This window comes from Myotis lucifugus, unplaced genomic scaffold, assembly GCF_000147115.1.
Source record: "Myotis lucifugus unplaced genomic scaffold, Myoluc2.0 scaffold_1, whole genome shotgun sequence".
In the NCBI taxonomy this organism is placed as follows: Eukaryota; Metazoa; Chordata; class Mammalia; order Chiroptera; family Vespertilionidae; genus Myotis; species Myotis lucifugus.
Genome location: NW_005871049.1, coordinates 6,279,295 through 6,341,486, shown reverse-complemented (window position 1 = coordinate 6,341,486; position 62,192 = coordinate 6,279,295). Strand labels below are relative to the sequence as shown.

Sequence of the window (62,192 nt, the reverse complement as noted above, 5' to 3'; positions counted from 1 at the left end):
CAGCCTCTCTTTTTTTCTTTTTTATTCTGGGATTTATTATCTTCTATAATTACAACTTTGTTGCCTTCAGTGGAGCTGAGAGCCGGCTCCTGCTCACTCGGGCGGGCAGGTATCTGGGGTTTATTTACCTTCTATAATTGCAACTTTGTTGCTTATGAGTGGAGCTGAGAGCCAGCGGCAGGCTGGCTTCCTCCATCACTGGAGCAAGCAAGCCTCCTGCTCACTTCAGCTCCATGGCTGCCTGTCCTTTGCCCTGTCATTACCTTCAGTGTCTCCTCCAAAACGCAGTATGAGGTCCAGGCCTCATTTTCCAAGACTCTGCTCCTCTTCACTACCTAAAACCAGAATGAACCGCCTGCTGTTTCTCTAACTCCGGTCACACGTCCCCACTGCTTGCCCAGGTCTCTCCTCCATCCCGTGGGTTCCTCAGCTTCAGCGAAAACTGCGGCTCCCCCCTCCATACACCCTTCGCACTTGCAGTGCACAGCGCTTAGTAGTGGGGCGTGGGGAGTGGGGAGTGGGGAGTGGGGAGTGGGGTGTGGGGTGGGCGACTCAGCGACACAAAGAAAACTGACCAGGGCCGGGGAGACAGCACGTCCACCAACCGAGTTCGCAAGAGTTGAGGGGCCGGTAACGAGGCTTCAGAGGTGACATTTAGGCCCGAACTCTAAGGACTCGAGAGAATAAAACGCTAGAAGGGCCACTTCATCTTACGCACTTCTCTGCCACCTCACATGTCATGTAAGGAATAACGACACCTTTAGCCTAAAACCCGAGAGAAAGTTCTACAGCAGCGCCCTTGACCAAAACCACCAGGGAGTAACGGCGCGGGGCAGTGTGCAGCGCCCGGAGTTTCCAGGCGCCAAACCGCCCCGGTGCGGGCTCCGCGCCCTCTCCGCGCCAGGGCGACCAGCGCGTCGCCAAAACTTCTGGGCGGCAGCTGCCTGCGTGCCCAGGCTCCTGGCTTCCGGGCGAGCGCGACAGCGCCCTGGGGAGAGAGCGGTCCCTCACCGGTTTGTGCCAGCGGTTAAGACTGTCGCGGCCTCCCACTAAGCCACCAGCCCGCGCCCTCAGATAAGGCGCCCCCGGCCGGGCCCCACCTCCGCAGCCGCTTCGGAGCACGTGAAGCTGCCGGGCGGAGTGACGGCAAACAGGCGGTACTCGCGGACGCGAACCCCAGGTTCGGCCAAGGAAGCGTTCCTCGGCGCACGCGCAACAAGGGAACTGGGCGGAGCCGTTCCTCAAGGAGAGCGTGCGGAGGAATGGGAAACGCGAGGCGCTCCGAAAACTGCGCACGCGCCGTGGCCTCGCCCCGCCCATGCGCGCGCGCGGCCGGCACTACCTATTTTCTTCGGTCCAGCCCCCCTCTTCTACTTCAGAGAGCCGGGAAGTGTGGGGCGAGGTGGGCGGGGCGTTGCACGCGAGCGCGGCCTGCAAAAAAGGGGAGGGGGAGGGAGATCCTAGACAACGTTACCCCGTCAACACCCAATCGGGAGCCGGCATGACCCCGCCCCCTGTCCTCACGTTATTGGCTGGGAGGCCAGATGGGCGGGGCGGGCCGTGGGGTTGGGGGCGGGCACGGGGCGGGGACGAGGAGGCAGGCGCTGGCGGGCAGTGATGGCGGCGGGTGATGGGGACGTGAAGCTAGGCACCCTGGGGAGTGGCAGTGAGAGCAACAGCGAAGGCAGCAGCGGGAGCCCGGGCGGCGCGGGAGCGACAGCAGAAGGGGGCGGCTGGGCGGCAGCGGCGTTGGCGCTTCTGACGGGGGGCGGGGAGATGCTGCTGAACGTGGCGCTGGTGGCGCTGGTGCTGCTGGGGGCCTACCGGCTGTGGGTGCGCTGGGGGCGGCGGGGTCTGGGCGCCGGGGCCGGGTCGGGCGAGGAGAGCCCCGCAGCCGCTCTGCCGCGCATGAAGAAGCGCGACTTCAGCTTGGAGCAGCTGCGCCAATACGACGGGTCCCGCACCCCGCGCATCCTGCTCGCGGTCAATGGGAAAGTCTTCGACGTGACCAAAGGCAGCAAGTTCTACGGCCCTGGTAAGGAGGAGCCGGAAAGGCCGGGGAGGACCCCCTGCACCTCAAGCGCTACCCGCTTTTGAAGGGGAGGCCCCCGGGCCCCGGGTCAGCTGGCGCAGCCTCGACCCAGCCTCCTCCAAGTCGGGACCTGCGCGCCTGAGCTGCCGCACCTGGGACGGCCCGCCCCGCGCACACCCCCAGCCGCGGGCACCTCCAGCTTGTCCCCTGAAGTCGGGGGCCCAGTGTGGCCCCAGGAAGCAGCTCTCAGCTTTCCGCGTAACCCCATCTCTTTTCTACTCCCAGCCTTTTCTGGGGCTGAATTTTTCGAAATCCTTTCGGTTGTCGCCAGGCACGCCTGGCCCCTCAAGCTCTCCGGAGCTGTCTGACTCCTGGGCTGGGTGGGGGCAGCAGGCAGGGGGGGTTTGTAAAGGAGGGACCTAGCATTCTAGGCCCCGAAATTCACAGCTTCTCTCTCTTTATACTCGTTTTGCCGCTGACCTCCCTTTCCCCACCACTACTCCCCATAAGGCCACGTTTTAGTACACGTAGTTCCAAGTCCCAACCCTGTAGTCTGTGAAATCTGGGCATATAAGCAACACCTCAGACTTTTTTTAAAAACCAGTGTTTGTATAGAGATGCTTTCCAAGATTAACAATGTATGTGGGATGAGGACAGACCAGAATGAAGATCTTAAGAAAGACTAACAAGGGTATTCGCCCAGAGTTTTGGGGGTGGAGCTCAGCAGGCATGTCAGTCTGATATGTTCTGTCTCTGTCTCTCTCTGTCTCTCTCCTCTTTCTCTTTTTTCTTTTTTTGTAGTACGAAAGCAAGTATTCAGATACACGTTGATAATGACTTACTGTGTTTTCACAGAGGAGAAAAAAACGTTAAAAAGCTACAAAGCTACAAATTCATTATCCCTCATGCACCAGTCCTGCAAGTTAAACATATTTAGAACTTTGCTTGCAGAGAACCGTGTGTGTAGGGTAGTTGGTGTAGAAACCCTTCTTTTAGTGTGTAGTTATAGCTTACACTTCAGATTATGCCAATAAGTTTCAGTTGGATCCTGTTGGTGTACCATGAAATTGAGCAACATTGTACATCCTGGCTGTGTGGTAATTAATTCTAAACTTCATAAAAAGTGACAATAAAAGTTTAGTAAGGAAATTAGAGACCTAGTGAGTTGAAAAAGAGCACATCCAAGCCTTGAAGTCAAGGAGGTTGGCAAGTCTTAAAGACTAGTTGGTTTCCTATTTGATTCAGTTTGTTGGTGCATGGGATTTATTGACACCTGCTAATATATACTTATGATTTCAGTACCTCGTGGCTGGAAAAGAAGTGTTTTGATGTGTTTTTTTGTTAATAGAATAGAGGTAAGAAATTGGAGATTTTCTGTATCAAACTATTTCTTGGTTGCTTGTTTTTGTGTGTATGTCTACATTCAGCCATACTAAGACGCAGATAGCTTGTCAAGTATTTGCTTCTAGTTCTATGAATATGAAAAACAGCTGAAATGGTTAGTACTTTTTGTTATTTACTTAAGAGCATGTGAGACAAGAAAATAGGGCCAAAGTACAGTATTTAGATGCACAGACCAAATTAAATAGTCCTTAATTTTTTATTTTATTTTTTTTAGTGAAGATTTACACCGTATTTTGTACCTAAAGTTTTTTCCCCATTGATATTAAAATGTGTGTTCAGTGGTTAGAAATTGTGTTCAGGTTTAGATTTTTAATATGGAGCTTACCAAACTAAAAGATCTGCCTTTGTAGCCCCTGTCTAAACTGACAGTGAAGCAAATTTTAGTGCAAATAAGCATATTTATCCTCACACATTATGCCTTGCCACTATCTGAAAATAGCTAAGAGGGACAGTCATAGACACAGTTTGGCAGCCTCCAGCGGCAAATGTTCTGCAACAGAAATTAAAAATTAAGATAAGAGTTATAGGTGTGATGTAGATAGCTTTTGTGTGGCTTGAGCAGTGAGGGGACTCCTCAGATAACAACCTGAAAGTCAGTTTTAGGTTAGCTTCCACCAATTCCCAGCCTAAGAATGATAGACATTTTATTCCAGGTATTTATCAACAACCTAATAGAGATATTTGGAATATTTTATTATTGAAAGGAACCTTAAAGGTAGCTGGCTCATCTTATGGGAATATGTAAAAGATGTGGCACTTTGCAAAAATTTTGGAGCCAAATTTCTAAGTAACAGATACAAGTTCTGTTTTGTTTTAAATTTTTATTTTCATCCTCAAATCAATTAAGCAGTTTTGTAGCAGAATAATTCAGAAGCACTAATCCTTATCTGAGAATCTTAATAGCTTAAAAGAATGAGCTAAAGGTGCCAGAAAGCCTAGTTTTTATGCCATACCTAGGCAATATCTACTTCCATTTTATAATAATGGTTTTAGAGTTAAAGAATGTTTTCTGAGTTTTCTTTTTTCTATGTTGAGGATACATTTTTGGTCATTTTTAAAGTTCAGATTCTTTTTAAATTAAATATTGACAATTTAGTGGATATGCTCATGTTGGCAAACAGTTGGCATTAACTACATTTGTCAATATTAAACTTAGTAACAGTTCAAGCACTTGGCCAGCATGTGAAGAAAGTGGTCATGTGAGAAAATGAAATGTGGGAGAAGAAAGAAAACCAGATTTGTTAAGCACCTACTATATCAGATCCGTTAATTTGTCATCTGCACAGTGCCTCAGAGGGGTTAGTAGGTTTTCCTGTCCTTCAGAAGTCTGAGGTTTCAGTACTTTGGGTAAATTTGCTAGGCTCACACAGACATGGTATTGAAATCCAGATATATTTCACCACAAAGGCTATCTACACTATTTTAGGTAAACTGCTTTTTGGAATAAACTTGTAGAGAATCTATCTTACTGCTGTTTTTTTATACCCTCTCCTAGTTCTCATAAGCATTTAAAGCCTCAAAGAAACACACTTTCATGGCTTTATGTTGCACTGTCCAATATGATAGCCACAAGGCACATGTGGCTTTTAAAAATTAATTAGATTAAATGCAATTTTGAATTGAGTTCCTCACTCACACTAGCCACATTTCAGGTGCTCAGTAGCCACAGGGCTATCATATTGAAGAGTGAAATCCATAAGGTATTTCCATCTCTGAAGATATTCTCATTTTACAAATGTGGAAATAAACTCCAAGAAGTTTTGCCCACATACCTAGTAAATGGCAAAGCTAGAAATCAAATCCAGTGAACTGGCTTCACAAGCCATCCTCTCCCATTGTATCACAACATAATTGCACAGGTTTCCAGAGTCAATAGATTAGGAGGATTTTCAAACAATATAATTTTAAATAATTTAATATTACTGCAATGGAACTCTTCTAAAAACAATATTTTTATTTTTTAGGATGGCAAGAGGTTTTACAATTTACCTTACTAATTGTTTATCCCACATTTCTGAAATGTAGGTATATTGCTTCCCCCTTATTCCATGTAGTGTATTTTGATATATACCAACACTGTATTTTCTTCAACTTAACTTTTAAATTACACTGTGAAAAAAAAATAAGTCGTACATAAGAAGTACCCAGTGAAATGTCTAATATTTGGGAGGTTGGAGAAAAGAACACATGTGCCTTTTAAGTGGGTTTTTTGGTTGGTTGGTTGGTGTGTGTGTTTTTGTTTTTTTTGTTTTTTTGAGCTTTATCTTCAACATGTTCACTTACAGACAGGCCCAACCTGACCTACTCCTTCATAGATGTGCTAATTGACACTACCTAGCACTCATCCCAGCTTCTTGCTTCGAAGCCAACTGGGTCTGTTAAGGCTTAAAGTCCATTCACATCCATTATCTACCTGTAAGGTAATAGGATCAGCTTAGTTTTCTGATGAATTTTAATAGTCTGCGCAAATGTATACGTACTAGTTTTTTTCTACAGTGCCTATTTGGTTGGCACCCCTGAGGGAATTGTATTTATATTAAATACTATTGCAAAGTATAAAAGGATAGCTTAAAGCATGTATGAGGGCAGAAGATACTATTAGAGCTGGAAGAGTCGATTTAGTAACATCTGGAGGTAGCCATTCACATTCTTTTAGTAGTTCTTTCAGTCTATGACATAGCCCACTCCAGCCCCCACCCCATACCCATGATAGACATCACTAAATAACTGCTGTACTCTTAGAACCTGCATCCTGTCTCAAGATTTTTAATACAGGATTTCAGCTCCATTTTTAAATACTAAGGAGTTGCCTGTACATTACAGTGCTACCTACTTACTAGTTCTCAGATTTGACTTCAGCCTTGATTTGATTGGTATTACCTCATTGTTTCTTTTTACATCCTTTTACTTTCAACCAATCTGTATTATGTTTTATTTTTCAGTTACAAATAACCAATAGTTGGATTTTTTTTCACTGAATCTTTTATCAACACTATGTCTCCTTTTTTTTAACACTACGTCTCTTAATAGCTTGTTTAATCACTATTTGTTTAGTCATTACTAGTTATTTAGATTTATTTTTGCCATTTTATTTACTTGTTTCTCTTTGTCATACTTTTCTTTGCCTCTTTTTTCCACCTTTTGCCCTTCTCAGATCAATTTTAAAAAATTATTTCACTTTTTTCTCCTCTACTGATTTGGATGCATTCTATTTCTGTTCTTTGGTGATTTCCTTAAGTTTTTGCTAGAGACACTATTCTTCTGAACAAGATAAGAATTTTAGCCGAACATTTTTATGTGAATTAGGAAAAAACCCTCTCTCTTTAAGACACTTAAGTGGCATTTGACAGAATATTTCTTAATAAATATACAAAACTACCATGTATACAAATGAAGTTGTGTAGTACACAGGCATATGCAATGGCCCTGGTTAGAAAGTTTTAACTCTGATCTCTCCCCAAGCCTATTTTCTTTTTTAATGTTTGTTGTTGTTGTTGTTTTTATTGATTTCAGTGGAAGGGAGAGGGAGAGAGATAGAAACATCAAGGATGAGAGAGAATCATTGATTGGCTGCCTCCTGCATGTCCTATACTGGGGATCAACAATTCCGGCCATGTGCCCTGACCGGGAATCGAACAGTGACCTCCTGGTTCATATGTCAATGCTTAACCACTGAGCCATGCTGGTCGGGCTCAGTGTTACTGATATTAGACTCTTAGTTCCACTGTATTTTTTTAAACTTCACCTCCAAAATGTTTAAATTACTATTGCCTTTTTTCAATAGTCAATGTAGTTATTTTCTTTATTCACTGCTGTTTATTGCATCTTATTTCTTCAGGGTTCAGTTTTCATTTTAATGAAGTACGTCCTATAGTTATTTCATTGCTAGGAAAAAAAAATCTGTTTCTATCTTCCCTCACTCTGGAATGATAGTATAATTGTAGATTATTATTGTACCTAAAATCTTAAGTGGTATTATGCCACTGTCTTCTGCTTCTCTTTAAGTCTACTTTTGTTTTGTTTTTCATTGCTTTAATATGTTTTTTCTCTTTGGTTGTATAGCAGGTCCTCAAAAAACTATTTTGTTCAACTTTGTTTTGTTAAGACGTTGATGAGAAAAAAACTTGTTTGTGGAGTTTATGTATTCTCCCCATGTCTGCAAGGGTTTTCTCTAGCGACTCTTGGTTTCCTCCTACATCCCAAAGATGTGCACGTTAGATGAATTGGGGTGTCTCCATTGTGCTGGTCTGAGTGAGTGTGGGTGTGAGTGGTCCTGTGATTAATTGGGGACAAATCCAGGGTGGGTCTCTTGCATAAGATCTGAGCTGCTGGCATAAGATCTGGCCAGCCTCATCCCTGAACTGGAAAACTTGGGTTGAAAAGAATTCTCTTGTTTTTATTCATCTTTCTTAAATTCCATATAGCTCATATTTATTTCAGTGTTTAATATTACAAGTGGTTTGAGTCTTTATTTAGAATTTCGGTGATGTTTTCTTGACCAGAAATAGGTCATAGGAACTTAACTTTTCCTTATTTCAGTTAACTTATGATAAAATTGGGGTTTTTTGTACATCATTTCACTTAGAGTCACAGTTTCCAAGAACCTATCAACGACATTAAGTGAGAACTTGCTATAGTTGAGACATTTTCCCCTTTGTGTTGTTGTGTGTTTTTTTTAATTGATTTTAGAGAGGGGAAAGGGAGGGGGAGGAGAGAAACAGGGAGACAGAGAAAGAGAAACATCGATTTGTTGTTCCAGTTATGTATGTATTCGTTGGTTGATTCTTGTGTTTTGCCCTGAGGGGGGATCAAACCCACAACCTTGGCATAACTGGACAGGGTTCTAACCAACTGAGCTACAAGGCCTCCTTTTTGTTTTTGGAGTTCTCCTTCACTAGGATTTGTCCAGGCAGCAATTTTTTTTTCCAGACTTTACTAAAAATCAGAAGATGTGTACCTTTCATTTATTTTAGAAAATGTGAACCCATTATTTTTTCAATTATTGCTTCTCCCATTCTCTTTAGTCCTTCCTCTGGAGCTCAGATACACATTATCTTTTCGTTCTTTCCATCATGTCGGTTAATCTTTCCTTATGATCTATCTCTTAATTTCTTAATAACGTTAAGCAAACATACTATTGTTCTTTAAACTGCTTCTATTATTCTTTGGATGCCAGTTCTCACATCTGTTAAATGTACTCACTCCTCCATGGTGTTCCTTCATGTAGTTTATAATTTTCATTGCAAATTTACCCTCAGCAATCAGTATATTTTTGTTTCTTGGGGTATTTTCTGTGATGTTCCATGAGCCCTGGGTTGTGGAAGTCTAACTGTAGAGTGATTTGAGGTATGTTTCAAAATAAGGCCTAGTGGAAAACAAAACAGTATTTTTTATTAGGTAATATATGCTCAAGACAGAACATTTAAAAGGTATATAGTGAAAAAATAAGTCTCCTTCCCACAACCCCACCCACCATATTCCGCTCCCTAGAAGTGAGGAACCAGTCTGAGTATTGTTCTAGAGCAGTGATGGCAAACCTTTTGAGCTCGGCGTGTCAGCATTTTGAAAAACCCTAACTTAACTCTGGTGCCGTGTCACATATAGAAATTTTTTGATATTTGCAACCATAGTAAAACAAAGACTTATATTTTTGATATTTATTTTGTATATTTAAATGCCATTTAACAAAGAAAAATCAACCAAAAAAATGAGTTCGCATGTCACCTCTGACACGCGTGTCATAGGTTCGCCATCACTGTTCTAGAGTGTTCTCCGCAAGTGCAAGCATGTGGATTTGCACTTCCCCACACTAATTGTAGCATACTATACAAACCTTTAACAATATTTTAATATCTTGACAGCCTTTTATATCAGTATAAAGAGAGCCATCTCATTATTTTAAATATATGCATAATGAATATATTGTAACTTAACAGTCTACTATTTTTTTTAATGTTTTTCTTTAAATATTTTTATTGCTTTCAGAGAGGGAGAGAGAGAGAGAGAAACATCAATGATGAGAAACTCATGGATCGGCTGCCTCTTGCACGCCCCCACTGGGGATCAAGCCTGCCACTTGGACATGTGCCCCAACTGGGAATCGACCGTGACCTCCTGGTTCATAGGTTGATATTCAGCTGCTGAGCCATGCTGGTTGGGCTTAACAGTCTACTATTAGTGAACATTCAAATTGTTTTTAATCTCATTATTGCATGGTGCTGCTATAAATGTTCCTGTACTGTCGTTTTATCCATGTGAGTAAAATTATAATTATCTATAAAACCAATTCCTAGAAGTAAGATTACTGATTTTTAAGGTATGGGCATTGCTAATTGGGTACTTATTTCTAAATTGCTCTACAGATAAGTTGGCCCAATGTAGACTTCCTTGAAAATGCCTATTTTTCACCTCTTTGTAAAAAATGTAAGGGAGAGGGAAAGAGAGATAGAAACATCAATGATGAGAATCATTGATTGGCTGCCTCCTACATGCCCCCTACTGGGGCTTGAGCCCATAACCCAGACATGTGCCTTTGACTGGAATCCGAATCAAAGCTGGGACCCTTCAGTCATATGGTAAACTTTTCAGACAATGAGTTTCTTACATTCTTTATGGTACAGTGCTTTCTATCATCCAAAGTAATGATCATAAATGTTTAGATTTTTGTCCATTTAAAATTTAGAATTCTTTAAAAGGTACAAATGCTTTTCTGACTCACAACCTTTAATTTCCTAAATATTTCCAGTGTGAATGTGGGTATAATCCTTATTCTGCTAATTTAAAAATCAAGGAATTCCAGTTTTTTCTACTGGTTTACTTCTCATTAGAAAATACTTTATTCAGTTAACTGGATGGGAGCTTTCTTACTGACCACTCTGTTGTTCAGTTAAGCCAGTAATTCTGGTTTTAAAATTATTTTCTCTAAATTACCTCTGTCCTGTATGGATAACTTTCAGTCTCAGGAAAGGTATTGTTTTTTAATTACATATTTTGGAAATCTTATTTATTAGTATGTAATTCTTAAAACAACATTTTAAACAGAAAAGTCTGCAACCTAACATAAAGACGGAAAACTCTTGAAAGATTCTTTTAGAATTAAATTTTTCAATAGCCAGACCTTGCCAATTATATGAAGTAAAAATTTCTTCTCCATTCCCCAAAAATATTGCCACTGTTAAGTGTTTGGTCTGTATTCTTCCTGGTGTTTTTCATGCATATACAGAGTTTAAAGTGTGCATACATGTATATTCTTTAATCGAGTGAATCATAATCCTATATAATAAAAGTCTAATATGCAAATTGACTGAACGGCAGAACAACCAGTCGCTATGACACGCACTGACCACTAGGGGGCAGACACTCAACACAGGAGCTGCCCGCAGGCCCCAGGCCAGCCAAGGTGGGTGCCAGCGGGGGGGCCCCCCAATCGCCCTGCTGGTTGCCCGCAGAGGGGGCGGGGCCAGCAAGCAGACGGCGCTAGGCCGGCCAAGGCAGGTGCCAGGGGCGCCCCCGCCCCCCAATCGCCCTACAGATTGGCCCTGATCTCTGGCCAGGCCTAAGGACCCTACCCATGTACAATTTCATGCATTGGGCCTCTACTCCTATATAATAAAGAGCTGATATGCTAATTAGACCGAACAGCGGAGCGACCTTCTGGAGGACCGTCCAGATGACCCTCCAGACAAGGCCAGGACTGCAAAGGCCAAGGCAGCTGCGGCTGCGAGGGCTGAACCCCTTGCACAAATTTTGTGCATCGGGCCTCTTGTATATATACTAGTAGCTCATCGCGTGATATCGTGCGCATTAGGCCGCCCGACACTTCCGCAGGAGCTGGCAGGAACCCCAGCAGAAACAAGCCGCCGGCGCCCACGCCGCGCTGCTTCCGCAGGAGGTGGGCCCGCCATTTCCTCTCTGGGCCTGCACTCGGACGCAGAGGCTGCGGGCCAGCCCCCTGTCCCTGTCCACTCCGGCTCCAGGGGGCCGGCCCGAGCCGGGGCACGGCGACTCACCAGCCCCGCCTCTGTCTCCAGCTCCGCTCTGGGCCTCACCTGAGTGCACAACCTCCTCTTGTCTGGTTGTGACCCATTATGGCATCCCGGCCTAATTTGCATATTTCCTCTTTATATATGTAGATATTTACATATGTCTGTATGTTCTGAATTTCGTTTTTCAGTTAATATATCATAGACTTCTATGTCTGTACATATAGTTACCTCATTCTCTTTGGTAGCTGTATATTACTCCATTAAATTAACATACTAATATTTAACCAATTTCTTTATATAGAAAATTATGTTGTTTCAGTTTTATTAGTATGTGTTTTAAATAACTGAAGTTTCTCCTTTTTTTTTAATCTATACTTAGGTGTAGATTTTGCTTACCATAAGTGAATCTGTGTTGTAAAGGGTCAAAAGCTAGTTTCTCCTTATTTGGAATTGCAACTAATTCATTTGGAAGAAAGGTATCATGTTCCTACTTCATGTCAGGCACTGTGCTAGGCATTGAGGATACAGGGATGAGTTAAGATAGTTTTTGCTCTCAAGGACAAACTTTGGGAATGGCTCACTCTGTCAGCATATAAATCATGCCATTCCTCCTCAGAGAGGGTGGTTTCTAACTCCTTGGACAAAATGCTAATAATTTTGTGTCAATGAGAAGAATTGTTCTTTATAAAGCCACTGTTTCCAAAAGTCATGGTAAATGAAAACCATTATTTTCTTTAATAACTTTTCATAGTTTATATAGATAATAATGAGTATATTATGGTAATTGGGTGGTATTTATTTTGAAAACAGGCCATTTCTGATCAGACCATTTATTCAGCAAAGAGTTGTTGAACATCACACATGGGCAGGGCACTTAAGTAGTCAATGAGGATACAAAGATGATTCAGTCTCCGTCCTCATAGAGTTTCAACCTATATTGGGTAGGAGAAAAAAAATGTTTTAGATCCACAGTCACTGAGTCTTTACATAGTACTTATCCAGTAGATGTTCTGTCAGTTATTTTTAGATGCCACAATTAATTAATAGCAATCAGTAAAGCATCATTTGGAAGCCAACTAGCTTCCAAACCTAATTGCTGAAATAATCTATTCTCCCCCTAGCACAGCACTGTTTTCATCATTGAATACAAGTTTTGGGGTATATGAAATAATTTAAGGTTTAAATTTTCAGTGAAAGGCTTTACTTTGGTCATAAGGCAGATTCTAAGAAATTTCTTCTCATCCTGTCTAGTATCTGTGCGTGTTTTGAAATTAAGGCTGTTACCAAATATGAGTCATTATGAAGTTTCTTTTGACTTTTTCCTTTCAGACACTTTGTTAGGCTATCTAAATATAATTTCTTTTTCCCCCCGCAGCGGGTCCATATGGAATATTTGCTGGTAGGGATGCCTCCAGAGGACTGGCGACATTTTGCCTAGATAAAGATGCACTTAAAGATGAATATGATGATCTGTCAGATTTGAATGCTGTACAAATGGAAAGTGTCCGAGAATGGGAAATGCAGTTTAAAGGTACCTTTATTTTTTTGGGTTCTTTGGAAATACTCAGTCTTTGGCCAAAGAAAGTGAATGCTATTTCACATTCTTTAAGAGCCCAAGGATCCCATATGTTTTCATCACTATCATTATTTAATAGAGCAATGTGATTATTACATGTGATTTATAAAATCCATATTTAAAAATTGACTTGTTGCAAACTGTAAGTCTAACAAAAATTGTAATACCTTGAGTAGTATAAGGCTTGTTTATTAAGGCATAGTTTTAAAAAATTTATAGGCGTATATTTAAAACTGAACTGATCATTAATGTTATAGAATAATTATAATTTATTCTAAATGATTTTTTTTAATCTTACCATCGAACTATATGGGGGAAATGTCATTTCTCTTTATTATACCCTCGCGACATCAGTTATTACCACCTATGTGACACTTTGGACCTATGTGACCTTTGGATCCCTTGGAACAGTTCTTCTAGCTTCTTGGCACTTGTACTGGTTCTACTGCATAAAGCAGTCCTATCTTATCCTCTTGGTTAGTGAGTTAATTCAATTAACATAGGTTCAAATTCCCAACCAAGAAATTACTGACCGTGTATCAACTTGGACATAGCAATGTTCTACATGAAACACCTGGTGACATAAAAACAAGTAATGTAGCCCTAGCTGGTTTGGTTCAGTGGATAGAGCATCGACTTGTGGACCGAAGGGTCCTGGGTTCAATTCCAGTCAAGGTCATGTACATCGGTTGCAGGCTCCTACTGGCCCTGGTCGGGGCAAGTGCAGGAGGCAACCAGTGGATATGTTTCCCTCACATCGGTGTTTCTCTCTGTCTTTCCCTCTCTTCCACTCTCTCTAAAATCAATGGAAAAATATCCTCGGGTGAGGATTTAAAAAACAAACAAGTAATGTAACAGATCTAAGAGGAGAATTTGATAGAAAAAAGAATAGTACATTTTTATTTCATCTCAGTTCTATATAAACCCTAACATATTTATAGATTTTAAATAACTTGGAAATTCCCTACGTTGCCAATTTGTTTCTTTATATTTTGGGCTATTAAGATTTAAAGAACTATTCTGAAAGCCACAGTGCACAATAGAGTTAGACCAGTTTAAGACTACATGTCTCTCTCTAGGCCTAACCCAAGAGCCTGGGATAAGTAGCTCCAAGATGGGTTCTGGACATACATAAATATTTTTTTAAACTTTCTAAGTCAGTGGTTCTCAACCTTCTGGCCCTTTAAATACAGTTCCTCATGTTGTGACCCAACCGTAAAATTATTTTCGTTGCTACTTCATAACTGTAATGTTGCTACTGTTATGAATCGTAATGTAAATATCTGATATGCAGGATGGTCTTAGGCGACCCCTGTGAAAGGGTCGTTTGACTGCCAAAGGGGTCGCGACCCACAGGTTGAGAACCGCTACTCTAAGTGATTCTGATACAGTGTCCTTGATTACGAAGTGGTAGTATGGAGCATTCTCCTGCAAAGCACAATTCCCAAGCTTTATAAGTTCCCTAATCCTTTTTTCTTTTATTCAAGCCTTACGTGAGTACAAAGACCAGCCAAGGTGAGCAGTAGGAAAAATTTAGCTTATCCCATATCATTCCAGAAGAGGCAAGTGCCTTCCGTGCTGTACAATGGAATAGTGAAACATTTTATTGCTACTGATTTTCTTTTGATGTCTTTCAGAAAAATATGATTATGTAGGCAGACTGCTAAAACCAGGAGAAGAACCTTCAGAATATACAGATGAAGAAGATACCAAGGATCACAATAAACAGGATTGAACTTTGTAAACAACTAAAGTCAGGGGCCTTCAGAACTGCGATTCTTACTCCCTTTCACAGAATGTCCAGCGTCTTTGGGTTTGGTTCACCTGCTGCAAAAAAACATTCAACAGATTGTGTACAAGCTAAATGAATCTCACTATGAAGTTTTGAAAACTAGACATTATTTATGCTGCCAAACTCATTTGTTACAGTTGTTTGTAATGTCAGTTGGGGCTTCATCATCCTGAAAAGGAGATAGGAATTATTTTTTTATAGAGCAAGAAAGTTACAAGGTTGCTTTTCTTATTTTTTAAAAAAATCAAAGACAACCAGATATGTATTTGCTACTTAAGTATACAAATCTCAAAAACAACAAGGGATTCCTATTTGCTGTGCTGTGCTTTTGTTTTGGTATTGAGGGAGGGAGGAGACCTGGGCAGGAGAAGGCAGGGTGCATATCAATTTGAGTAGTTTAGGCCAGCGGTCGCCAACCTTTCGGACCTCATGGACCACTGGTTGGCGACCGCTGCTCCAAAGATTTCCTTAAATCAGCGGTCGCCAACCTTTAGGACCTCACGGACCACCAGTTGGCCGCCGCTGGTTTAGGTTACTGAAACATGCAAATGTGAATTTCCAAACTTTTACTTTTGGGTTTTGTCAGGGAAAAGGGGAAAAAACAAAACACCTTTATTAGTAAGAAATCTTTGCATATTAGGAGACAGGATTTCAAGTGGATTTTAAGTTAAAGTAACCCCTACAGTAAGATCATTTGAAACTAGTTTTCATCCCTTCCCTTCACCTAGATCAAATCAATATTACTTGTGCCTTATTTCACTTACATAGACTTGAATTATTTTTAGGGAAAGCCCCTATGTGAATTCAGAAGTCACTACAAGCAGCATTGAGACCGAAGTTGGAATCTTCTGTTGACTGCAAAACCTTGATGTCATTCTGTGTATAGAGAATGTAAAAGGAATATTCAGTGTTACTGCCATATATGTTAATATACACAAACTTAATTAGCATTTTAATGGCCAAATGCGTTCCCCCATGCTTTTTTCAAAAAAATTGAAAACCAAATCAACAACTCTATCCCCCAACAGCTCCCTAATTTTAGGACTCTGACCCTCATAGCTCACTAGTGTGGGTGCATGGGGCTGAAGTATGGATGTCGTATGGGTGTGTCTTAATGTGTGAGAGCGCCTTGGGAGGGACTCTGCAGATATGTAAATACCAGTACTGTTTTAATAAAGCATGTAAAATAAACCAAAATAAGCGTGAATTGGACTTTATATGCTAACTGTAAGCCAGTGCATTATGTGGTAGTCAAGATTGTGCATTTGATTCAAGATGAGGAAAAGTCTTGGAAATGAAAAAGCAAAGATTGGTTAACCAAGTTGTACACATTGTACCACATTCACTGTAACTTTAGGAAGAAATTCCACTTTATGGGACACTCTCAAGAAATCTGAGATTATTCAGGTAAGAATTGATATATAAAAAATGTACATATTTTTACTTTATATTTTGATGCCAACTAATACTAGAAGTAACAGCACTCCAGGTGGTTGTTATTGGACACAAAACAATGAAGTGTATTATAACAATAGGTACTAAATGCTTCTCTTGTTTGAAAAAGCCCTTACATGTCAGTTACATGATTTCATCATGACTATTTGGTTTTTGGTTGGGGATAAATTACACCAAAAAAGACAAATTTTATTTTACGTCATGAGTTAAAGAAAAGTCTTCTGTTGCATTATGAGTATGATATATGCAGAAGCCTTCAAAGAAAGGGGAACTTTAAATTGCAATAATAAGCTAAAGTATGTAAAATACAGCAGGTCCTCGAGTAACATTGTTTTCATTATAAGGTTGAGGAGATGCTGTAGAAACTTAAGTGTTGTTTTTATCAATTAGCCTATGGTAAAACTGGTTTCATTATGTGTCATTTAAAGTTGCAGAACATATCAACAATGTTAAGTGAGGACTTACCGTACTACATTCTATCATATTCAATCTTGGAATGTTTTGTAGAAAATGATGGACTTCAGCCAAATCTTAGCTGAAGACTGGTTGTAAAGATGAAGAATGCTAGTAAATACTTTGTGTGTTTTTATGTAAAATATTTTCTAAACAAATTTGTTAAAGTATTTGTCCTCTGTATTAATATATATATAATATGAATATATATATGAATACACATATTCATATATATATATGAATCATTTGAGCCTGAGTTCAGAAATAAATATACACTTGTGAATACAGAGACCATAAATATTCATGCAGTGAAAATTATATAGTATGTTAAGAAAAATGAGTAATTTTGTGTTTTGGACTCAAAATAAACTGTGTTCTACAGACAATTCTTCATTTTCAGTTGAGTGTTTCTAATTTTCAGGCAGTGTGTTGGGCAGGTGTTGAGTAAGGGGACGGGAGCTGTGATGGTATTGTTGCTGTTGTTTTCCCCTTAGCCACTATTTCCCTAACTTGCCTGATTATTAGAACAACTTGGGATGCTAAAAATACAAAACCTTGGATTCCAGTCTAAACCTACACCCACTGGGCTAGAATCGAAAGAGAACAGGTCTCAGACTCTTTTAAAGTACTGAGGGCAGTTCTTATGATAGGCATGTTTGAGAAATATCACACTGATCTTTTCAAATTATATTGTCCATCTTTGACATCCACTTAAAAGAGAAATGGAACTTTTTCCTTGGATAATTTGGATTTGATTCCCTGTATTTCACTTTGTATCACTCCCAAAACTTCCTGAGTTAAAAATCAGTTTCACATAAAAATCTATATGATTGAAAATTAATTTTTGCTCAGATTTTTATTTTTTTAATCATTTTTTTTAAATATATTTTATTGATTTTTTTTACAGAGAGGAAGGGAGAGGGATAGAGAGCTAGAAACATCGATGAGAGAGAAACATCGATCAGCTGCCTCCTGCACACCTCCTACTGGGGATATGCCCGCAACCAAGGTACATGCCCTTGACCGGAATGGAACCTGGGACCCTTCAGTCTGCAGGCCGACGCTCTATCCACTGAGCCAAACCGGTTAGGGCAGATTTTTATATTTTGATAGCATCTCCAAGTCAGCATAGGTTGCCAAGTTAAATCTATACTGTGTGTACTAGTCAGTAATTACTACTAGTAGTTTACTTCTACAAGGAAATAAACCCATTCAGATACAGGCAAATTTTTAAAAACGTGTGGGGGTTAAGGTTATGTTTTCCTCATAGTAATTATGGATGCTGTTATTTATTTTATTTATTTATTTATTTATTTTTACAGAGAGAGAGAGGGATAGAGAGAAACATTGATGAGAGAGAAACATTGATCAGCTGCCTCCTGCACACTCCCCACTGGGTATGTGCCTGCAACCAAGGTACATGCCCTTGACCAGAATCGAACCTGGGACCCTTGAGTCCGCAGGCCGACGCTCTATCCACTGAGCCAAACCGGTTAGGGCTCTAGATGCTGTTAAGTTGCTTTGAGCATAGTGGAAATAAGTCAATATTACAGTGATGGTTCTTTTTTGTCTAGTGAATTAAAAGCAAATGCTCATCGATAGCTTTTGTGTATGTTTCATAAAGATCAGGTATCAATTTGGTAGGTGATATTAATCACACAGATTATGATATATTTGTTGTGGCAAGAGAGTTCAATTAAAGACCACCAACCTTTCTTTACTTTTTTCAGAGAAGATTCATCCTCAGGCAGCGTCAGAAAAGCCTGTGTCTCCTCACCACACTCCTGTGTGAGACAGACCCTGCGCTTTGCATTTGTTCTATCACCCATGATGGAGCACATTTGGTTGCCTGTGATTACTCCATTCAAGAGAGTACTTGAAGTGCCATGAATACTGGTTTAATCCCAAGAGATTTTTCTATCTTGCTGTGTCTGCATAGGACCCAATTATACAAAATCATGAAGTTCAATGTAAGAAGACTGATAAATAATAGCATATTTCTTTTGAAAGCATGATTTTAATGGCTACTAGTACATAGTATTGTTCCCAAATAAAATTTTGAATGAAAATGCAGGAAATTCCATATAGGGCATGGTGTCAATTTAGCTTAAAACTGAGGTAAAGCAAAGTTTAAAAACTAAAATAACTGCTTTAGCCTAGTTATAAAAGTAATATGCTCAGTGTACAGAAAAGGATTATGAAAATAAGAATTTACCCAAAATCAAGAGTTAAGCAAAGTTAACCTTTTCCTACATCTCTCTCCATCCCTTTTTATGTATACAGGATCATACTCTATTCGCCAAGGATTCAGACTTGAGCTATCCATCCAATCATGCTGGGCATCTCTACCTGAAACGAATGCATAATGTTTTCCCCAATATGCTCCTGCTCTTGATATTCTGTCAAAGAGCTACAGGTAGGCCTTCCTACCTCCCTTCTTGTTCTCATCAAATTCATAGTCCCTGTTGGCAATTTAAAGCATAAATTTGACCTCGTTTCCCTATTTACAGGCCTTCCAGGACTCCCTATTTCCTGAAGAATCAAGATATGGGTATAGGCCCTTTTCTCACTTCTCGCTGTATTATCTGCTGCATAAAACAACTTGTACCTTCCAGAATGTACCCCTAGCTACTTACCCTGGGTAAACTCTAGTCTTTAGTCTGGATTATACTCTTTCCAAGTGAACTTCCCTTGAAGCTCTTTTGCTCAGTTTCAGAGACTCAGTGATACCAGGCCCCATAACATCACAGGTCCTGTTGTTAAATTTTACTATGTTGTTTTGTAATCATCTGTCTCCTCAATAAGCCATGGACCAGAGCATACTCATATTTTAGGCCCAATGTTTTTCCTAAGCTTCATATAGTGCTAGATACCTAGTATTTGCACAAAATGTTTTTGTTAAATAACTTTGTAAAATGAGAGGGTAGGCTAATGTCGATAGTTTTTAAATGGCAGCTCCAAACATTAAGGACTGAGAAGAGAGCCTAGGAGCAGCACAGCTCTTGTTTTTGTTGGATTAGCAAATAAGAATTTCAAGGTTTTAAAAATATATATAATTAACATTTTGTATTGAACTAGAGGCCCGGTGCACGAATTCATGCACCAGTGGCATCCCTTGGGGTGGCCTGCGGGGATTGGGCCCCAGCTCGTGCCCCCAGCCTTGCAGCCCCAGCCTGTGCCCCCAGCCTCACAGCCCTGCAGCTCCACCTGGCACCCTGCCTTGGCCTGGTGCCGCCCCCTCACCTGCTCCGCCATCCTGCCTGCAGGGCGATTGATCTTGATCAGGACCCCCACCCAGCTCCCTCAGCACCTGGGAGCCAGGCAGCAGCCCGGCTCCCCGCTGCTGGTCGCTGTCTGCGGGGCAATCGGCAGGGTAATTGGACCCCCACTTGCACCTGCCTTGTCCTGGTGCTGCCCACTCACCTGCTCCACCATCCCGCCGCAGTCCCGCTCTTGTTGGGGCCCATCGGGGCCAGCAGTGCCTCCGCTGCCAGCAGTGCGTCGCCAACACCTGGCATGTTTTGTGCCGCACCCTGGTGGTCAGCACACATTATAGCAAGCGGTCGGGCTCCCGGTCAAGGGAACAATTTGCATATTAGGCTTTTATTATATAGGAGGATAATTGTTCCTTGTGTAAAGAATTTTTTAGCAACCTAAAATTTTAGCCCATATTTTATGCTGTGAAAGAACTCATGTCTTTTTAAATTAAACCATACCAAGGAATTTGAACAGTTTTTGTGCTATAAAAAAAAGAGCCCTAGCCAGTTTGGCTCGGTGGATAGACCATTGGCCTGCGGACCGAAGGGTCCCTAGTTCAAATCCAGTCAAGGAAGGGCACATGCCTGGGTTTTGGACTCAATTCCCAGTGTGGAGCGTGCAGGAGGCAGCCAATCAATGATTCTCTCTCATAGTTGGTGTTTCTCCCTCTCCCTTTGTCTCTGAAATCAATAAAAATATGTTTTTTAAAGAATAAAGTTGGAAAACCAGTGGACTAAATGATCTCTAGTATCCTATCAGTTTATGAATATAATTCAAGGGTAGAACTGTGCCATCTTATAAATATCTAGCAATGCTGTATGACTGCAAAGCACAGATTTGTCTACCTGACATCTGGCTGCAGTGCAACCCAGACCTGAGTGACTAGCTAGTCGAAATTGTTTTGCAGCAACTACAGCTTACAGGCTCTCTGGGGTAATGAAAAGAAAAACGGAGAAAAGGAAAGGACTCCCAATTATTTTCCTCATAACTAAAAGTACTCATCAGTGCCTTTGAAATCCCACCCAGGGAGTCCTTTGCTCTCCTCCACAGTGTCCTCCCACCCTCCACCCTCTGCCCCCACCACTGCATCAGAGGCACACCGCAGCTCCTGGTCTATTTCAGTGATCATTTAGAAAAAGACAAGTTGAAGTGAGAAGCAAGTTTAAGTTTGATCTTGCCAAAGACACTGCAATGTAATCAAAGTAAAATGAAGACAGTCCAGCCTACTACATTTGCCTGGGAAGAAATGCCTTACTTGTGGGGGAATACCTTTGCCCTCACAACTGTGCTAAAAGAGAAAAGCAAGATAAGAGGAATAGCCTTTTATGTGAGAAATATAAGACCAAACTGTTAATTCCTTCTGTGTTTCAGCTGTGTCTATAGTGGAAAGTGTTTAAGCCTTGAAGGGGGTGTGCTGTTTCGAGCAAGTTTCTGAGCCTCATTTTCCTCATTTGTTAAAAGGGACTAACAGTATCTGCGTCACAGGTGAGAACAAGATAAAGGCCATCAACTCCATGACATATACTACATATTCCCTTCATCTACTTGGCAGGTAGAAAGACATTTAAGTATCTTTTCAGGTGGCATATAATTTTCTAATTTAAAGTAACAATTGGAATAACCTTTTGTTAAATTGATAGTCCTAAATCTGAAAAATGTTTCCCACAGTCAATCAGGAACAAAGTATTGATTTATTTAGGGATAGCATTAATGCAATATTAAAGTTCAGCTATAATGTCAGGAGTCATAGATCACATTTATTAATATTCTCACATGCCCAACTCAACTTATTTAGAATCTGGACTCCCATGGGATGGAGGTTATCCTGAAATCATTTGCATAATTTAATCGCTGGATGAGATTTCAAAGATGGAATGGTGTGACTATTAAATTGAGAACACCTCATTACTGAGCACCTTCATTTCAGAACAGTAAACACATTGTGCATATGTTAACTCTAGGAGCAAAATTGAAAATGCTACATTGCAACAAAGAATTCAGTACCATTTAGCTTCAAAGTTTTGTCCACATTCTTTTAGTTAATCTTATTTCAACTGCCATAAAATAATTCAGAATCATCTCATAACCCAACTTGTATTAAGCAAAACTAATGACTAGGGTGCTCTCTCTCCTGTCAGTGGGAGTACGCCCAGGCCTGTGCCTTTTCCTCTCCCTTTCCCCTCCCTGCCCCAGGCTTGTTAACATTGGCTTCCTCACTCCCAAGCTCCAAGGGCCCTTCCTTTACCTCTATAACTTGTTTCCTAAGTCCATTTCTTCTAGGAATTACTTATACCTCTGTGACTACCAAATAAATGTTCTCTTACAAAACAAACAAAAACCCCAACTAATGATTAGAATAGCTAAATATATTACAAATGTACTATTCAAAGATTTTCCTCACATGACTGAGTCTCTTAAATTAAAATTTCAATCATCCTAAATGTAAAAATCTTACATATCTAACATATTCTTGAGCAGTCAGAACTTAGTTCAAATTGGAATTTACTTATGGTTAACTACATGTCAACTTGGCTACTCCATGATGCCCAGTTGTTTGGTTAAACACTAGTCTAGATATATGTAATTAACATTTACAATCAGTAAAACTATCCTTCATAATCTGGGTGGATCTCATCCAATCAGTTAAGGACAATAGGAGCAAAGAGTGAGGTTTTCCAAAAAAGCAATTCTGCCTCAAGACTGCAACAGAGAACTGCCTGAGTTTTCAGCCTGCTGACCTGCCCTGTAGATTTTGGACTCAAGGCTGCACATCAGCTCTTACCTGATTTCCAGCTGGATTGGCCTACAAATGTCAGACTTGTCAGCCCCACAATTGTGTGAGCAATTAAAGTATTTTCTCATTATCTATCGATCTATTGGTCTGTGTCTCTGGTGAACCCTAATACAGTACTATTTTGTAATTGTTGGTACATGTGAGATTTTTAAAGTTTTAGTTCATTTTCATAATTAAATGACAGATCTCTTTATTCAGTACTTAATATTTCATCTCATATGGCCACCTGGACTTCAGTTTCTAAACTCTGACAAGCATTTCAGCCATGAAGTGTAATACTTCTAATATGCCTCCCATTGTTTCAGATAAAAATCTGAGATAACTTTTCATCTACTCTCTGAAATAAGATTTCATCAGAGGTCATGAGCCTGCCCGAGAGGAAAGATGAACACAGTCCTGCTCTTAATGATGCCAAGGTCAGTGTAAAAGTTAGAAGAGCATAATGTAGTAGTTTTATTCAAAACACTTAAATTGACCCCAAGATTGATCTTTAAAATATTTTTTAAATTATAAAAACAGAAGTAACAAAAATCAATCTCTTTGGGGGGAAAAACCCTAAAATATTGCAGCTAATGTATTGTTGAACTAATGCTGCCTAACGACAACCATGGTTTTGTTTAGTATGCATCCTCCTGATCTTTTTTTTTAAGTATATATATTCATGTAGCTGTACCTGTGGAAACAGTGCAAAGCTTGGGTTCCAGAATCTGTAGACAGACTTCCTGGGTTTAAATCCTAGCTGTGTGACTTTAGGCAAGAGACTCACTTCTCCATGCCCTGGTTCTCAAATTTTTAAGAGATTATAACAGTACCCAATCCATTGTTTTTTGGGGGGTTTTTGTTTTTTTTGAGGATCAAATGGGTTCATTTCTGCAAAGCACTTAAAACAGTGCCTGGCAAGTCATAAATACTATAAAAGATTAGTTATTATCATAAAATCTACCTTTTAAAAACTACTTCATCTCATTTTCCATACAATGATTTCAAGCAGTTCCTTACTACTTGGAATATTTACATTTACCCAAATAGTTTATCCCTTTTTTTATATGATTCATCAAACTAAAGTATGGGTAGGGGGAGTGCTTGATAAACAAAAAAGCAGGTATATATTTACACAGATGTCTTTGGATATCAGTGAGTTACCGCTTCACTGCCTTGAGTGACAAAGGGAGACAAATGATTGGTCCAGTTGAAGGTGATGTTTATACTGCAGATCTGCTTCCTTTTGAAGTTCTCTTTCCAGTGCATGTTCTCTTGTGAACCCAAAACAATTAGGATTGCTGCCCAGAGGACAAGGTGAAAGGGCAATGTGCTTCTCTGATCTTCCTGGCATTACCTCAGGCTACTCCTTAAGTGTAGACACAGCTCCTGGTAGAGGCCTGACAAGAAGCAGGCATTCAGCAAATGTTTTCTGATTAAATAAGTAAATGGATGAAACCTTTACTTTTCTCATGGGGGAAAAAACTTTTACTTTTTAAAAGGTGGGGGAAGGGTTTCTGTATTATCACTATCAATTTCTGTCTCTGTTCCCTCCCTCTCTTAGATCCTCACCCTGTTGCATGAGCTCTTAGGAATAGAAATTGAATCTTTATGTATATAGCTCTAGACAGTATCTGGTCATAAATATGAATGAATAATAAATATATCTAAATTAGGTCTGTCCTAAACCAACACTTTCTCCTTAGGTTAACTGGAAACACGAGTGTTCTCTGAAGACATATGATCTGAGGTTCCTCCAGGGCAAAACCACCCTTTTGAGGCTGAGTCAATACTAGTCTGCTTAGGAATCTTTTAGGAATTGGAGACCAAGGCAGATGTGCCTGGGGCATTTGGGCATTTTTCCATCCACCAAGCTAGGAAGTACTTAAGCTTAACCAGATGGTCTTTGAGCTGATGCAATTGTGTTCCAGAGGTTATAAGAGAAAAAGTTGATGGCAATCGTATCTGAAAGAGCCAAAGCCTTGTTTCTGTTTATGTGGGAAGGGTTTTCACAACAATACGCCTTCTCAAGAAGTGTACACACAGTTTGCCTGACCAGGCCCCAGTGGGAGATAGAGCATGAGCCCTGGTCAAGCAGAAAATACGTTTGCACTCTGAGAGACTAACCACCATCAGCACACTGGTCAGGGTGCTCAGAAAGCAACAAACATACCATGCTTTACAAGAAAGAAGGAGAAACCCTGAGTCCTGGTGAGAGTTTTCATGTGGATCCCAAGACTAAATGGAATGAATGTTGCATTTCTTCATCCAAATGCAGTTAGTAAAGGGACAGGATGGAACATTCTAGCAGGCCCAACAAGGATACTGAACTTTTCAGTTTGACAAAGGGTACTGTAAATGCATCGGCTAAGTAGGGACAGAAGTTAAAACAGTGTACTTACTATCAAATGATTGCTTCCTCTATTTCCGATTCCATGCAGCGCTCACATTTGTTTAGCTCAGTTGGCCGAAAGGAAGTCAGCAGCAGATGGGACCCAAATCCATCCCATCCACTAGATCTGAGTTCCCAGAGAATCCTGGGGAAGACTGGGATGATCTGTTAGGGCAAAGCAAGGCAACTCCAAGATAATAGAGGGGCCAGGAGAGCATTTTAATAATAAATTATTTTCCTGCCTTCATTCCTAAGAGCATACAGAGACTTTTACTTTCCTGGTGAGATCACAAAAACAAAGTGTGTTAACTCCAAACTCTTAGGCATTGATTCTTCAGGAAAGGTTACAAACTATAACTCTACCCTGCCCCATTTCATTCTGCATGAGGCATTTAAAACAAGGCCATTCAAAATGCTCCTCCAACTGGCTTCCTTTCTGAACATGGACTTTACAGTCAGCAGGTCTTCCCTTGCAGTTAAGTTTAGCAGATGCCTTATCTTGCTAAAACAAATCATGTACCCTGAACTTCATGTAAAGGGATAATTTCACAAAAGTCTTAACCCATTTAGGACTTATATAAATTATGGCCCTAGGTTATTCAAAAGTCAGACTCTGTATATGTCTCCTCATACAAAGCAGGGCCTAAGTTGATGGGGCTCTAAAAATGAGTTTCTTACCTGGGCATTCATCAGGATTTTGAAGCAGCCAAGAAATAAGGAACTGGAAAGAGTCAGGCAGACACCCTCTCTGGAAGCTCTCAGCCCATCTGTAACATCCTTCACAAGGACGGACATGAAAACTTTCTTCAACACAGTCCCTTTGCGACCATACGGAGCAGGTACATATTCAAACATACTCAAGATTATATATATACTAGAGGCCCGGTGCACAAATTTGTGCATGAGTGGGGTCCCTCAGCCTGGCGGGCAATAGGGGCCACAGGAGGTTGGCGGGGGGTGGGGGGGGGGGCGGGGGGGTGCTGCAGGAGCTTGGCTGGCCTGGGGGAGCCATGGGAGGTTGGCAAGCCGGGGGGAGGGGCCACAGAAGGTTGGCTGTGGGAGTGCACTGACCACCGGGGGCAGCTCCTGCATTGAGCATCTGCCCCCTGGTGGTCAGTGCACATCATTGTGAACCGTCGCCCAGTCGTTGGGTCTTTCAGTCACTTAGTCTTTTATATAGATAGATAATATACATATATATGTGTATATATATATATATACACACACACATATACACACACACACGCACACACACACACACATATATAGCTTTTCCCTTTCCTTGTAACCTGACTTGATCTCTATTTTGAACTTGCATTTCCCTTTGCGATGGATGTTAAAATGGCCCTAAATTCTTTGTAGCTCTTCAGATCAACAGGTGAAATCTATTTCCCACCTTTTGAATCTGGACTGACTCTGTGACTTGCTTTGACCAACAGAATACACTAGAAGAGCCATATGACCTCTGAGCCCAGCCTCAAAAGGCCTCACAACTTTTGTTCTTAATGCTCTTGGAAAGCATCTACATTGTGTGAAGAAAACTGGGATGAAAGGCTTGTGGAGAGAGGCCCAGCCATCCCGTCTGAGGCACCAGGCATGTGAGCGAGGCCATCTTGGATGGTCCACCCTAGGCAATCCCCAGATAGCTGCAGCTGCATGTGCGACCCCAGCCCAAACCCTGAAGAGCCACTCCAGCCCACTGCCAACCCACAGAAACTATAAGCAAACGAAAGATGGTCATAGTGTATGGTAGTGCAATAAAGGATGGAAGGAAACCCTGTTAGGATACTATACATTGGCAATAGCACTTCATAAGGAGACCAGAATCCAGGTTCTAGTTCCAACTCTTCAGTGATCCTTAACAAGGATCTTACCTCTCTAGGGCTCAGCTTACTTATTTTCATTGATCTATAAAATGAAGACTATACCCCTGCCCTGCAAACCTCCCAGGGATATACTGCGACTCAAATGGCATAAAGTGTGTGGCAGTCCTTGGGGTGCAGTGAAGCACTCTAACATGGAAACAGTTATCACCCATGTGACCTCATCATCTGGTCAGGTCCTGGATAGCTGTTAAGTAGGGTTTTCAGGTCAATAAAAGTTCAAAGATACTCCCAAGGTCATCAGTAAAGTTTGTCTAGTCTTAGTTGACAGCTTTTTAACCCATCACTTCCTGTCAACACCAAGAGGAAGTTGTGCTCTGCAGTGACTGCTTCAGTCCGTCCATTTCATACAGGCATCTGGGAAAAATCTCTATCTCCTGAACCTGAAAGAAAATACACTATTACTTATTCATTTATGAGATTGCTTTTGACTGGTGAAACCGCATGGGCTAGTCACAACAAGGGTCCTTTTTAAAAATACAAAACATGCAAAAACAGCAAAAGCTCTCCCCATTAGCTGTTGGTTTCACTTTAGAAGCAATTGTCAGGACTCAGGCAGCAAGTTGTTTGGGGGCCCTCCTGACAAGATGTACATGTGATCCACAGAAGGAAGAGAGAAATCTCCTCATCTTTGCATGTTAATTAAGAAGGACAGATGGCCCTGGGATTATTCAACCATATGTAGGTCAAGACTAATGAATTAATAAGCAACTTAATTCTCAGCTGCCTCTAAGAGCTTATGGGGCATCTATGAACAAACAATTGCCATAGTATCCTGGGAAACAAGAGATGGGAGCGGGAGAGAGATTAAATTTCCTCACTGCTCACTCAGTTCCACAGCCCGGGAAGGAACATCTCCATCTCTCTGCCACACACTGTCTTCTATATTGTATTTGGGATGTTAAAATTGAGTCAGCCTGGCCAGTGTGACTCAATGGTTGAGTGTCAACCTATGAACCAGGAGGTCATGGTTCGATTCCTGGTCAGGATCGGTGCAGGAGGCAGCTAATCAATGATTCTCATCATTGATGTTTCTATCTCTCCCTCTTTAAAATAAATAAAAACATTTTCTAAAAAAATGAGTCAAAAGTTATCTTGGTTTCCTGCATATAAACTGTATAACTGCAATTAATAGGGTCTCTCTCTTTCTTTTTTTAGGTTAAGCTTTCCTAACATTGATCATGTTAGGGCTGAAAGCAAAGGGAACAGCCATAAGGAAAAATGTAACAAGACAGGTAACATATGCTGGGAACCAAAGAAGAGGTTGGGCAACAAGTTCTGAAAGGCCTCCCAGGAGTAGGGGTTGCCGGAGGCAGAGCTTGAGCTGGACCTGAAAAGGCAAATAGCAACAATTAAAGGGAGAAGAGGACCAGGAAAACCATGAGCAAAAGGCAGCAGCAAGCTGTGCAAGGCAAGTAAGGGATGGGAATCCAGCCAGTATGACCAGATGACAGCAAGGAATTAGAAGATCAGTCGGTACAGGTGATTATCAGCAAGACAGCCCTGGTCAGCTGCAATGATGACACCTTACAGGAGGAACCAGTCTTTCCTCTTCCAGCATTCCTGCCAGAGACCAAAGAATAGAAACTAAAAACCCTCCAGGAGTTTGTACTGTGCTAGGAAGGTAGTTTCCTCCCTCCTCTCTCCACCCTTCCTGTACCAGTTACTGGCCCTCCCCAGCTTCTCTCTCCCTCCCTCTTACCAGGCTGACCTCTCTGTAGACCTGACTGGTTTTCTCTCTTCATGTCTTCCTCTTCTAAATGGCGAGCCATTTGCATCTAAGGAGAGGCCTAAATTTGTCCAACTATTTCTGGATGGACAAGTTTAATTTTCTGAGCAAAGGGTGAGTGTTATAGCCAGTAGTCAGATCCAGCGCTACTGGTATTAACACGAATTTTGCCCCTTCTGCTTCCTGGGTAGATGCGAGCTGGTCTGGAGCACTGAAGGGAAAGAAAGGAGCACAACTTCTCATCTCCCTAAAAACCAAAACTGAGCTGCTATGATTTGTCTTTACAGCAAAACCAAAGGGATGTTAAGATGAATCAACAGGAATACATCTTAATTTCTCAGTCTTGTGAAGAAGCTTAGGAACTTTTTTTTTAAAAGTCTTTTTAAAAATATACTATAGCACAAAATTCAAAAGGAATAGGGCAAAAAGTCTTCCTTGCACCTAACCCTCCAGTTACCCAGTACTCCCCATGGGCAGCATTATCACTTTCTTATTTATCCTTCTAGGGTTATTTTATTTGTATACAAGCAGATGTGTGTATTTTTAAACCAAAAGGTAAAATCCTAGACATGATGCTGTGTTCCTTGCATTTTTCCTTTAACATAGCTTGGAGATTATTTCTTTTTTTAAAAATATATTTTATTGATTTTTTACAGAGAGGAAGGGAGAAGGATAGAGAGCTAGAAACATGTATGAGAGAGAAACATCGATCAGCTGCCTCCTGCACATCTCCTACTGGGGATGTGCCCGCAACCAAGGTACATGCCCTTGACCGGAATCGAACCTGGGACCTTTCAGTCCGCAGGCCGACGCCATATCCACTGAGCCAAACCAGTCAGGGCAGATTATTTCTTAATATCCCATTATTCCATATCAACTGTTAAGTTGCCACATTTCATAGAATCCCATTTTATAGTCATACTAGAGGCCCGGTGCATGAAATTCGTGCATGGGGAGGGGGGGGTGTCCCTCAGCCCGGTCTACACCCTCTTGCAATCCGGGACTGCTGGCTCCTAACCGCTTGCCTCCTGCCTGCCTGATCACCCCTAACTGCCTCTGCCTGCCTGCCTCATTGCCCCTAACCACTCACCTACCTGCCTGATTGCCTCTAAACACTCTGCCTGCCTGCCTGATCGCCCCTAACCACCTCTGCCTTGGTCCCCACTGCAGCAGCTTCATCTGGAAGGATGTCCGGAATGACATCCAGAAGGTCGTTCAGCTGTCCAGTCTAATTAGCATATTGCGCTTTTATTATTATGGACTCTTAACAATCAGTCTCTTATGGATAGTCAAGTTGTTCCTAATCACAGGTTATTAAAAAATGCTTCCATGACTATGCTAGTATGTACATCTTTGCACACATGTACCGACTATATTGGTAGGGTTAATTCCTGGAAGTGGAATTGCTAGGTCAAATGATAAATGCACTTCAAATTTTGAAAGTTTTTCTAAATTTTCTTTTTTTTAAAAAATTAAATCTTTATTGTTCAGATTATTACATTGGTTCCTCTTTTTTCCCACCATAACTCCCCTCCACTCAGTTCCCACCCCACCCTCCGCCCTCACTCCCCACCCACTGTCCTCATCCATAGGTGCATGATTATCCATTCTCTTCCCGCACCCCCCACACCCCTTTCCCCCCCAAGAATAGTCAGTCCAATCCCTTTCTATGTCCCTGATTCTATTATAATCACCAGTTCATACTGTTCATCAGATTATTTATTCACTTGATTTTTAGATTCACTTGTTGATAGATGTGTATTTGTTGTTCATAATTTGTATCTTCACCTTTTTCTTCTTCCTCTTCTTAAAGGATACCTTTCAGCATTTCATATAATACTGGTTTGGTGGTGATGAACTCCTTTAGCTTTTCCTTATCTGTGAAGCTCTTTATCTGACCTTCAATTCTGAATGATAGCTTTGCTGGATAAAGTAATCTTGGTTGTAGGTTCTTGGCATTCATCACTTTGAATATTTCTTGCCATTCCCTTCTGGCCTGCAAAAGTTTCTGTTGAGAAATCAGCTGACAGTCGTATGGGTACTCCCTTGTAGGTAACTGACTTTCTTTCTCTTGCTGCTTTTAGGATACTCTCTTTGTCTTTTGCTCTTGGCATTTTAATTATGATGTGTCTTGGTGTGGTCCTCTTTGGATTCCTTTTGTTTGGGGTTCTCTGCGCTTCCTGGACTTGTAAGTCTATTTCTTTCACCAGGTAGGGGAAGTTTTCTGTCATTATTTCTTCAAATAGGTTTTCAATATCTTGCTCTCTCTCATCTTCTGGCACCCCTATAATTCGGATGTTGGTAAGCTTGAAGCTGTCCCAGAGGCTCCTTACACTATCTTCGTATTTTTGGATTCTTTTTTCATTTTGCTTTTCTGGTTGGGTGTTTTTTGCTTCTTTGTATTTGAAATCTTTGACTTGATTCGTGCAATCCTCTGGTCTGCTGTTGGGAGTCTGTATAATATTCTTTATTTCAGTCAGTTTATGCTTAATTTCTAGTTGGTCCTTTATCACAACATCGAGGGTCTCACTAGATTTCTTGAGGATCTCACTACATTTATCGGCGGTCTCACCAGTCTTTTCGAGGGTCTTACTAAATTTATCGGCGGCCTCTAGACAGTTCTTTAAAGACCTTAAAAGTGTGGTTTTGAACTCTATATCCAGCAGTTTGCTTTCCTCCATTTCTGTCATTTGTGTCCTGTTTCTTTGTCTCGGCATTTTTAATGCTTCGCTGTGTCGATAGAGTGGCTTTCTGTGCTAAGTCTCCCAATTACCTGAGGTAGACACTCTTGGTGCACCCCCTTGTGGGCTTTGTGCACAGTCTTGTTGTAGTTAAGCCTTGATTGTTGTAGTTATCACTGGGAGAAATTGACCTCCAGGCCAATTGGCTGTGAGAATCAGCTGTGTCTGCAGTGGGAGAACTTCTGTGCTGGAGACACCCCTCTGGGGCAAGACTTGCTTCAATGGGGCTTTGGTGCTCACTGAGTCTGCCCCCTGAGTGTGTCCTTTATGGTTTCACGGAGCTGCAAACTGGATGGTCCCACTCTGACCTCTGGGTACATTGGCTCCTGGATCTCTAGGGAGATGCTAATCTAGCCTCTGCCTGTGGCTATCCAGCAAAAGCCTCCCTGCAGGGCTTGGGCGGGGCTGGTCCCACAGGATCAACAGGGCGGAGCTAGCAGTTATGGCTGCTCTCAGTCTTGCCCTCAGAGGCTCTGCTTCTCAGTGTCCCGGTAATCGCTGCAAGCCCCTCCGAGAGAAAGCTGCCCTAGGGTTCTGACCGATGCCAGACAGTCCCGCTTCTCCCATATGAGTCTAGGTCCCTAGAGACTCGCCCGGAACTGGAACTCAGAGCCTGAGACTCCCTCCCGATTGAAAACGACAACTGCGCCCTCAGCCGCCAGCCCGCTCCGCATGCACTCCACACCTTAGTATTTTACTTCCACACTGCGCCTCCTCTGAGTCTCGGTATGCTTTTCTCTTTCCTTCTAGTTGTAGAATTTCCACTCAGCCAGCCTTCCTGTGGTTCTGGATGATATCCATTCCATCTTTTAGTTGTATTTTTGAAGTGGTTGTTCAAGGCAGCAAACTCCGGTGTTTACCTATGCCGCCATCTTGGTTTCTCTCCTAAATTTTCAATCATATAACTTTTGTACCAATTTATACTCCCAAGAACAATGGCTAACACTTTTCAAAATATTGTTCTCTTGTGACTCTCCGATCCCTTCCTAAATGCAAGGACTCTAGTAGTAAATTTGAATTTTAAGGTAGCTAATGAAGTAATAAAAAAGGTCAGGTGACACCAGGTATTGTTTTAAGCCTATATGCCCTGTTTACCGGGCATGACTTTTGCAATCCCACAGCACTCCCAGCTTCTGCTGCAGGCATGGCCGCTACCATTCATCTGCTGGCTCAATAAGCAGAAATATTATATGAGGTAAAGAAATTGCCACACTCAATGTCTTGAATTCTCTTAGAGCTTTAAAAGAATTATAAGGGAAACAAACACAGGTGGCGGCTGACCTAGTTAACTCTCTGGTATCACTTTGGAGCTACTTAAAATAAAAGTCCTGTGGAACACAAGGAAGGACATTCATAAAGTCCATGCTATTTATGGTGCATATAAAATCATTATCCCAACATAAAAGCAATTTTTTTAGTAACTTTGAAATCTGAGATCTATTTTAATTGCATGGTCGACTAGAATCAATGTAAGTTAAAGCATATCCATGCTTCCTTCTCGTTTTTCTTTTACATGTTGCCTTGCCATCCTTCACAATGTTCTCCCAAATGAAGTCCTTTCCCATGCCATGCCATCATGTAACAGAGCTTCTTACTTTGGTTCATGCCTCATGTTCTAAAATTATCCCATCTCCCCAATTAAGGGTTTTTTTTAAATTTTTTATTGGTTTCAGAGATGAAGGGAGAAAGAGAGAAACATCAGTGATGAGAGAGAATCATTGATCGGCTGCCTCCTGCATGTCCCCCACTGGGGACAGAGCCCACAACCTGGGCATGTGCCCTTGACTGGAGTCAAACCCAGGATCCTTTAGTCCACAGGCTGAAGCTCTACCTACTGAGCCAAACCAGTTTAGGCAGTTCATTCTTCTCTGAACCTAATTTTTCATGAATTACTTTTCAGCTGAGGGGCTATTATTTCCCCCTCCTAAAAGTACTAAAGATTTTCCTTTTCCTTTTAATCCTCACCCGAGGATATGTTCTTATTGATTTTAGAGAAAGGAAGGGAGAGAGAGAAAAACGTCGATGTGGGAAACATTGATAGGTGGCCTCTCATATTCACCCCAACCGGGGATCAAACTAGCAACCTAGGTATGGGACCTGAGTGGGAATAGAACCCGTGACCTTTTGGTGTATGGAACAATGCTCCAACCAACTGAGCCTCCCGGCCAAGGATATACTTAAGATTTATTTTTAAAATATATTTTATTGATTTTTTACAGAGAGGAAGGGAGAGGGATAGAGCTAGAAACATCGATGAGGGAGAAACATCAACCAGCTGCCTCCTGCACACCTCCCACTGGGTAAGTGCCCACAACCAAGGTACATGCCCTTGACCGGAACCGAACCTGGGACCCCTCAGTCCACAAGCCGACGCTCTATCCACTGAGCCAAACCGGTTAGGGAATACTTACGATTTTTAATAGCAAAAACAGATTAGTGCCAGATAGTAATTTACATGTATTTTCATTTATATATTGGAGTAGAAAAAATAAAAAATAATTAAATATTGGAATAGAATAAGTGCCCATAGATTAACCTAGTTTTCCCAGTTAGGGCACGTTAGCTAGAATCAGAATTTGGATGCAGAGCTACTTAACTCCAAGTCTACAGTTTCCTCCCTCCGATTAGTCTTTTTGCTTGAAAACCCCCTAAAATACTTTTCATACACTTTGTATCCTTCATGTTTTAAGTTGACATTTAAATTTTTAAATCTTAATAGTTGCAAAGGTTATAATTTTTAGCATACAATAAACACTGACACCTATAAATAAAAGTATAAACATCACTTTTTAAGTGAGTCCAGTAAAACCCAGATATAACTTTTAAATCAATGTTTTAAAATGTATGAGCAAGCTCTTCTTTAACGTTTAGAAAACTTACACCTTTCCCTTTTCTCCTTGAACTCGTACTTCCATTCCATTTTCTCCAGGTTTTTGTTCTAATACATTTTAATGTTTGAAAGTCTTATTGACCACCAGATATAGATATGTATCTGCAACAAAAATAAGTATATAATTTAAATTTTATTTACTTTCCTCTGACCATAAGTAATTTTAATTAATAAAATTTTCCTCTACATTGAGTTATTATAATTATTAATACATAATTGATCAAGACATGTATGCACATTTTGATAATTATTTAGAGTCCCAGAGGGACTTGGTGGTGATTCAGGGGAGGTTTCTCCCATCTTGGGGCTCTGCTCTCTTCAGCATGTGGCTCCCACACACCCAAAATAGAGACAATGAGCAAGGATGTGGCACATGGGCGGGTCTGAAAGTGGTGCCCCTTACTTCCTCTGCCTTCCAATACCCAGAACCAGCTCTCCCAGCACACCTAAAGCAGCAGGAGCATGGGCATGCTGTCCAGCCGTGTGCACCAGGGAAGGAGATAAGGATTGGATGAACAGCTTGAGGATTTCTGCCACAAGTTTATTGGAGATACATGATTGAGAAGAATCATGATCCAACTTTTAAAATAAATCTAATAAAAGAAACATTTTAGTCTGCTAAAAATGTCTGTCTGGCAGCCATTTAAAAATAAGGTCTAGCCCTAGCTGGTTTGGCTCAGTGAATAGAGCATCGGCCTGCAGACTGAAGGGTCCCAGGTTTGAATTCTGGTCAAGGGCACATGCCCAGGTTGCGGGCTCAATCCCCAGTAGGGGGCATGCAGGAGGCAGTCGATCAATGATTTTCATCATTGCTGTTTCTCCTTTCCTCTCTTAAATCAATAAAAATATATTTAAAAAAATAAAAAATAATAAGATCTAGCCCAGCCAGTGTGGCTCAGTGGTTGAGCATCGACCTATAAATCAGGAAGTCATGATTCAATTCCCGGCCAGGGCACATGCCTGGGTAGCAGGCTTCATTGATATTTGCATCTCTCTCTCCCTCTCTAAAACAAATTTTAAAAATATCTTAAAAATAAGATCTTATAAATAGGAAATAGAAAGTTTTAAATATTTTATCAGATATTAGACTCAGTTACTGTAATATATATTTTGTATGATTTAAGAAAAACATGCTCTAACTTTCTCATTGAATAACACATTGAACACCAAACAAAAATACCCAAATCCTTACTCTCAACAGAAATATTTATAAAGAAGAGAAATTCAGCAAGTCTTATAACGTTATGGAAGGTCAATGAATCATTAAAGAAGGTTTTACCTTTGTGTGGCTTTCACTTCTCGAGTAATATTTGGGACTTGAGGCCCAGTGCACTGGAGGGGGTTGTCCCTCCGCCCAGCCCGAGCCCTCTCGCAACCCGGGGCCCCTGGGGGGATGTCAGATTGCTGGTTGAGGCTCCCGAGGGGTCCCGGATTGTGAGAGGGATGTAGCAGTGTGCCAGGCGGTAGGTGGCCAGGGAGGAGCCAGAACCAGGGCCAGGCACTGCAACACTCACGCTCATCCTGGCCCGCTGTGCCTGCTGCCACCACTTAGTAGTGCCGTGGAGTCGTGAGAGGCTCCCACCTCCGCAGCTGCCCTCGTCAGCTGTGAGCCCAGCTTCTGGCTGAGCAGTGCTCCCTTGTGGGAGCACACTGACCACCAGGGGGCAGCTCCTGCATTGAGCATCTGCCCCCTGGTGGTCAGTGCGCATCATAGTGACTGGTCGACCAGTCGTTCTGCCATAGTGGTCGCTTAGGCTTTTATATATATGGATGGATAAGGGCAATGCCTTTCTTTTACAAACTGGGAAAAAGACTTTTAGGAACTTGAGCATATTATAAGATCAATCAATTTTAGGGAAAAATGCTTATGGAAGTTAATAATCTGGAAATTGACCTTTTTAAAATGACCTATGCCTTTGTAAACTGTTAAAGTATTTATGCACTCCTGGCAAGCCTCCAATTTGAGGACTACTGCATTATACCATAGTGCCTCGACTACCCAAAGGTTTCCAAAAGTGTGTTTTTGACAAACTCATGAGATATTTTGTTGCTTCCCTTGGTCGACTATACATTCTGTTTTATGCAAAAGGAAGTAAGTGGCAGTGAGAAGGTCACTGTAGTGCCCCTGAGTCTGCTAGAGAAATAGATCATAGAAAGGCAGATTCTCATATCCTGCTTAGGGACTGGATATTTATGATGTGGCAAAAGTAACAGATTGTAGTGATGCTGGGTAAACATGAGTAAAATTGTTAACTGAATGAACAAAAGGAAAGAACTACAAGTGAGACATTACCATAGTTCAGATTCCTAACCTGGTGAGTGCTTACTGCATGCAGACATCGTGTTAAATGCTTTACATCTAATCTTTAGAACACTATGAGGTAAGCACATTTTGTAGATGAAGGACTGTAACTTAGTGAGGGGAGCCAGGATTCAATTCATGTTTCTAACAAGTTAAGTTTGGAATAATAAATCCTAGTAGTAATCTGATATAAGTAAGGATTATCTTCCCCAAAGAACCCATAAATATACAAAATTCTACTAAATTTTTGAGTTTCATAGAGCCTCCCTTCTCAAAGCTGTTAAAAGTCAACCTTACCTTAGAATATACTCAAGGGCATTTAACTGGAAACCAGAAAAGTTTAACATTAACATCATAGTACCATGATTATGTTCATATTGTAATGAAGATCTAATGTATCTTAATGAACCCTGAGAAAGGTACTCAATTTTGTAGACCTGGCATATTAAAAACAAAAAACAACAAACAGCATACCTGCATTTTTAATGAAGCAAATATGTATATTGGCAGAAACCATTCTATTAACCAAATCATGTCTGAACTGGCCTAGTTAAAAACAGACTCACTGTAAAGAGTATGAAGCCAGAGGTTCTTCTTGTTAATTAACCATGTGGCATATTCCCTTCAAACTGTAAACACTGACTAGAATATCATTATTTCTGAATAATACTATAGTATTTTCTGTTGACAATAACCCTACAATACTAAATTTTCTAAGAATATTATAAATAAAATGTTCAGTTTAGTTTTTATTTTACCTTACCTATTTGTGCGAAACCATTTGTAAGAGTAACATCTAGTATTAAGTTTCTCAATTTCAGGAAGGACCCATTCGCTAACTTGCTGTGTGATTTAGCTACACAGCTTAAGTTAGCCAGACATTTAAACAGATGTAGTTTACAATTTCCGTGTGTTTACAACCTGAGAGTTCATCACTAGTAATGCTAATGAAGCACTTCAAACTTTTTTTTTAGCACTTTTTAAAATATCTATACTTTTATTGATTTCAGAAAGGGGGAGGGAGAGAGAGATAGAAGCATCAATAATGAGAGAGAATCATTTACCGGCTGCCTCCTGCAAGCCCTCTACTTGGGATTGAGCCTGCAACCCAGGCATGTACCCTTGGCCGGAATCAAACCCGGGACCCTTCAGTCCACAGGCCTATGCTCTATCCACTGAGCCAAACCAGCTAGGGCCACTTCAAATTCTTAAGTGAAAGGACAAGAAAACAAAGCAATAGTATTTTTATCTTTAACCATACACAAATCGTAATGTTGTTGCTGTATTTACTAATAACTAAGCACCACTTGACGTTTCCCTGACAAGGTAATCAGGACTTGTTAGGAATGCAAGAGTAATTGATATAATTATATGTCACCACAAGATGGAGTTAGAGTTCTCCAAACACACACTCATTCTGTCAAAAGACTACAGATCTGACTTATTCCATCCTGCCATCTAGTGGCAATAAAAGTAGGCATTACTCTATCACAGCAATTTTCAACCTTTTTTATCTCATGGCACATACTAATTACTAAAATTCTGTAGCACACCAAAAAATTATAATCTTGCCATTCTGACAAAAAAAAATAGGTATAATTTTGATTCATTCACACTAGGCGGCTATTGTTGTGTTGATTGCCTTTTTTTTATTTGATAATCCAAGGGAAAAGAAGGTCAGTGCCCCTAACTAGTTAGGTATTGCATGCTTTAAGAATTCTTTCCTCTCTTTCTGTGTGTGTGTCTGTCTTTCTCTCTCTAAAAATCAATTAAGAATTATTTTTTAAAAGTATGCCCTGGCTGGGTAGCTCAGTTGGTTAGAGCGTTGTCCTGATTCATCAAGGTTGCAGGTCAGGGCACATACAAGAAGCAACCAATGAATGCATAAATAAGTCGAACGACAAATTTATGTTTCTCTCAAAATGAATTTAAAAAATTAAAAATTCTTGTGGCACACCAGTAGAAAATCACTGCTGTATTGAATCAGTCTTCCTTATGCAAGAGGAAAATAAAGATAAGCAGTTCACAAGAGCTAAGAAATTAGTTGAAAGGCAAGATTAAGTACAGAAAAAAAAAGTAGTAATATCATTTAGTATAATGGCAAGAAGGATGAGAAAGTGTCAGATTGGAGTACCAAACTGGCAAATAAATAAAATAAATAAAAAAATATCTTTCCCTAGCTACCAGTAAGGTGCTTGGTCCTTCTGAAGAAGCTAGGGCCATATTGCCTGAGTTCATCAGGCAACTAGCACTGTGCCCCAGCATGGGCCCTGCACTCATCCACACCATGGCCTGTCTCTGAGCTCACCTGCATCTACTGGGCCCTCACCCTGAGGATAAGATCAATGCCCTCATTAAAGAAGCAAGTGTAAATGTTGAACTTTTGTTTTTTTAGTTAATCCCTCACTTGAGGATATTTTTCCATTGATTTTTAGTTAGAGTGGAAGAGAGAGGGAAAGACAGAAACATCAATTCGTTGCCTCTTACACGCGCCCCAACCAGGGCCGGGCTGGGGAGGAGCCTGCAACCAAGGTATATGACCTTGACTGGAATCGAACCTGGGACCCTTTGGTCCTCAGGCAGACACTCTATCCACTGAGTCAAACCGGCTAGGGCAATGTTGAACCTTTCTGACCAGGCCTGTTTGCAAAGGCTTTGGCCAATATCAACAAGGGGAGCCTCATCTGCAGTGTAAGGGCTGGTGAACCTGCCCCAGCAGCTGTGCTGTACCAGCAGGAGGTCCTGCCCCTCCACCACTGCTGCCCCAGATGAGTAGGAGAGTGAAAGGAAAGAAAGAAAAATAGAGGAGTCTGAGGATGACATGGGCTTTGGTCTTTCTGACGAAACCTCTTTTGTATCACATTCAATAAAAAGCTGAATTCTGCAAGAAAAATAAAAATATATTTTAAACATAACTTCCTTCCTTAATCCCTTTTAGTAGGAAAGTAGTTTTGATTTAAACTTTTTAACACTGCCTTTTGTATGAAATAAAATTTTAAAAAAATGCAAAATAATAAGGAAGGAAGCATCTAAGGTCAGTAGGGTAAATTTTGGGTAGGGCTCTTTAGATTTATAGCCAATAATGTTTTCTTTTTATTGAATAGCAATGCTTTTGAGTTTGATTTGCTGGAATTCCTTTAAGGAGTATACTTTTTTAAAAGTTTTACCCAAGAAATGTACATACCATGTCAAACATACACTAACAAAATTAGAAAGTGAAGTGTTAATATTCTTGATAAGTAAAAAAATAATATAGTTAATGAATAATATTATCACTCAGTAGCATCTTGATGAAAATGATGACATTAATAATGACATTAGCCAGGTTGGTGTGGCTCAATGGGTGAGCATCAACCCATAAACCAAGAGGTCTCTGGTTCAATTCCCAATCAGGGCACATGCCCGGGTGGGGGGCTCCATCCCCAGTAGGGGGGTGTGCAGGAGGCAGCCAATCAATGATTCTCTCATCATTGATGTTTCTCTCTCTCTCTCCCTCTCCCTTCCTCTCTGAAATCAATAAAAATATATATTTTTTAAAATAATGACATTATAATACTATTTTTTGCTGCTAAATCTTTCAGAGAAAGATTGATAATAAGCAGTGTTGGTGAGGATGTAGGAAAACATGCTGAAGAAAGTATAAACTGTGCAACCATCTTAGAGTAGTACGTTAAATGGGAATACATTTTTTTACTTAGAATTTCAACTTCACGAATTTATGCTAGGCAATAACTCCAAGTTTATAAAGATTTATCTATAGGGATGTTATTAAATTGCCAATTGTAAGAACCCAAACCTTCCCACAAGCTAAAGTTAAACAACAGATGATAGCTAAATAAACTATGGTGAGTACAATAGATGATAGCTAAATAAACTATGGTGAGTCCACATGCTGGCACACTATGTAAATGGTAAAAGTCATGTTGTGGAAATATCAATGGCATCAGTAAAATGCTCACCTCCATGTGAGAAAACAGATTATTATGCTATATGTATAGCATGATACCAATTTTGTTTTTTCTGTTTTAAAAAGGTACTTTATTTTATTCTTTGTGCTTTTCTAAGTTCCGCAATGTACAGACATTAATTTTATAATAAAAATGTGATAAAAATTATTAATTTATTACACATCACAAAATTCTTGATTACTATATTTTCATATAAAATATACAATTTTCCAATCAAATTTAGGTAAGCACAAAAAATCTTATATTAAATACAGGTTTCAAATGTATGTGTTTAAAACAAAAGGGATATTGAGAGAAAAATTTTAGATCATTTCAAGAGATGACTTAAAGGGAATAAGCATGGTTTGGTAATTCCTTACTGAAAAGCCAAAGCTACATATCCACTTAAAACATTTAAACATTTATTATCCTAATTCATTAGTTGTTTTGCAGTGTCTATTCAAAACTCTAAGTAAAATTTATTTTATTTTCTAAATATTCAAATTTGACTGTTTCTTAAAATTAAAACATCAAAATGACCCCCCCAAATATTAAATATTATAAAACTGAAAGTTATGTATGCATGGGAAATAATCTAATGAAGATCTCTTATTAAATAGCCCATTTATCCAAACAAGATTATATGTTTTTCAATGTTGCCATTCTATAGGAAAAAGACACCAAAAATAAAATAATAAATTAATTCAGTGTATTAAACCAGCTGCTACTGCCAATACAAGAAAATATGTGCTGGGGAAAACCAAGATGGCGGCATAGGTAAACACCAGAGATTGCTGCCTCACACAACCACTTCAAAAATACAACTAAAAGACATAACGGACATCATCCAGAACCACAGGAAGGCTGGCTGAGTGGAAATTCTACAACTAAAAGGAAAGAGAAAAGCATACCGAGACTCAGAGGAGGTGTGGTGCAGAAGTAAAATACAAAGGTGCGGAGGTGCATGCGGAAAGGGCTGGCGGCTGAGGACACGATTGTCTTTTTCAATCGGGAGGGAGTCTCAGGCTCTGAGCTCCAGTTCCGGGCGAGTCTCTGGGGACCCAGACTCATACGGGAGAAACGGGACTGTCTGGCATCGGTCGGAACTCAAGGGCAGCTTTCTCTCGGAGGCACTTGCAGCGATTGCCAGGACCTCTGAAGGCAGGACTGAGAGCAGCCATACTGCTTGCTCCGCCCGCCCTGTTGATCCCATGGGACCCCCGCCCCGCCCAAGCAGTGCATGGAGGCTTTTGCATATGAAAGGCCCGGCCCTTCTTAATCTGAAAATAACAAACTGCAGCTACCCCAAGGCCCCAGGGCAACTTGCATTGCTTTACAGCTGGCTTCTGCTGGGTAGCCTCAGGCAGAGGCTAAATTAGCACCTCCTTAGATCCAAGAGCCAGTGTACCCAGTGGTCAGAGTGGAACCATCCAATTACAACTCCTCGGATCTACAAGGGACACACTCAGGGGGCAGACTCAGTGAGCACCAAAGCCCCACTGAAGCAAGTCTTGCCCCATAAGGGTGTCTTCAGCACAGAAGTTCTCCCACCGTAGACACAGCTGATTCTCACAGCCAATTGGCCTAGAGGTCAAATCCTCCCAGTGTTACCTACAACAATGAAGGCTTAACTACAACAAGACTGTGCACAATGCCCACAAGGGGGTGCACCAAAAGTGTCTACCTCAGGTAATTGGGGAGGCTGAGCCACTGGGCCCTATAGGACACTTAGCACAGAAAGTCACTCTATTGACACAGCGAAGCAAAAAAAATGCCGAGACAAAGAAACAGGACACAAATGACAGAAATGAAGGAAAGCAAACTACTGGATATAAAGTTCAAAACCACACTTTTAAGGTTTTTCAATAATTTTCTAAAAACCACCGGTAAACATAATGAGACCCTCAAGAAATCTAGTGAGACCCTCGATGTTGTGATAAAGGACCAACTAGAAATTAAGCATACACTGATTAAAATAAAGAATATTATACTGACTCCCAACAGCAGATCAGAGGATCGCAAGAATCAAGTCAAAGATTTCAAATACGAAGAAGCAAAAAACACCCAATCGGAAAAGCAAAATGAAAAAAGAATCCAAAAATACGAAGATAGTGTAAGGAGCCTCTGGGACAGTTTCAAGCGTACCAACATCCAAATTATAGGGGTGCCAGAAGATGAGAGAGAGCAAGATATTGAAAACCTATTTGAAGAAATAATGACAGAAAACTTCTCCTACCTGGTGAAAGAAATAAACTTACAAGTCCAGGAAGCGCAGAGAACCCCAAACAAAAGGAATCCAAAGAGGACCACACCAAGACACATCATAATTAAAATGCCAAGAGCAAAAGACAAAGAGAGAATCTTAAAAGCAGCAAGAGAAAGTCAGTCAGTTACCTACAAGGGAGTACCCATACGACTGTCAGCTGATTTCTCAACAGAAACTTTTGCAGGCCAGAAGGGAATGGCAAGAAATATTCAAAGTGATGAATGCCAAGAACCTACAACCAAGATTACTTTATCCAGCAAAGCTATCATTCAGAATTGAAGGTCAGATAAAGAGCTTCACAGATAAGGAAAAGCTAAAGGAGTTCATCACCACCAAACCAGTATTATATGAAATGCTGAAAGGTATCCTTTAAGAAGAGGAAGAAGAAGAAAAAGGTAAAGATACAAAATATGAACAACAAATATGCATCTATCAACAAGTGAATCTAAAAATCAAGTGAATAAATAACCTGATGAACAGAATGAACTGGTGATTATAATAGAATCAGGGACATAGAAAGGGAATGGACTGACTATTCTTGGGGGGGGGAAAGGGGTGTGGGGGTTGCGGAAAGAGATTGGACAATAATCGGGCACCTATGGATGAGGACAGTGGGTGGGGAGTGAGGGCGGAGGGTGGGGTGGGAACTGGGTGGAGGGGAGTTATGGTGGGAAAAAAGAGGAACCAATGTAATAATCTGAACAATAAAGATTTAATAATTAAAAAAAGAAAAAATATGTGCTAAATAAAAATGAATATGTTTATAACTGAAACTTTATTCACAAAATATAATGGTCTTCTAATAGCAATGTTTGAATATTACAGCTAAACAAAAGTAATGAAAAATCAATTCAAATAACTTAGAAAGTGCTTTATTTTTTAATTCCCACAAAAACTGAAACTATCATTTACATCAGTTGCAATAGCAATAAATATTAGAAATCAATGTACTATAACTCTTGAAAACACCAGCATAAAAAACTAAAAGAAACAAAAAGGAAATCTAAGTGCTCCTTTTAAATTAAAGATAATCTGTTTGTGATATACCCAGCCGCAGATGTACAAAGAGCTGATGCATTCAAAACAGTGCAAGATTTAATTAATTTAGGACAACATTCCAACCCAGTTTTCATTACTTTTCAGTTGCTTTTGCAGGTTTATGTAGAATCACAAAAAGTAAATCACTCCTAATATCTAACCAGCTAATGCCAATTTACAATACTCCACACCAACACAACAGTAACTATAGAAATCATGAGGTTAAACTCACAGGGGAAAAAGGAAAATCTTGCATCCAAAGTGCGTATGCTTTAATATAACTGCAATATATTTCTACTTTTGTTAAAACAAAAACAAAAAAAAACAAGGTTTTCTTTACACATCTAAAAGCAAATGTATCATTTCATATTCTTTTTCTGAATTAAAAAATATTTACGTAATCTTCCTTTGTTTTTAATTTCAAATATGAATTGATAGTGGGGTAATTAGATTCTTTAAGAAAGCTCTATAGATGAATACAACATACTATATCTTCTTTAAGAAGTATGACCTGAAATGTTAGGCATTCCTTGTGTTGTTTTTGAATATATTTTAAGGAATGCTGTTCTTGTAAACAATGGCCTTGAAAAAGAAATACTGAGACCTATTCATTACTAGAGGATCTCTATAATAGATCACCAAAACTATCCTGTTCATGAAGTCAGGGAAAACATTTTTAGAATTTATCTTGCTATGGAAAAAAAATGGTACCACTTTTCTTCCTTCTTCTTTTTTCTGATCATCACAATTAGACATCAGAAGGTTTTCCCAAATAAATATTGATGTAAATGTTGATTTCAAGGGCAAGCAACTTTCATAAGCATCTACTTCTCAGACATTTCACCATTTGTGGAGACTGAGGCAGCACTGTTCTGGTGTGAATTGTCACTGGACTCCTGTGATATATTCCTTCTGGGAGAATGTATTGGAACCTGAAGTTGACTGGCAGATGCAGGCTTAGCAGCATTTGGTGACTTTGTGGAGGAATTAGATGGAAGTCTATGATGATCACTCTCTGAACCAGAAGTAGATGAATGTCGTTTTCTTCCAAATTCCTCACTAATGGGGGGCTGCAAATTATGAAAGACAACACAGTAACGATTATACTATTTTTCCTCCATTTAAAATCTAAGGCCAGACTTTTCCAACAAAGAGGAAACTGTTTGTGCTTCAGCAGATTTTATCAGTATACAAAAAACTTAACAGCAATTTAAGGTATTAACTTGAATGTCCTTCCAACTAAATCATCTTGCTAGTATTTTTTCATTCTTTCACTGAACACATGTTTATCAAGCATCTCTTATGTTTTAGGGCTTGAACTACACAGCAGGTAATAAGTGTAAGCTTGGGTTCCTTGCTTCAAGAAAACGTTTCACAAGGGTTATTTTCCATCTTTATTCAACCTCTATCAAATGTTAAGCATTTATAACTTTAGTCCCTTCCTCAGCCATAACCTCCTATCCTAGGCTTGCTTAAATGGCAATGTTTAACAAACAGATAAATGGAAGCAAAGGGGGGAAAAAGAGATACCAAGTCAAACACCTTCAGCAAGTTTGAAGGTTTATCTCAAATTTCTAGGATAAGGACTGGAGAGCATTATTGATAGTACTACATTTAAACACTTTCAAACATAAATATCCAACCCCTTCAGACAGCAAGGACAGAGAGGCAGGTAGAAGAAAGGTATCCTGCATTTTTTAAAATCAGTCTTTTAGGCCTTTCCAGTGACCAAGATTTTAGAGTCCACAATGACACACAACCAAATATTTTCATTTGGAGACAAGTTAAGATCATAATCTCCTCCACCAATATTCTATTGTATTTGAAAGTGGAGGCCTGAATTCTTAGCTTCAATTCAGAAAGGACAAAAGTCACTATTATAAAGATAGCAGGGATGTCTCTGTGACAGAACTGGTTAGGCCACTCTAGAAACACAGCTCTTCATTCCATTAACTCCATCCCTGGGCCATCTAACCCAGCAGTCGCCAACTAGTGGTCTATGAGGTCCAAAAGGTTGTTGACCACTGGTTTAAGAAAACCTTTGGAGCTGCAGTCACCAACCGGTGGTTTGCAGACCACTGGTGGTCTGTGAGGTCCGCATGGTTGGCGACTACTGATCTAATCCATTTAGATACAAAATTTCAAGACATATTACAGTACTAAGTAGCGATGAACCTAGCCTTCCTTTCATCTCTATTTTATACGCCCTGATGCTTCTTTGTCTTTTCTGATTTCTCTGTCCTCTTCTTCATCCTTTTTCTTTATCTTTTTATGTTCATCCCATTCCTTTTCTAATGCTTTCCTTTCTCTTTTAAAATCACATTGTTTAAAACCTACCCTATTATCTCTACAGATGCACCTAACATTCTCGCCTAATTTTATTATGCAGGGAACCCTAGATTCATGTTACATCAGCATATGTTACAAAAACTATAAAAATATATAAAAGGTAAAAAAATTTCAAGCTGCTAAGTGAGAAATTTGCAACATATCCACATAAAAGTTACTAAATCTATAATTTAATTATAGGAACATATTAAAATTGAAGTGAACTGACAATTGCACTGAAGTTATGTAAGATGTTAACATTTGGGAATTCTAGGTAAAAGAGTATATGGGAATTCTCTACTATTTTTGTACCTGCTTTAAAGTTTGATTTCAAAACTGGAAAATTAAATTTTCAAAATAAAAAGTTAAAAAATAAAATTAGTAATACAGAGGAAAGGACTTAAAACTTACATCAACGCGGAAGTCTTCTAACCTCTTAAAGCTACAGAGGTATTCCTGAAGTTTTGGGTCAATAGACTGTGTCTTAGATTGAGAATATTTTAGATAAGCCCAAAACTTTTCTAATCCATACAATTGACCTAATAACAGAAAAGAATATACATAATAAATTATATAGAATTTTTAAAAAATGATTCATATTGAACATAATCCTACCAGCAATAAACCATTTACCTTCCAATACACACATTACTTAAGTCTTGAGAATAAGACATTTTAATGAATAAAGGCAGCTAACATCGAGCATTTACTATATACAGTGGTTTATTACATATTAAACTAATCTGAAGCATATACAACCCTGGAATATAGTTGCTTTTGTATGTATTACTGGTGAATAAGCTGAAACTAACAAGGTTAAGTAACTTGCCCAAGATCACATAGCTAATAAGCAGTGGAAATGGGAGTCGGACCTCACCCAGGCCCTGTGCTGTTACCCACCGTGCTGCCCCACCATTCCAGGCAAGTCCACTGATGCTACACAGAATTCTTATGTAACTTGCCCTAGCCGGTTTGGCTCAGTGGATAGAGCGTCAGCCTGTGGACTGAAAGGTCCCAGGTTCGATTCCAGTCAAGGGCACATGCCCGGGTTGCGGGCTCGATCCCCAGTGGGGGACCTGCAGGAAGCAGCCGATCCATGATTCTCTCTCATCATGGATGTTTCTATCTCTCTCTCCCTTTTCCTTCCTCTCTGGAATCAATAAAAATATATTTAAAAAAAAAAAGAATTCTTATGTAACAGAATATCAGTGAGTAGCCACATTTGTCAAGTGAATAATGACAAATACAGCTCCTCACAGGAAAGGTCTTACTCCTTATGGTGCCCCATCCTTCATCAAGCACCACACTAGGGGCCTGAAGATCTTAAGTGGTCTGCTTTGAAGACAAAGTTATGAATTCCCTATTCATTGATACTCAGGTTTACAATGAACAAACAGAATAAGTTAGTTTTTGTTTTGTTACCAGATTCGTAGTCTTTTTTGGTTTCTTCTTGGAAATCCTTAAAAATTTCTTGTCTGAATTTTTTTTCCAGTCCGTAACTATAAAACCTGAAAAGACATTCTAATCCATACCTGTGAAAAAGAAATAAAATATTCATAATTTTTTTGCCATGACAATATCAATATCTCATATTTAACAGCACTGATACAAGCAAATATGGCACAAATAACCCCAAACAAACAAAAACTGTTTTAAATGTTTAGCATGCAGATGTTTAGTTGAAGCAGTAACTAGTAATCCATAGTTGGCTTTGCTGTTTTTGTTGACTCAGCCATAGCACTCCTGGAGGTACACTGGGAACATGGAGAATGAGAGGAACCCTTGGACAACGAGAATAGAACTTCTTTGGACTGACAAAAGATCTCTCCCTGGAATTGCTAAGGAACTAGTCAAAAGATTTAATGATAAATTGGGAATGTTTTAGATTTTTCCTAAACCAAGGTTTATAATGGTGTGTTTGTGCATGGTATTAAATATTCTTGAACATAATCTTTACTCTAGAGAGATAAAGACCATACTCTTATGCTCTAAACCTTAGGTGTTGTTGACCCATTCGATAAAGTACATTTCATAAAAGACATTTTGCTAAAAGAATTTTAATCACTAAATAAATCAGAAAACAAATGTCCTTGTTTTCCTCTTTGAAGTACCTAGAGAATTGGAGCACTAGCCGGTTTGGCTCAGTGGAATATTGGCCCACAGACTAAAGGGTCCTGGGTTTGATTCTGGTCAAGGGCAGGTACCTGAGTTGCAGGCTCAATCCCTAGCCCTGGTTGGGGCATGTGCAGGAGGCAACCAATCGATGGGTCTCTCTCACATCGATGTTTCTCTCTGTGTGTCTCTCCTGTTCCCTTCCACTCAGGTGGAAGAATGTCTTTTCAGGTTTTAAGAACCAGAAAAAACTATATTTGAATTCTAGGCTTATAACTATATCCCTGTAAGTAGGGATAAAAATATCCTACTTTTTAAGAATAGATGAGATACTAATTGTAAAGCACTTAGATCATGGCTGGCACATTAAAGATATGTAATAAATGTTATTTCTCTCCCTCCTTCTTGAAACCATCTTAATGTTACTTATTGTCAATAGATATATTTAGTAAAAATCTTCTTCCTAATAATAATGACCACTCACTGAGCACTTGCTATGTATCAGATAATATGTTAAGCCCTTTACATGGTGTTTTGTTTAATCTTCACAATAACCTTACAAGGGTATCTACCATAATTTCCCCAACTTTATAACTAACCTGAAGCTTGGGGGGATTATAATTTGCCACAGTCACAATAAATTAATGGGCTAGAACTCAAAACTATGTCTCATTTCAAAGCCTCCCAGTGCTGAACTATTATGCTCTACTTCCTAAGAAATAGCTAATCCAGTCTAGTCATGAACACTGAAGAAACAGACCCAAAATTATAAAAGATGTTGAAAAGCTATTAGAAACATACACAGAAAAGGAACTCCCAACCTAGACTTGGGTAGGAATGGAATCAGAAAAGTATTAGAAAGTCCTGCAGAAAAAATGTTTGCTTATTAAATAGCAAAATATGCTGAAATTAATTATAAGCATGGCTTTCAAACTTTTCTGAGTTTAATAGTAAGACAAATATTTTAATTTGTGAACAAGTCAATACAACACTCATATACACTGTGTGTGTACATAAAAGCACATGTAAGTTTTTCAAAGTACTCTTAAATTCTACGTATGTATGAATTATGAGACAATTTAATCTTACTATGTTCAGTGCAGTCGTACTGTATTTTCTACACTTTATTTTTAAGCAAGTCAGAATCACTAAATTGATTTCTCAATTCTTCAATGGGTTACAAACCACACTGTGAATGAGAACATCGAGATCAGAAATGGCCAAGTTTGCCTTTTATGTCAAATCTGGTAAACTAGCTAGCAATGACATGTGCCTGTCATTCCTTACCAAGGTAAGGATTCTAGATCAGCCGTGGGCAAACTACGGCCTGCGGGCCGGATCCGGCCCGTTTGAAATGAATAAAACTAAAAAAAAAAAAAAAGACCGTACCCTTTTATGTAATGATGTTTACTTTGAATTTATATTAGTTCACACAAACACTCCATCCATGCTTTTGTTCCGGCCCTCCAGTCCAGTTTAAGAACCCATTGTGGCCCTCGAGTCAAAAAGTTTGCCCACCCCTGTTCTAGATGCAAATTAAATACAAGTCAGTGCAAATGTAATGTTTTCTAAAAACTTTTCTTGCAGCAAATTTTTCCCTCTTGAAGATCACAATCTTTTTTTTTCTTTTTTTTTTTTTTTTTTTTTTTTTTACTGATTTCAGAGAAAAAGGGAGAGGGAGAGAGATAGAAGCATAAATGATAAGAGAGAATCACTGATTGGCTGCCTCCTGCATGCCCCCTACTGGGGATCGAGCCCGCAACCCCAGGCATGTGCCCTTGACCAGAATCAAACCCGGTACTTTGGTCTGTAGGCCATTGCTCTATCCACTGAGCCAAACCAGCTACTAGGGCTAACAATATATTTTTATTTGAGATTTACAAGAGGAATCCATTTTTAGACCTTGAAGAGAGGTAAATTTAGAAAATATTGAGAGGAAAGTTATCTTTTTTCTTCTTTCCATCACTACTTCTTCCTCCCTTTACCCAGGAATAAATAGCTTGTAGTAGTCAACTCCGTGTTCTTTCTCACTCTCTTGGTCTGGTCTCAACTCAGCCTTATAGGCACTCTCAAAATTCCCCTTGAACATTTCCTCAAAAAAAAAAAGCAAGGTTTAACTGGACAAAAAGAACGAGTTAGCAAAGCAGAGGGAGAAAGAAAAGAACAAACAGGTAAGGATATCTAAAGACAATTTGGATGCTAGAGAGCTTGGTTCACTCAGAGAACACATAGTTCAGTACCACTGTTGTCTAGAGCACTAACTGCAGGAAAAATGAGGTTGGACAGGTAAATCAGGTCATATCATGAGAGGTCTTAGTTTTTCTTGGCTCAAGCACATATTAATTTGGGGACATATATGCACATGCAAGGGAAGTCTGTAATGGTGGGGACAAGAGAGAGAGAAATCTTTCAAATGTCATTTGGCCTTTATGCCATCCCTAAAATGGTCCCAAATGATCCCACCTCCTGGTATTCACAACCTTGTACAATGCCCTCCCACACTGTATCAGGGTGGGTCTATGAATGACACAATATGGCAGAAGTGATAGTATGTCACTTTCAAGTATAGATTATACATGACACTGAGACTTCCCTCTTAGAAGTTCTCCCTCTTTTGTGATTCACCAGCTCTGAGTCATGTCGTGAGATGCCCTAAGCAGAGGCCTGTATGGCCAAGAAGTAAAGCCTCCTGCCCATAGCCATGTGAGTGAACTTGAAGAGGATCCTCCAGCCAGTCAAGTCTGTCGCCCTATCCAACACTTCAACTGCAATTTCCTAAGAGAACAGAACAAGAACAACCCAGCTAAGCTGTTCCTGGGGTCCTGACCCATAGAAACTGTGAATTAATAAATGTTTGTTGTTTTAAGCATCTGAGTTTGGGGGTACTTTGGTGTGCAGCAATAGACACTAGAACAGCCTCCCTCCAGTTATGCAGGCTACTTTCACAGTTCAAAACTGGGCTACTTTTCAGTCCTAGTTTTTATTTTTAAAAAATCTCTCCAAGTGTAAAAATGCAAAAAAATATTGGACCTGTAATTTTCTTTTGCATCTTCCCAAGCAAGTTGTTTAAATTCCTCGTACATTTTTTTATTGAAGTGGTCTCTGAGGAAAAAGGACCAGAAACGAAAGAGAGTATTCATTTCTTGGGACTGGCCAACTCCCAAGCGCTTTCTGTCTGGAAAAAGTTAAAATAATAAAACATTTTTAAAGTAAAGATACTTACTGAAAGCAAAACAACAGATGTTTTACATAACTTAAAGAAAGCTAAAATATATTAATCCTTAAAACGTATTTGGTTTTCCTCTAAATTTAAGCATTTGTCAAAAGTAACAAGAATATGGTAAACTTTCTTTCTTTCTTTCTTTTTTTTAAAAAAAACTTTATTTCTTAACTAGAGGCCCAGTGCACAAATTTGTACACCAGTGGGGTCCCTTGGTCTGGCCTGCAGGATCGGGCCAAAACCAGCTCTCCGACATCCCGAGGGGTCCCAGATTGCGAGAGGGTGGAGGCCAGGTCGAGGGAGCCCACCTGTGCACAATTGGGGCTGGGGAGGGACACAGGAGGTTGGCCAGCTGGGGAGGGACCGAGGGAGGGCTCCAGGGTGTGTCTGGCCTGTCTTGTTCAGTCCCAATTGGCCAGACCTCAGCAGTAAGCTAACCTACCAGTCAGAGCATTTGCCCCCTAGTGATCAGTGCACGTCATAGCGACTGGTCGACTGTCTGCCCCCTGGTGGTCAGTGCACGTCATAGTGAGTGGTTGAGTGGCTTTAGCGTATCATTAGCATATTATACTTTGATTGGTTGAATGGCCAACTGGACACTTAGCATATTAGGCTTTTATTATATAGGATGTGTCTAAGCTACAAAATACATGAATAAGAATATATATAAACATATTTACTTAAGGTAACTATAAGTAAAACAAATAAAAGAATATCTTAACCTAATATTAAATGTCACAATTTGAAATTTTTAGAATTACATTTTAATTTTAAATATAGCTATGTAAAAGACAAGTGTCTTACCACTTAGGCATCTTCGATGATATTTGTGGTACACTTGCTGGGTAAAGCCATTTTCCTTCAAAAGTTCATGAGAAGGATGCTGGAACTTCGGGAATGAGTGAGGAGTACATCCATAACTTCCTATGAGTTGGGAACCTTCTGAAGGTGAAGCATTTGAACTGCTGTTTGAGGAGGGGGAGGAAAGCCTTCAAACTAAAATATCAAGAACCAAGTGTTTAAACTGATTTGCACTACTGGTTCACTACTGAGAATATGAGCAATGGAAAAGACATTAGTCCCCAAAACGCTCCTAAACAAATGACATAGAATTTATGCTCAACACACAGGTAAATTCAGAAGTTGATTTAAAAAGTCATAAATTCTGAACATAAAATAATAACTAGAAGCAGATAACTGAATAGTTAGCTTATTCCTCTTCAGGATCCATTATTTAGTTTAGACAATTTTTTATGGTAGTAGAAAATTTTTCAATTTTCTTGAGTAATTAGGCTAATGATGTAAATTGAGTAAGTGAAAATAATGAATAAAATCTAGCATAAAGGCAATAATTTCACATACTTGCAATTTTGTAAATCAATTCCACTTCTGAAATATTTCCTAAATCCATCTTTTTTTTTTTGCACTCCATTATTCAAATTTATACTTTCTGATGCTTTCAATGGAACTGTTATCTTTGTTTTTCCATCTCCCTCCCTCTATTTTGCCACCAAAGTTATCTTCCTAAGACATTGTTCTATATTGTTGGTTCTCAATCTTTGGTCTGTGGATGCTTAAAGGGATCCCAGGAATTCTGCAAGGTCAAAACTAAAATTGTATTTGCTAAATTTACCGTGTTAACATTCATACTGACAATACTAAAGCAATGGTGTATATAATTACTGATGCAAACTGAGACAGTGGCACCAAATTTCATTTTCTAGTGCTTGTATTATTTATTGCTATGCATTTGCAATTTCTGATGTCCTTGATGAAGCAAAAAAAAATTTTTCATGAAATCTCAACCCTTGAGTATATGTCCTATTGTGTGTGACAAAATGGAGCAGAAACTTTCTTTAGCAAAATGAGAAAGTTCTGGAGATGTTTTACAACCAAATGACTATACTTATCACTACTGAACAGTACACTTAAAAATAGTTGAGACAATAAATTTTATGTTATGTTTTTTATCACAATTAGAAAAATATGGGATGGGAGGAAGCAAAAAGCACTTTTGTGACAAATCAAAGTCAATGGACTAAATGTCTATTTCATTCCTAGCCCCCAATGTGATGGTATTAAGAAGTAATTAAGTCATTAGGGTACAGCTCTTAGGAGTGGGATTTGCCCTTCTTGTAAGAAGAGACATGAGAGGGCTTGCTGCTTCTCTCTCTGCTCTCCATCATGTAAAGATACAAGATGGCCATCTGAAAACTGCAAGTGGTCCCTCACCAGACACTGGATCTGTTGGCACCTTGACCTTGGAACTGAGAGAAATGAAGATTTGTAGTTTAAGTTACCTAATCTATAGCATACTTGTTATAGCTCAAACAGAAATGTCTTAAGTCAAAGCATGTGTGTGATAAAGTTGTAAGCTGAACTAAGTGACTTTTTCATAGAATACCATTTTTAATTAGAATAACCAATAAAATATGGTTATTCAGATTTTGTTTTGTGTAAGACATTTCCTTGAAAATGAACAAAATTAGTCTGTAATATCAAGGAAAAATTTGAGCTCTCATGCAAAAATTAAAATTTTGGAAACCTTGTATTTGTCCCCATGAGTTTGACAGTTTCCACTAATACCTAAAGACTTTTCTAATGAAATTAGTGGTGACTTTTTTATGAGTCTGTGTGTACAAGTCTCTGTGAGTGGTAAAATATACATGACCCTTATAATGTAGTAATTCTAGCAATCAGATTCTCCCTCTTCCCAAGGCTTTGCCAGTTTTGTTTTTGTTTGTTTGTTTTATTGTTACAGGGTGTTTCTATGCTGGAGAGAAGCCTGGGATAAAAACTTAAAGTCTTCTGAGGATTTTTCTGAGCCTGCATCGATCCTTGAGCGTGTGTGGTAGTTTTCTACGTTGCCCTCTATGAGCGGTTGTTTTTTGAATGCCCCCAAAATAGGACATTCAGACAGAGGGCAATGAAACAATGGACACCAGACTCTGTGGCTGCACCTTGTTGATCAGAGGCAGTTAGCAGTCAGAACACAGAACTCCAGCAAGCCAGACCATAAAGTGGGTAGCCATCTTCCAGTCTGTTCACAGAGCTGGGAGGTGGGAGATAGGTAGCTGCTACCATATCAAAGGCTGACACTGACCAACATTAACCACAATTTACCAGATAAGCTTCCCCTGGAAGCTTTAAATGTTAAAACAGATGCCCTAGCTGGTTTGGCTCAGTGGATATAGCGTCAGTCTACAGACTGAAGGGTCCCCGGTTCGACTCCAGTCAAGGGCACATGCCCAAGTTGCAGGCTTGATACCCAGTAGGGGGCGTGAAAGAGGCAGCCAATCAATGATTCTCTCTCATTGATGTCTCCATCCCTCTCTCCTTCATCCTTTCTCTCTCTGAAATCAATAAAAATATATATTTTTAAAATTCACTGGTATGAAAAGGTCATTGATATGGTTTCATATTCCACACTGCAACTAAATTTTTTTTTTTAAATTACCACCCATTCAGCTTTGGTATAATATCAAACAAGAATATCTTCAAATTATCTGAAAAGGCTAAATATTCCTTCCTTTCCTGAATTTTATTCCTCTAATTCAACAAAATCAACAAATTACAATTAAATTATATTAACTTATAATGAGTTTATTATTGTTATTTTAAAATGTTTATATTTTTTCAGTTTTACTTTTTAATTCAGTAAATTATATAACTCCCAAAACAAAAGCTCTTTGAGGTCCAATCATTTTTTCACGTCTAAAAAGGTCCTTAGGCCAAAAAGTTTGAAAAGCATTTAACTAAATCACATCACTTTTGCTGCTCAAAATCCATTACCTACAGAGTAAGTCCAATTTTCTCAACAGGATATTCAAAAGGGCCTTACCAAACCTTGACATAATTTTTACAAGAATCATTTCCCATAAAATCCCATTATGGTATTCTCATATCTTAGGCTCCAGGTGCATATAAGTGATGTGCTACCCCGCGATATATTTTTATATTTCTAGTAACTTCGTTATTTCCTCCCTTCTAAATCCTCTACCTATTTCCCACCTTGGCCTGTTAAAATCTTACTCATCCATCAAGATCAATACTAATTGTCCATGTCCAGCAAGTTTCTCATGACATCCCCCAGGCAAACCTAATAAACCCTGGGAAAATTAAAGTTATACAAAGTAGTTCTATATTCAACACCATTTGTTCACACAAGGTCATATCTGCCTTGAAGTGGGAGAAGTAGTTTCATTCACCTGGTCTTTTACTGAGTATTACCTATGCCAGGCACTGAGGTTCTGCCATCCCTGAATTTACTATCTGAAGAAGACACATACAAAAATTTAAATAATGCCTGTAAAACATTTAGCACAGTGCCTGGGGCACTGCTGAAAGAATGTAGTAAGCATTAGCCAGCATTAAATAATTGCACTACAATAACTATACCAGTGATGGAGAACCTATGACACGCGTGTCCGAGGTGACACGCAAACTCATTTTTTTGGTTGATTTTTCTTTGTTAAATGGCATTTAAATATATAAAATAAATATCAAAAATATAAGTCTTTGTTTTACTATGGTTGCAAATATCAAAAAATTTCTATATGTGACACGGCACCAGAGTTAAGTTAGGGTTTTTCAAAATGCTGACAGGCCGAGCTCAAAAGGTTCGCCATCACTGAACTATACCATGGCTGATACACACCACAAAGAGCCAGAAAGGAAGAACTTTGAAAAGAAGGAGCAGTGAGAGACAAGGGAAAGCAGAGATAAAGAAGCCCTGCAGTAAAATAGAAGGCAAAGTCACGGGTACAGGTAGGCCCAGGAGCCTCCAGCTTGTGAGGAAGTCAATTAAAGATTAGTGAAAAAACTGTAGATGACACAGATATCAGAAATAAAGAATTACTTTGATGGGCTGGACAGGACACAGCTGAGGAAAGAATTAGTAAACTTGGATATACATCAATCAAAATTTCCAGAAAAAGATTAGGAAAAAAGATAAGATCATCCAAGAGCAATTATTTCTCCTTCTTTGGTTTCTCTTTAGTATTTTCATTGTTCTATAATTTGCTAGTATTAATTTGTAAGTTATTTTCAAGTATCTAATTAATTACTGTTTTCAACAAACTTAAAATCAAGAAGAAAACAATGTTTGACAAATAGAGTACCTGACAGAGGGTGTTCTTGGCCCATGATCTCTGGAATCCATTACCCAACCAACATGACACTCCAGAGGGGGATTTGTACTATGTCTTGTTTTTCTCTTTCTTGGACTCTAAAGAAAAGTCAAACATTGCAATAACTTTCACTAGTATGAACTTCTCAAGTAAATTAAACCCCTCTGACTGTAAACCAACTCAAACATTTTCATACTGTGGATGACACATTATGAAATCATATGAAGTCACAAAACTCAAACTATCACATACAAGTTACAAAACTTAACAAATAAGGCCCTTGGCTAGACTTCAAACTAAGGATGAAAGGAAATACAACTTAGCATAATTTTCCATTATACCTTATGATCATCTTTTATTATACTACCCACTGTACAGTAGTTATTCCTTAACCTAAGAAAATATTACTATAGTAAAACAGCATTTTAAATGAATTCTTACAAGCTAAAATACACATTTTTAAATGTGATATAAACTACAAAGTCTCATTTTGTAATGTTAAAGGATACAGAATGTAGGCTTTATATTCCTGGTTGTTTTGAGTACCTTTATATCAAGGGCTTTTGATTCTTTAACCACAGGATAAAATCTTGGTGTTTTGTTTGGATCTTGTAACCTGGGTGTTCGGGGTGTTTTGGGTATCCTTGCAGGATAAATTCTAGAAGATTCTGGAACTGCTGTTGGCAGTGAACAGACTGTTGTTGAAGATATTTCTGAAACAACAAACAGTTTCTGAGCTAATTCATCAGTCAAATCAGCAAAATAAAAAGCTACTAATAATATGTGGATGCTAGAAAAATATTTTACTTTGAGAAAAAGGGTAATTCTGAAATTCTCTACTCTCAAAGGATTTCTTCATTGGAAACAGTTCAAATATATAAGAATAAAAGTTTAAAAAATCACTTGTTTACAAATTACCTAGCTTTTCTAAATTTTAATTTTGCTGTATCTTTTTCTTTTCTTTTTTTTTTTTATTAAAGAAAAACAGCCTGGAGCCCACCTTCCCTAATCACATTTTACTTTTCCTCCTCAGAGATAACCAGAGTCTTAAGTTTAAGATTTTTATCAATTATTATACATGTAATAATATTATTTTCCATAATTAACTTTATATATAAGTGACATCATACTATATGTATCATTTTGAAAGCTTTTCCAGTCAATATTTTGTTTGTGACTTGAATAGTCATATTTGCATAGCTCTGGTTTACTCATATGACTGCAGAATATTATGCTGTTATACAAACATATCAAAATGTATTCATTCTCCTGAACAGTTGAGTCTTTTGGGGGGTTTTTTTTTTGGTATAATCAATACTTCTGCACTGACGGTTAAAGAACCTGTCTTCTAGTACAGGTATGAGCATATTTCTAGTGTTCATATCTGAAATGGAAATGCGAAGTCAAATGGCACATGCATCTACTGACTTACTTAAATACTGACTGCAAGCTGCTTTGTATAGTGGCTTCATCAATTTATAACCCCACCAATTTCACACCCTGGTCAAGACTGGGTTTTGTTCAGATTTTTAAGTATTTTTCCATCTCATGAGATTTAAATGGTATTTGTATTTCCTTGGTTACTAGTGAAGTTGAGCATATTTTCTTTTTTATTTTTGAGCATATTTTCATATGCATAGTTATCACTCCGAGTTCCCCTTTTGTGAACTTTCCATTCACATCCTTTGACTATTTTTCTATTCATTTGTTTCACTAATTAGTTTATGAAAATTCTATAGCAAAATACTAAGTAAGCAAGCACATGAATTAAGTAGTAATGTCAAAAGTGTAAGCTCCAGCCCGCTGGTGTGGTTCAGTGGCTGAACGTCGACCCATGAACAGGAGGTCACAGTTCGATTCCTCGTCAGAGAACATACTTGGGTTGCGGGCTCAACCCCCAATGTAGGGCATGCAGGAGGAAACCAATCAATGATTCTCTCTCATCATTAATCTCACTCTGAAATCAATAAAATACATCTATCATCCATCTATCTATCTATCTATCTATCTATCTATCTATAGTTTTTTAAGTGTCAGCTCCAGCCTTCGCCAGAGATGCTCAATTGATTAGAGCAGTGATGGTGAACCTTTTGAGCTCGGCGTGTCAGCATTTTGAAAAACCCTAACTTAACTCTGGTGCCGTGTCACATATAGAAATTTTTTGATATTTGCAACCATAGTAAAACAAAGACTTATATTTTTGATATTTATTTTATATATTTAAATGCCATTTAACAAAGAAAAATCAACCAAAAAAATGAGTTTGCGTGTCACCTCGGACACGCATGTCATAGGTTCGCCATCACTGGATTAGAGCATCGACCCTTACACCAAAAGGTGGTGGGTTTGATTGCTGGTCAGGGCACATACCAGGTTGCAGGTTTGATCCCTGGTCTGAGCATGTGCAGGAGTCAACTGATCGATGTTTCTCTTTCACATCCCTGTTTCTCCCCCTTCCACTCTCTAAATATCAATTTTTAAAAATGTAAGCTCCATTCCTATATGATTTTTCTTCAGACTTCTTTAGATTCACACAAAAATCTTTCGTTCATTCAAATATTGAGTGCCCACTATTCTAGACACAAGTTTGTAAACTCAAAAGTGAACTTACCCACTCTATTAGCTTGTCTCCCTGTCTTGCCATCTCCCCTCCCAATCCACTTTCTGTACTGTTACCAGACTTTCCTGCTTTTGTCATCTCTGCATATTATCCATTTATTGTTTGATTTATTAAATTAAAATTTATTTTCTTATAGATCATCCTATTAGATGCTAAGGCTGTCTCAGTGCTTCCCTAAAAGTAAGGGCCACAATCTTTTATTAGTGCACGAGTGCCTATAATAGCATTTAGAAAAAGTATATCCCCACCAAATGACTGATCAACTTAACAGAATTGTATTAATGCTGTTTTTCCTTATTCCAAAAATATAATCTCAAGGATAACATTATGATCTTATACTGAAATATATGTAAAAATCAGTGCCTTTGTAGAAGATCTAGGAGCAATAACAACCCAGAAACAGAAACTGTTTCCCAGAAACCAGACTATAGTCTTTAAATTCCATTTCCTACTGACTTGATCTGCTAGAAGAAATAAAGTCTAGAGCAAAGCATAACATGAGACTGGAAAATCTGGAGCAAGACAGCAATGAGGTTAATAAAGAAAATACTGCCCAACTAGTATGGCTCAGTGGTTGAGCATTGATCATGAACCAGGAGGTCATGGTTCGAGATTCCCAGTCAGGGTACATGCCTGGGTGGCAGGCTTGATCCCCAGTAGGAGGCATGTAGGAGGCAGCCGATCAATGATTCTCTCTCATAATTGATGTTTCTATCTCTCCCTCTCCCTCTCCCTTGCTCTCTCTGAAATAAAATAAAAACATATTTTTTTAAAAAAAAGAAAAGACTAGCTTAGGTCATGAGGACACAACAGAAAACTTAAGGGTACCCCACTAGTAAAATGAAGTGATCTGACCACTAAAAATAATGACTGAAATGAATTAAACATATCAAATAAATAAGCTCTATAAGTTCATAATGGCACTTTACAACTTAATCATATTTGTAGGTTGCTGGGACACCAACTCATTCAGAAAATTGATACATTGAATAAAAAAGAAAGAAACAAGTATTTACCCTTCCTTTCCTGTAAAAATTGAGTATCAGGGTAACCAAAAAATTGATGAGTATTCTTTCAAGAACTGAAGGTAAGGAGTAAGAGATCAACCAAAGGACTTGTATGCATACATATAAGCATAATCAATGGACACAAGACACTCGAGGGTAGGGGAGACTGGGGGAAGGTCAAGGGAGGGGAAAAAGGAGACAAATGTACTACTTGTTGTAATATTTTAAGCAATAAAAAATAGTAATGACAATAAATAAATAAATAAATCAAAAATTAAAAAAAAGAACTGAAGGTAAGAAAAACAGAAGGAATTTTTTTTAAAAAAAGACTACTGTACTACTGTAAATCTGCATTTAACATCATCAATAGGTTCTGTGACTTTAATCGAAACAACATATAACAAAAACGATTTTACCACAGGCTCATTTATATAGACAAAGAGTTAAGTTCCTATGGTATCTTATCAACATTTTAACAAATGATGTTCAATGAAATGACATTATTCAAGGACCTACTGTATATTGCAACTTTAATGAAATATAAAATCTAGGGAATATTCATCAATGACTGTATAAAACCAGTTGGTAAAACACAGAAGGGAAATTCAACACTGAAGACATAAGCCATGAAAGAAATAATTGATAAGGTGGACTTCATTAAAATTAAAAATGTATGCTCTGCAAATGAGACTGTTAAGAGAATGAGAAAACAATCCACAGACTGAGAGAAAGTATTTGCAAAGACATAGCTGATAAAGGACTGCTATTCAAAATAAAACAAGAACTCTTAAAACTCAACAAGAAAACAACAAATGCTGGTGAGGATGTGAAGAAAAAGGAAGACTAGTTTCACTGTTGGTAGGAATGGAGACTGGTGCAGCCACTATGGAAAACAGTATGGAATTTCCTCAAAAATTTAAAAATGGAACTTCCTTCCCTTGACCCAGTGATCCCACTTCTGGGAATACATCCTAAAAACCCCAAAATTCCAATAAAAAAGAATATATGCACCCCTATGTTCCCAGCGTTATTTACAATAGCTAAGATTTGGAAACAGCCCAAGTGCCCCCATCAGTAGATGGATGGATAAAAAAAAACTGTGGGACATTTATACAATAGAATGCTATGCAGCTGTAAAAAAGAGGGAACTCTTACCCTTTGGGACAGCCTGGGCAGACCTGGAAAATATTATGCTAAGTGAAATAAGCCAACCTGAGAAAGACAAAAATATAACATGATCTCACTTATTTGTGGAATCTAATGAGCAGAATTAATTGACCAACAAAATAAGACCCAAAGCATCGAGGCACAGAACAGACTGACATACCTCGATGTGGGGTTGGGGGGACAAGAATAGATAAACCAGAGAACTTATATACTTACAGGCATGGCCCATGGACACCAGCAATAGGCTGGTGAAGACATGGGCGGGGGGTGGGGGGAGGGGACTGGGAGGATGGAGGTAAAGGGAGGGAAAAGGGGAGATATCTGTAATACTATCACAAAAGTTTATTTAAAAAAAAAAAACATGAGTCAAAGATCTAAACAGGTATCTTAAAGATGTAGATTGCAAATAAGCAAATAAAAAGATGCTCCACACCGAAACCGGTTTGGCTCAGTGGATAGAGCGTCGGCCTGCGGACTGAAAGGTCCCAGGTTCGATTCCGGTCAAGGGCATGTACCTGGGTTGCGGGCACATCCCCAGTGGGGGGTGTGCAGGAGGCAGCTGGTCGATGTTTCTCTCCCATCGATGTTTCTAACTATCTATCCCTCTCCCTTCCTCTCTGTAAAAAATTAATAAAATATATTTTAAAAAAAAAAGATGCTCCACATCATATGTCATCAGAGAAATATGAATTA

General features: G+C 39.4%; 2 protein-coding genes across 17 annotated transcripts in view; one reads left to right on the top strand and one right to left on the bottom strand.

The window, feature by feature from the left end:
* Window positions 1-1,544: 1,544 nt before the first annotated feature.
* On the top strand, window positions 1,545-15,989 carry PGRMC2 (progesterone receptor membrane component 2). Its single transcript, XM_006081680.2, is given in 4 exon segments — window positions 1,545-1,568; window positions 1,570-2,035; window positions 12,797-12,952; window positions 14,635-15,989. Coding segments are annotated over 4 exon segments (744 nt in total). The 3' UTR covers window positions 14,733-15,989.
* A 27,745-nt stretch (window positions 15,990-43,734) lies between these two features.
* LARP1B (La ribonucleoprotein domain family member 1B) overlaps window positions 43,735-62,192 on the bottom strand; it is an 87,417-nt gene continuing 68,959 nt past the window's right edge. For 4 of the 16 annotated variants that reach the window (XM_023754262.1, XM_023754257.1, XM_023754265.1 and 1 more), the window contains 7 exons: window positions 57,252-57,418; window positions 56,697-56,803; window positions 52,381-52,541; window positions 51,387-51,531; window positions 47,667-47,776; window positions 46,656-46,783; window positions 43,735-44,986 (listed from right to left, as the gene is read on the bottom strand). In XM_023754262.1, coding sequence (XP_023610030.1) covers window positions 44,741-44,986; window positions 46,656-46,783; window positions 47,667-47,776; window positions 51,387-51,531; window positions 52,381-52,541; window positions 56,697-56,803; window positions 57,252-57,418 — 1,064 coding nt within the window. In that variant the 3' untranslated portion in view covers window positions 43,735-44,740. Of the gene's footprint in view, window positions 44,987-46,655; window positions 46,784-47,666; window positions 47,777-51,386; window positions 51,532-52,380; window positions 52,573-56,696; window positions 56,804-57,251; window positions 57,419-60,341; window positions 60,361-62,192 lie in introns of those variants that run through there. The other 12 variants (XM_006081676.3, XM_023754250.1, XM_023754269.1 and 9 more) reach the window with 11 other exon arrangements.